Here is a 72089-nt window from a genome sequence, read left to right as displayed (position 1 = left end):
AAGAAGTTTTGAGGACCAGCGCGTTCAAACTGACAGACACACGCTAAGGTTTTAGATAAAACCTTAAATCACGATTTTCTTTCCCTTGATCCACTTTTGATGAAATAAAACGTATACGTTACCCCAAGAAGCATTACCTGTGAAACCCTCACGAAAATTCTGGTAGTTTTGGAGATTAACGTGTTCAGACGGTGCAAGATCCCCTCACTTGTAAACTGATACTGTTATTACTCAGCTTAGCCGCGAATCCGTAGAGGGTGGTATATGTGACGTACAGTATAACTGGCCGGCATTTCCACCCGGAATATGCGAGTGTAAGTCGGACCTTCCTTGATCCGCCTTGGTGGGTCGTGTCGTCGGATTTCCTCCTACATGTGCGCAGTGCAACTCTCGTAAATGTCGCCCCTTGCAGATTCTTCATTGCCGCATTGGATGTCTCTGTCGGTGGAAGCTAATTATCTAAAATTGCTGTCGATCAACTTAGGGATATCTATTTACTCGAAATTAACATTCAGAAAGCCGTAATATCACTTTTATATATATTAGATCAATAATCAAACACTCATGTCACAAACTACTCGTAACCGAGAGCATGGCTAACATAGAACAAGACAGGAAGAGCTCTTAACGCCGACTGCCGACTTTGGTGCGCAGTCCGTACCTCTTACTAGTTTCGTCGCAGTTCGTGGATTTCTGATCAAGTTCGTACTTACTAAGATATGCATTTGTTAATGAACGGGTGTGAATTTTAACGAGGCAAAATTATGATAAACAGTTTTAAATATCCAGAGGCTCCTCCTAGTATTCGTGTTGTCATAAATGACTTTAATTATTAAATATAAATAAACAAAATCGGTGATTTTGGCGCCAGGATGGCGGTACTTCCCGTCATGTATATTTCCCAGGCTGACGCTTGTTGCTACGGTCCAGCGCCGAGCCCCATCCCACTACGCGTGACATCTGGTCGCTTCGTCACCTAGCCAGCCAGCGTGGGAAATGCTCTCCAACTCATGGCCGCCTACGGACTACAGCACTTCCTAGCTATCGTGAATACATCAATAAGACACAATAATTTATTAAAACTAGTAAAAATGTCTTTCTCACGTAAGAGGCACCTTACATAATCGCCCCGTTGTTTGTTTCCAAAATTATGCCTTTTTCGTGAGACAAAATCGCAAATTTGGAAATAACAAAATCGCGGTATTGCAAAATTCTAGCAGTAGCCTTTACATTTTGGTCATTTGCTTTCTATTGAGATCTTTAACTTTTCCTTTAACTCAGTATTTCTTTTTTCTTTTAATTGTACGTAAACAAAATCTTTTTTAAAATTTTCATTACAAAATTACTAATCGTTCTGTATCATTGCTCTTCTATGTCACCATATTATTAGAATATTAATTCCCATGCTCTCGTTATGAACACCTATACTTTCAGATAAAGCACAATATATGAATAGATAATTGAAATAGTGAAAGAGTATAAATATTTCCCAAATAACACCAATACAAAATGAATAACAAAGATACAAGACAATTTGTTATACCATTCAGTTTACAAAACATTAGATATACATTTTATGAAGAGACTTTTTCAATAATTCGTGACGCCTGTGGAAGAATACGTCACCTCAAGGCTAAACAAGACGCTCCACATTCGTATTGGCTCTGTCGCCGTTTCTCAAAAAGTTGCCAAGAGCGTTTTTTCTTTCATTCAAACAGACCACTATATACATTGATGTTAAACTATATCTTCAGCACACTTAGAGAGACAGCAAATTTATATGCCCTATTTTACAGCACCAGGCCGTCCACTACACCACTGAACACTGATGGCTCAAGACCATTTTATTTATTTCTTTTTTCGTACTCCACTGACAACACTTTCTTTCGAACCAGTAATCACTGTATACCCGAAGTTAGGGTTCTTCGGTTCGCTGGTTCCACTGGGATCCGGAAGCAACAGCCATTATCAGTTCTTCCCTTTTAATTGATATTGCTTTGGATAGGTTTCCCAGATTCCTTGGTCAACTTACAAGGGCGTCCACATTACGTCTCATCGTCCATCAGTTAAATTACAACGGTACATGAAACAGAAAAGGACTACTTTAGACAGAAGAATAAAATAATATTTTACAACGGTTCCTGGGGAATCAAATAACAAAGCTATAAAGCAATAATAATACTAAGATTTTTGTACGAAATTTCATTACAGTTTATCCTGCTAAGCACCACTGTGTCAGTATGCAAGCCTTCGTTTGTAAACAAAGTCGTAGACACACCCTCATGACGTCACTCTCAGACGCTAGGGCACCGACCCGTCAGCTGGGCCGGTCAGAGAAAGCTCATTAAGACCAACCGGTGCCGCGCGTGACGTAACACCCCGCCTCTCATCCATCGACACTGGGCCATTCACCTACTGACATACTCTTAAAGTAAATATTATGATTTCCTCATTCAACTTATAGTTATTACAAATTCTTTCCGTATTATCATGTCTTTCTATATTTAATACACAAATAAGTTAGTTGCTACGTCGGATTAGAGTGTTTTTCATTTTTTTTTTTTCCGCTAGAGATATCTGTCTGGCAGCTACTATTCATGCTCGTCAACTTAAGAGGCTTCCCATAACTACCACTATATCGTTTTACATCCACTACCTTGTAAATTCCTCTGACTACTTTCGACTCAGGGTAAGCCACTGCCACGACATTAGGGTGTGGTTCCCTACTTACCACATAAGTACCTTCAAAAATCTATTAAAATTTCTTTATTTCAGTGTCAATTTTGGACAATTTCCTGTGAGCTCTAATCAGTACTACGTCTCCCACTACATATTTCTTGGGTATAATATTCCTATCATGCCTTGCCTTCCGATAAGCGCCTTTTGCTTTCATCCTGCTTAAAACCAATTCACATTTTTCTTCTACAGTCATGTCTGATCTCTTTGGCAATTTCACTAAATTCTCAATGATATTCCTAGGCTTTTTGCCCGTTAGCAATTCATATGGAGATACCTCAGTTGACGAATGTGGCAGTTCGTTTAGTATCTCCTTAAACTCTTTAATATACATTCCCCAAGCAGTGTGAACCCTACAAAGCCCTATAAAGCCCTACAAAGCCGTCCCAGCTCTTTCATCACCCTCACTACCGGGTTCGAAGCTGGGTGAAACCTTGTTATATATATGGCTTTGATGTCTAGCTTCTCCAACATCTTCTTCCATACACTGGATACGAACTGAGACCCATTATCACTGAGAATTTTATTTGGTTTACCCACGGTGCGAGCGTAACCCTTTTCTAACTTATTTGCCATTACTTTCCCTGCACATCTCCTTAAGGGATACAGCCTCCAAAATACTCTGCTGGCCATTAAAATTGCTACACCAAGAAGAAATGCAGATGATGGACGGGTATTCATTGGAAAAATGTATATGATACTAGAACTGACATGTGATTACATTTTCAAAGAATTTGGGTGCATAGATCCTGAGAAATCAGTACCCAGAACAACCACCTCTGGTCATAATAACGGCCTTGATACGCCTGGCATTCAGTCAAACAGAGCTTGGATGGCGTGTACAGGTACAGCTGCCCATGCAGCTTCAACACGATACCACAGTCCATCAAGAGTAGAGACTGGAGTATTGTGACGAGCCAGTTGCTCGGCCACCATTGACTAAACGTCTTCATTTTCTGTATCCAGAAAGGCCCGTATAGGACCTGCAACATGCGGTCGTGCATTATCCTGCTGAAATGTAGGGTTTCGCAGGGATCGAATGAAGGGTAGAGCCACGGGTAGTAACACATCTGAAATGTAACGTCCACTGTTCAAAGTGCCGTCAATGCGAACAAGAGGTGACCAAGATGTGTAACCAATGTCACCCATACCATTCCGCCGGGAGATACGCCAGTATGGCGATGACGAACATACGCTTCCAATGTGCGTTCAGCGTGATGTCACCAAACACGGATGCGACCATCATGATGCTGTAAACAGAACCTGGATTCATCCGCAAAAATGACGTTTTGTCATTCGTGCACCAGGTTCGTCGTTGAGTACACTATCGCAGGCGCTCCTGTCTGTGATGCAGCGTCAAGGGTAACCGCAGCCATGGTCCCCGAGCTGATAGTCCATGCTGCTGCAAACGTCGTCTAACTGTTCGTGCAGATGGCTGTTGTCTTGCAAACGTCGCCATCTGTTGACTCAGGGATCGAGACGTGGCTGCACGATCCGTTACAGCCATGCGGATAAGATGCCTGTCATCTCGACTGTTAGTGATACGAGGCCATTGGGATCCATCACGGCGTTCCGTGTTACCCTCCTGAACCCACCGATTCCATATTCTGCTAACAGTCATTGGATCTCGACCAACGCGAGCAGCAATGTCGCGCTGCGACAGACCGCATCCGCGATAGCCTGAAATCGGACCTTTATCAAAGTCGGAAACGTGATGGTACGCATTTCTGCTCCTTACACGAGGCATCACAACAACGTTTCACCAGGCAACGCTGGTGAACTGCTGTTTGTGTATGAGAAATCGGTTGGAAACTTTCCTCATGTTAGCACGTTGTAGGTGTCGCCACCGGCGCCAACATTGTGTGAATGCTCTGAAAAGCTAATCATTTGCATATCACAGCATCTTCTTCCTGTCGGTTAAATTTCGCGTCTGTAGTACGTCATATTCGCAGTGTAGCAATTTTAATGCCCGGTAGTGTAAGTTATTAACGGACGTACACCCCATTCTAAACATATCAGAGACTTTGGATCACTTGAGACAGTGCCAGTGCGTTTCTGCGATGGATTTGACATGTGGTTATCGTCAGTAAGAGGTGGCTCCAGAGGATCGTCCTAAAATTGCTTTCTCTTCTCCTGGAGGCCATTACCAGTACATTAGAATGCCATTCGATTTGAAAAACGCTCCGGCAACGTTTCAGAGGTTGTTAGACTGTGTCTTGAGGGATTTGAAACCACGGTAGTGTCTGGTCTATTTGGACGACGTATAGTGTTTTCAAGTAGTATGGAGCAACATAGACAGCGATTAAGGAAAGTTTTTATGAGGTTAAGAGCAGCTCGTTTGACGTTGAGTCTGGATAAGTGTTATTTTGCATTAGAAGAAGCAAAATATTGAGGTCATATTATCAGCAAGGACGGAGTGCGAACAGATCCGAGGTTGGTACAAGCTGTAAGGGATTTTCGGGAACCGAAAACAGTTACGGAAGTGCAGTCATTCATCGGAATTTGCAATTTCTATCGAAAGTTCGTGAAGGGTTTTGCAGATTTATCACAATTGTTGACGCGATTGTTACGGAAGGTTGTGAAATTTGAGTGGACAGAAGAGTGTCAGAAAGCGTTTGACTAACTGAAAGTAGTGATAACATCTCGTGTTTCCAGATTTTGAAAAGGAGTTTATACAAGCATACAATGCACCGAATCAAACATGAGGGTGTGTTACTAGTCAGGAAATTGATGGGAAGGAATATTCTGTAGCCTATGCGTCTAGGCAGTTGAATGCAGCAGAGAAGAATTACTCAACAACGCAGAGGGAGATGCTTAGCGTAATCTATGGAATCACATATTTTAAATGTTATTTATATGGGAGAAGATTTCGATTTGTCGCATATCACTTTGCGTTGAAGTGCTTGTTGGGTTTGAATGATCCGTCCACTAGACTCCCTAGATGGGCTGTGAGGCTTAGTGAATTTGATTACGATTTGGTGCACAAGCCTGGGAAAAAGCACAGTAATGCGGATGCACTAAGTAGGAAGTTGGCAAAAGTAGAAGTCATAGGTTATGACCTAGCGGTATGGAACAAATTATAGGACGGAGACAACGATTGTAAATTGTATCGGACACAGCTACAGTTTAATGTGTACGACGGTCTTCTGTGCAGGGAAACGAAATTAGGGCCAAGGGTAGTAGTGTCAGTGAAGTTGAGGGATGAGGTTTCAAGGAAGCGCATGATCATGTGTTATCTGCTCATGGAGGGTGTAGAGGAACGAATAGGAGAGTGGCGGAGAGGTATTGGTGGAAAGGTAGGAAAGGAGATATGGATCAGTACGTCAAAAATTGTATACCATTTGAGCAGAGAGCAGATTTGAGTCGGAAACAGATACAGCTACAACGAATACCAGAAGCAACTTGTCCATTCTCTTTCCTGGGGATTGATGTCTTAGGACCTTTTAGGCGAACACTATCGGGGAGCAGATTGGTTCTGACAATAACAGACCATTTTTCGACGTATGTGGAGGTGCTGGCTATACCTAATCAACAGGCAGAAATGGTCGCGCAAACGTTAGTAAACCACTGGATTTTGATGTTTGGGGTACCGGAGACAATAATTAATGACCAAGGGACCAACTTGTAGTGTTACAACGATGAAAATTAATATTACGACGATGTCAAACCTTATTTTCATGATTTAAAGAAGTATTCATGATATTAAAAACGTAATTATAATTTTATTATTTTCATTTTTGTGCTCAGTGTATCAAAGACTTTCTGGTGCACGGAATAAAGTAGCATTGTTTGTACTACGAAACTACACTCCTAGAAATTGAAATAAGAACACCGTGAATTCATTGTCCCAGGAAGGGGAAACTTTATTGACACTTTCCTGGGGTCAGATACATCACATGATCACACTGACAGAACCACAGGCACATAGACACAGGCAACAGAGCATGCACAATGTCGGCACTAGTACAGTGTATATCCACCTTTCGCAGCAATGCAGGCTGCTATTCTCCCATGGAGACGATCGTAGAGATGCTAGATGTAGTCCTGTGGAACGGCTTGCCATGCCATTTCCACCTGGCGCCTCAGTTGGACCAGCGTTCGTGCTGGACGTGCAGACCGCGTGAGACGACGCTTCATCCAGTCCCAAACATGCTCAATGGGGGACAGATCCAGAGATCTTGCTGGCCAGGGTAGTTGACTTACACCTTCTAGAGCACGTTGGGTGGCACGGGATACATGCGGACGTTCATTGTCCGGTTGGAACAGCAAGTTCCCTTGCCGGTCTAGGAATGGTAGAACGATGTGTTCTATGACGGTTTGGATGTACCGTGCACTATTCAGTGTCCCCTCGACGATCACCAGTGGTGTACGGCCAGTGTAGGAGATCGCTCCCCACACCATGATGCCGGGTGTTGGCCCTGTGTGCCTCGGTCGTATGCAGTCCTGATTGTGGCGCTCACCTGCACGGCGCCAAACACGCATACGACCATCATTGGCACCAAGGCAGAAGCGACTCTCATCGCTGAAGACGACACGTCTCCATTCGTCCCTCCATTCACGCCTGTCGCGACACCACTGGAGGCGGGCTGCACGATGTTGGGGCGTGAGCGGAAGACGCCCTAACGGTGTGTGGGACCGTAGCCCAGCTTCATGGAGCCGGTTGCGAATGGTCCTCGCCGATACCCCAGGAGCAACAGTGTCCCTAATTTGCTGGGAGGTGGCGGTGCGGTCCCCTACGGCACTGCGTAGGATCCTACGGTCTTGGCGTGCATCCGTGCGTCGCTGCGGTCCGGTCCCAGGTCGACGGGCACGTGCACCTTCCGCCGACCACTGGCGACAACATCGATGTACTGTGGAGACCTCACGCCCCACGTGTTGAGCAATTCGGCGGTACGTCCACCCGGCCTCCATCATGCCCACTATACGCCCTCGTTCAAAGTCCGTCAACTGCACATACGGTTCACGTCCACGCTGTCGCGGCATGCTACCAGTGTTAAAGACTGCGATGGAGCTCCGTATGCCACGGCAAACTAGCTGACACTGACGGCGGCGGTGCACAAATGCTGCGCAGCTAGCGCCATTCGACGGCCAACACCGCGGTTCCTGGTGTGTCCGCTGTGCCGTGCGTGTCATCATTGCTTGTACAGCCCTCTCGCAGTGTCCGGAGCAAGTATGGTGGGTCTGACACACCGGTGTCAATGTGTTCTTTTTTCCATTTCCAGGAGTGTATATGATTGTCAAGGGTTAAGCATGTAATAATTCGGTGTAAGACATGTGGTTGAGTCTGAATTTTGTTCTCGTACTGGTCGGTAGAGATGCAAAAGTTCCTTAATCGATGTGAAGGTATAATGGCTGTAAACTGGAGAGAGAGAGAAGGTAAATATAAGTTATTCAAAACAAATATCTCTAGGGTAGTGTAACGTCTTGTGATTTCCTATAGCTAAAAATTGCAAGGTCCAATCTGAGCCTGTCCTGAATAACAGCGAAGAACATTTATGTTATCATATATTTTCTTCGTTTGATCACGGTTGTGATTCGCATGTTTCTTTTTGTTACGCAATGTGTTATGAATATTTTCATTATACGCTCAAAAGTGCACACAGCTTTAATCGAACCTGCGTCTTTCGGAAACGATAACTTTTAATCAGTACAATTACGCGAATACTGTCTAAATCGCAACCGTGATCGCAAAAGTGTTTCCTGGACCAAATAATTCTTATAAATTGTGTATTCTCCAAAGCGAGCAGCATTGCACTATCGCTGACTCGCAACAATCGAAAGAGTAAAAACAGTGCTTAAATAAAATTGCCACCTTTTAATAATTATTATTATCCCATTAAATAAATAAATAGCAATTCAGTCGCTATCCAATCAAAAAACAGAGAGGGCAATTCAGTGGCAACCTATTGACAGGACTAGCTTATATGTGTGTGCTAATGTGTGTTTTTTCTATTTGTTTCATGCTATAATGAGCGGAAATCTACGACGACCCTAAGCACGATAATTTCTCTGTACCATTCCATCCCAGCGGCAGCACAACAAAGCACTGCATAACGTAGTGCTGTATCTAACAAAAAAAAAAAAAAAAAAAAAAAAAAAAAAAAAAAAATACATTTTGTGAGAGGTTTTTTTTTTTTTTTTTTGTTTGTTAGATACAGCACTACGTTATGCAGTGCTTTGTTGTGCTGCCGCTGGGATGGAATGGTACAGAGAAATTATCGTGCTTAGTGTCGTCGTAGATTTCCGCTCATTATAGCATGAAAAGAAAATAGATTTTGTGAGAGTTTTTTTTTTTCTTTTCTTTTTTAATGGACTTGTAGTCCGGGGTGATATGTTACAATACAGCATCACCGATGTTACAATACAGCATCACCGGTCTATTGCGGTCTAACTGTGTTTGTGAGGCAGTAAACTTCCACAGGGTAGTGACTGCGTCACTGCAATTCACTTTGGAGGTGTGGCGGTGGGACTTGTAGTACCGTACCACCCTCTGACGGTGATGGTGCTACATGAGTCAGGCAGAAGTGTTTTGCATAACATGGGCAGGTGAAGGTGTGGCGGTGGGATTTGTAGTCCCGTACCGGCGTTTTTGACGTGCAGGGGTGAATCCTCGTAGGAAGCTATAAGAGTCAATTATATTTAAATAACTGCGAGAAGGATAAGTAAAATACAGAATCATGTGTTTTCAGTAGAGGTTAACTGAACGAGATTGGAACTGAATTTTAATCAAACGAAAGTGAACATTTATAGTACTGATTCCAATCTGGTGCAGCGTAGTAATTATTTTATGTTTTGTGTGACGGAATAATTGATGTGTTGCGTGTGACGTTTTCCCGATTAGACTTGCACCCAAACATTTGCAAACATGGTGAAAAACAGTGCGACATGTAAGAAAAGCTACACAGCAAGAAGAAACTGTAGAACATTCAGAGGAGAAAGGAATAACTAGTGATGTAGAAATTGATAACATTTTTTCAGATCAGACAGAGGATATAGAACAGGACACTAATATTAATGTCAGTGATCCATCTGCTGTAGAGCACTCAGGCAGAATACAGACGGTAGTTCAAGTGCATACTCAAGCAGAACCACAAGAAACACCAGTTACAGTCGATTTACCACCGGTAGAGCCAACACAAACAGTAATGGATCTATTTTCTGTCTTAATGATGTAAATGGAACAAATGTTTAAAATACAGGAACAATCACATATACAGCGTGAACAAGAAACTGCTAAAGAGCTTGCAACTGAGATTGATAATACTTTAGATAAACGTATTAGCAGAGTAGATGAACGGATTAGGACTTTGGATGAACGCATCAGTCAATTAGACGAGCGTACGAAGTTAAGCTTTTCACAGTTCTCAAAAGAGATAGATCAAAAGCTTGAAAACCGGTTAAAAGAAAACGATCACCGGCTGCGACAGCTAATAGATGCCCAGTTGTCTGCTATACAGAACAACATTTCAAGTATGCAACAAACATACCATGACTTACCACAGAATGTAAAGCAAGTAACCCAGGATGTGGACAAATTACAACAAACACACACTTCTTTGGAAGCATAAATACGCAACATAAGTACACGTATAGAAAACCTTGCGGTTGATAATCAAAACGTAATAGAACAAAAATGCAAAGAAAAAGAAGAACGCGTTGTGACCACATTCAACACATGGCTAAATGACAAACAAATTAGTACTGTTATACAGAAGGAACTACATGTGATGTTACAACGAGCAGGAACACAACTGATACATGAAAACAACACAAAGATTCATGAACTCCAGACTGAATTACAAAACGTGCAGAAAGTGCTTAATGAAACACGTATGCAAACATCTCATAACAGTTCACCGGAGTGTGTTAGTATCACAGAAACACACCCTGATCATTATGAAACGCCTTTAACTGAAAGTAGGGGGCAGACGGGCAATAATTTCAGTCCAACACGTGGAGTAACATCCGTTTATCAAGACCATACACAATCATTGGTGACTCAGGATGCTTTAGTGAAGAATTCACAGTTTCAGAAGTTTACCAATGCTAAGAACGGACCCCATCCAATTGTGCTTACCAAAGGGATCCGCGGAATAATGCCAAAAAGTTGGAACGGAAGGGAGAAAATTGTCTTTAGCATTATCCATATTCAAGGTGAGCCGGCGTTGTTCGCGACACAGAAAGCTGAACAATCCAGCTCCTTCGATGAATTTGAACAAGCTTTTTTAAAAAAGTGTTGGTCGCCTGGGGTACAAGAACGATTAAGAAAAGAAGTTTATAGTCCTGAGCCATTTAATAGAAAAGGCGGTACTTTGCGGAAATATTTAGAAAAGTATCTGGACAAAGTGAAATATTTATCCACACCAATTCCTTATTTATCCACACCAATTCCTGAGTGTGATGTTTTAAAGATATTAAAGGAGAAGTTACCGCGTGATCTAAAGGAGAAATTGTTTCACATTCCTGAAGACAACGTGGAACATTTTATATCTGTACTGGACTCTTTAGATTTGGTTATCGAAGAGGACAGTCACCATTATGGGAATAATTCGTCGAATAATGGTAGTGGTAAAAGTAACGGGCGAAACCACAAGAACAGTAGTAATAGAAACACCTACTATGGGAGTCAAAATCATTGGAATAGTCCGAATTATTCAGCATGGCAGAACCTCAATATGAACACAAATGGACAGTACGGTAATCCACCGAATCACAATTATCATCCACAGAACAATAGTGGACAAAGCAATAATGGAAACTTTTCAAAGAAACGGAAACGAGGCTTTAGAGGTAACGCCAATTACAATAACGGTAATTTTTCAAATAATCAGCAAAACATGCAACCACCACATAACTGGTCAACACAGAATTATGCACTACAGCAATGGCAGCAGCCTAGGCCACCGCAATATCACAACAACAATCATGTAAAACCCCCGTAAAATACAAATATGCCAAATAACATGCAGCAGCATATGAATGCGCAGCCGTGGCAACCACCGAATCAAAATATCAAGATCATTGAGGTAAGTGAACCGTAACCATCAACCAGTACCAGTCAGTCAAACTAGATGCGACTACATTCTGCTCCCGTGTGGCAGTCGCAGGGTGTCTAGGGGGCACTTGCACGAATGATGTTAGTAATAACGAGCAACCAAGCGTGCAGACAACCAGCTGTAGTAACACTGAGAATGTGTGTCGCATAGAATCAGCAGCGATCGGGTCGAACGACGCAAAAGACGCAGTGTGTAGGAATAATTCTGTTGATGTTGCTCAGCAACGTAGTTCAACTATGTAGATGTTAAGATATAATGACGGAGTCGATATACGAGAGGAATTATGTCAAGATTTTCGGAAGAAGTGTAATTTGTTTGAACGGGAAGTTGTACAAGCAGATATAGTTTGTGATATTTATGGTATTCAAACTATGGTGATTTTAGGTACTGGAGCATCTGTTTCTGTGCTGAATGAATCGTTCTTTCTTCACTTAAAGAAGATTAGAAGGATTCCGGTTTTTCCAGTCATTAATTGTCGAGTTACAGGAGCCATTAGTCAGAAAGCCCAACTAGTTCGGGAGCAGACACGGATTTGTATTAATTTTGGAATGGGAGCCAAAGAGTGCACCTTCCTTATTGCAAATAATTTAGCCGTGAACTGTCTCCTCGGATTGGATATTTTGCGAGAGACGGAAACTATAATCGATTTTGCAAAGGGTGAATGCAGCATGTGTTTCGGTGACACGAGAGTCAGGTTAGACTTGGTAAAGACCAAAGAACTGCATGGCAAATACTGTCAAATTTTAAAGATAGGACCGATTCGCGCACATTTATGGCGGCTTCAAGATAGTTTCAATTGCAGTACATTCCCGGTAATGGAAGATGTGAAGGGCGAGGAGAATGTCCACCTCACTGAAATAGTAGAAAAAGTACAACAATCCTCTGGTCTTGTCAGTCTGCAACAAAAGCAATTATTAGACACACTTACTAATTATCGTAAAGTATTTTTGAAAAAACCTGGACTAATTAAAGGTTACGTGTACGACATGCAAGTGTTTCCCCATGAAATTTACTGTCATCAAACGTACTCAATACCCAGCGCGAAAAGGGAAGCAGTAACAAAAGAAATTAGACGAATGCTGGAATGGGGAATTATTGAGACTTCGTTATCACCATATAATAACCCACTTTTACCGGTAATCACCACATAAAATTAGTTATTTCTTGGTCTATCCCAACTCAAACATGCAGAAAGGACTATACAATCACAAAGACTTGAAAAGATATCTATCTTAAGTACAGTAGATGACCTTTTACGTATGCCGTAGTGAGGTGAAGTTAAACATCAAAGACTCAGGTACTGTGCGAGTAGGCTAAGTGACAATTATTAATTAATGTACTAGTGTATAAGTGTTTCATGGACACACTGCGATGTGGCGTGTGGGAGAATAGGAACATACAACATTGGAAGCATCAGTACTGCTTGGAGGAAGAGACACTCAGAATACCAATTAGTTGTAAGAAAATTTCAGCTCCAGTTCGACGGAGAAGAGGACGCCGAGCTGCAGCAAGGAGAAGAAGAATTGCTTCAAGATGATTCCACCCTAAGACACTTAATCAAACATAATACAAACTTGTTGAGATTTAGTAAACTTTCAGGAACTTATGTGTGTGAAACTACGAACAGTGAACAGAACTGCATATTTCACACAACAATAGGATATAGTGACTAGAAAATAAACGTTTCATCTTGTTGATTGTTAACTATTTTGAACTCACTAGGGTGAGCAGGTTATGTTCTTTTTTTTTCATTCAGACTGTGTACAGGATACACTAACAAGATGTAAAGTTTACGCGAGCTACATATAGGTTTAACAAATTTTCCACCGTAAGTTAGTGCTCGGGCTTGCATGATCTATAAACCTGGTCGAACAAGATGTTGTCCATGACTGAACAGATCATTACACAGACAAACACATACAGACTTGTGTTTATCACTGCACAAATCTTTGTAAGTCCAGGAGCACCTTTTCGAGAAAATATATGACTTAGGATTTGCTTTTATATTGTAAATGACTACAATTATGTACTTCATTTGATATGTACAATCATTCAGTTATTTATCATTATTTAACTAGACTGTGTAAAGACATTCTTATAGGTAGCACAAGGACTTTACCTTGTCAGACTTGATAACTGTGATCAAGTGACTACGTGGTGGAGTGAACATGTCACAGATGACCTATGAACAAAGACTTCCTTTGAACATTATCCTCTGCACGTACGAACTTTGTTTCACTGGCGAAAGAGTGGAATTTAACACAAAAGTGGACGCTCAATGAGTGCGTTGTGTTACCAGGATTTCGTTTTCAAATTTTGTGCTACGAGTGTTTAGTAATCCCAAGTATTCAGAGTGTTATTGGGACCACATGTGTGGACGTAACATTCCAGGCAAACTAAAACTCAAGAGCAATTGTTTTTATCGATCAGTCAGTTACAGTGGTGAGTCGTAACAGTGTTGGGAACTGCCACTGACTATATCATTAAACCCGTTGCAGAACTGTATCAATGTTGGAACGCAATTACATGAACCTTTAATTGCAGATAGTCAGGTACGTCGGAAGGACGAATGGACTTGCAACATGATGAAGAAACTCACAAACAGTCGAACACCTCACAAAAAAAACAAAAAAAAACACATTCTTCTTCTTGAGTGAAAGAGTGCGTGAAATATGATGTAATATAGACGTTAATTTAAGGAACTGATAATGCTGTTTGAATTTCATGTGACTGTATGCTGGGATGCTGAGCACACGTGTCGGTGAGGGCAACATACTGCAGCGACATCATCCGTCATCCCTTGCCGCACCCTGCCACGTCATCGCAGTCCATCGCAGACTTACCTGATGAGGCGAGACATCGGTGTTACAGTACATCAAGTCGCCAGCCGTCGTCACCAGCAGCACTATCATGAAATTGTACCATTATTAAATTTCATACGAAGTGAATATTCAAATGTTGAAAATTAAAAAACAGGATATGGAAGATGTGCTCGCTCCACCGTGGTTTTTTTCAGGGGTTTTTCCCATTGGCCTTTGCCCGAATGGGGGAGCGTAACTCAAAATCCCCGAGACTTAAAAGTGAACAAAGCACATCCTTCCAAGTGAAAGAACACAGTGAACAGACAAGGAAAATAAGCCTGCTTGGATGTCCAGTCAAACTAGTGTGACTATACATCCAAAGGGGGCAATGTTGTGCTACACCGATGAAAATTAATATTACGGCGATGTCAAACCTTATTTTCATGATTTAAAGAAGTATTAGTGATATTAAAAATGTAATTATAATTTTATTATTTTCATTTTTGTGCTCAGTGTATCAAAGACTTTCTAGTGCACGGAATAAATTAGCATTGTTTGCACTACGAAACTATATGTGATTGTTAAGGGTTGTTGTTGTGGTCTTCAGTCCTGAGACTGGTTTGATGCAGCTCTCCATGCTACTCTATCCTGTGCAAGCTTCTTCATCTCCCAGTACCTACTGCAACCTACATCCTTCTGAATCTGCTTAGAGTATTCATCTCTTGGTCTCCCTCTACGATTTTTACCCTCTACGCTGCCCTCCAATACTAAATGGTGATCCCTTGATGCCTTAGAACATGTCCTACCAACCGATCTCTTCATCTGGTCAAGTTGTGCCACAAACTTCTCTTCTCCCCAATCCTATTGTAATGGATCTGGGAGATATTATTTTTTTTTATCGTATTTGTCGATACTGAATTGAAAATGTTTTCTTATATTTTTGTCAGAATTTATTATAATTTGTCTTATTATATGTTAATTTACTTCTGTTTTTGAGAGTAAAAGCATATTGATTACTATTAGAAAATGTATCGAAGAATAGCAAAGAAACTGATTGTGTATAATATCTTTGACATTGGAGTAGTCTTTGACTATAGTCAGTCCGAGTCGGAAGCTAACTCTTGGTGTGTGTCGATGGAAGAACAATGTGAAGGTCGCAGTCATAAATAATTTTGAATTATGTTACTGTTATTTTTGTATTAACTAAAAAGAAGGAACTGCATTTGAAGAAACTGTATTTGAAACACTAAAATGAGAGAAACACGCTGAACCACGTCATTTTCTGCAGCCGACAATGATGCATTGTGGAATCATACTTAGACAACTGAAGCCAAGACTTATATTTGCTTGCAAACGTCTAATGGAAAAGGTACTGTCACGAAATATGGCAAATTTAAGTTTATAAAAAAATAGTGACCATATTTTCAACTTGTGTAATAGCCGGGATGCCATATTTCAACTGGGGACTGTAGCCGGGATATTGTGTTCACGAGATCTTCAACAGTGCTACAAGGAAGAAAATTTTTGTGTGTTAATACCACTTTCTTCAGAATGTGTGTTACAGTGTTTGTGTTCATCGGGAAGTAAAAGTTTTGGAGAAGAAATGTTTCGGCAAAAAAATATAATTTTCGACAGAAGAAAATACTTCAAGAATTGTGGTCAACAATCACATGGATGGAAAACGTGGTTTTGCAACAGTAGAAGAGTGTTCCAGATAAGTCACGAAACCCTCGTATTTTGTTAAAACAATATTTTTATCTTGTTTCGTATTGTTGTGTATAAATTTTTGTTCTTCACAATGACTTATGAGATTTTCGAGAGTATTGTGCCTAAAGTAGAAAGTAGTAATTTAATAGACTTCGAACATCAGGACAGGTCAAATGAAAGAGAAAGAACCGATCAATATGATTTAAAATTTTTCTTGTAAAGTTCACAAAAGAAATTAAACAATCAGTTGATGACAATAAGATATACTGGGATTAAAAAATTGATAACATTTTGTTGCAAGTCCAAGCTGTCAATACCCAAGTGGGTGAGCTTTCGAACAGAGTTGGCAGTGTTGAGGAAAAAATTGAATCTGTGGAAGCAAAAGTAAATGAAATTGATGCTAAAATGAGCAGTGAAATTAATACTGTAAAAAATGAGTTACTGGTAGATAGGGAAAGAAATTTAATTGATTTTAATGAGATAAAAGGGGAAATTAAAAATTTGGATGAGAATACAAAAGTTTTAGTTAAAAATGTACAACAAAAAACTGACAATCGTTTGGTTACTCTAGAAGAAAAAGTAGAATGCAATGATTTGGAAAACAAAAAATCTGTCAAAGAACTTAGCAAAAAAATTGAAAGTTTTCACATTGAATTTCAAAGCAAAAATTACAATGTCAACACGTGTAATCTTATATCTAATATTCCAGTGAAGCACTTTTCGGTAGATGGACCCTTACATCCCGTTGATTTTATGCAGTATTGTAAGGATTGTTTTTTACCTCACTCACCAGATGAAATAACAATTAAATTTGTGAAAAAATTCTTGGAAGGGGAAGCTTTGACTTGGGCAAAGCAGATTGTAACTTTGGGAATGACCTTTTCAGAATTTGAATCAAAATTTCTGGAAAAATTTTGGGATGATCTTAAACAAACTAGAATCAAAAGTGAATTTTTGAATGGGCGAAACTATAGGGAATCAGATGGGAACATGAAACAATTTTGCAAGAGTGAACTTCAAAAACTTATTCATTTGACATAACCTTTGGATGACTTGATCAAAATTGATACCTTAAAGACAAGATTGCCATCAGCAATGCAGTTGAATTTAGTTCATTGTCCTGATAGTAATGTAGAGCAGTTTCTCAATTATATTGAAAAGTTGGATAGGGTAACAACAAGAACACACAGTGGGTTTACTCAGAAAGGTAATGGTCAAAATTGGGGAAATGATCACTTTAAAAAAGGGGAACAAAACAATTATCATGGTGTCAGTCAAAATTCAGGGGATATAACAATTTTGTAAACAAGAACAACATTTTCGCGTTAATAATCAACAAAATAGAGAACACTTTAGGGATCAAAATCACAGAAATTTTGATAGAGGTCAGTACAATAGAAACTACGAACAATCAGGTAATGGATGGCATAGGAATGGGATCAGAAATGTTGATCAGAGACATTGGCAGAACCACAATCAGCAGTTCAAACAGGAACCGGAAATAATAAACGAGTAGACGCCCCCTTGAAGGTCCGCAAGGTTGAGGCAGAAGGTGAGCATGATGAAAGGACCAATGGATGTGACTATCATAAACCCAAACAGGTCAGTTCCAAACCTAAGCTATCACATGAGGTCATTAGTTGTTACTTATTGAAGAAATTTCAAGAGGAAAATAATAATGATAAAGATAACATTTTCAATACACAAGAACATACAGTAGATAAAAGTAATTGTGATTCATTTAATTTAACAGAGTCTTACACTTGGGCAGAAAAGAAAAACACTTTGTCGGATGATGTAATTTGCAGTAGTTCAGAGATGTGTATGAACGAAAGAGAGAATGCATGCTGTGAGAATGAAAATGTTGGTGAAAGGGATCTGGTAACTTTAGAAAGGGGAAATAATATTTTGGGGGGTAATTTGAATGTGTATGACCTGAATATGTGTAATGATAATGATGTTGTTGATAAAGTTGATAATGATGGTAATGGTATTGATGATGATGTTGAGGAAAGGTATTTCATTAGTTTAAATAGGGAGTTGGGTATACACATGGTTGAAAATGGATTAAATAGTGAGAATATTATAGAAATTCCCAGGGATGATACCAGGATGAATAATACTTTTAGATGTTGCTGGTAAAGAATCTGACTACACAAATAACGATGACACATGTATAACTTCTTACCTAAGTGAAACTTTTATAGATACTAATGATACACACACATTTCTTATGAATATATGGCTGAACAGTGCTACTATTTCTTTTGACAAGAACTTTAGAAAGATGCTTATTAATGTGTGTGAAACTGTATGTCTTGAGTGGTGGAAAAAGATGAGGTATTTTATTTTTGAAAAGCTGAAGGATAAGTACTTCAATAGTATACAATGTGATTTGGATGAAAATTCTTGGCTATTTGAGATAATAGAGAGTACTAATGACAATTTTGTATCTTGTGCAAATTTTATAACTGTGACAAATAATACATATAATGGTATACCATATGATTCTGATAAGTATAGGTTTGGGGAAATTGAAAGTGATTTATTACATGAGGATACAGGTTCTGAGAAAAGTGATCAATTTTGCAGTCCTTATATAAAAGTTCAAATTGGGTCATGGATTGGTAAATGTTTAATCGATACAGGAAGTGAGATCTCGGGAATATCTGAAAGGTTAAGCAAGAAATTGAAAGTGGGGAAAGATTATGTTGAACTGCCAGTTGTTGGGGTAAAGATAAAAGGTGCTACAGGGAAGAGGAGTAAATTGGTAAAAAGCCAGGCTTTAGTGACATTTTTAATTGAAGGCAAGTTGACCACACATGGATGTTTTGTAATTCAGGAATTTAATGAGGATTTTCTTTTGGGTATGAATTGGATAGTAAAAGTAAATACAGCATTTGATTGGGTTGGAAGAAAACTTTTGATAGAAACTAGTGAAAGGGAATACATTCAGACAAATTTTGTGAACACACTTGGTGATCAGAGTAATGGAAATTTTGACAGTATTAATTTACTAAAAGAAATTAGATTGGAGAATATTGAAATTCACAGATTTGATACTGATGAAGTTGAATTTGGGAATTTAGTAAATCTGAAAATTTCAGAAACACAAAATTTATCTGAGGAGCAAAAACAACAGTTAGAAAATCTGCTGTGGGAATACAGTGATGTTTTTAGTGAGATACCTGGTAGGGTAAAGGGTTACCAGTGTGAGCTTCAGGTAAAACCTCATGAACCATTTTTCATAAAACCATACACCATTGCAATATCAAAAAAAACCTGCTGTTGAGAAAGAGCTGAAAAAGATGGAAGAATGTAATATAATAGAAAGGAGTATCAGTGCATATAATAATCCTCTAGTAGTAGTTTCGAAAAAAGATGGTGGAGTAAGATTGGTTTTGGACTCTAGACACTTAAACAAAATTTTGTTCAGACAGACAGACCATCCTGAAAATATTGATGAGTTACTCTATAAATTTACAGATATAAAATATATGTCAAGTTTGGATCTAACTTTGGGTTTTCATCAAGTACCACTTTCGGTTAATTCTAGAAAATATACTGCTTTCTTGTACAATGGTAAGAGTTACCAATATTGTGTTGTGCCATTTGGGTTAAATTCTTCTGTTTCCGAATTTATAAGAGCTTTGGATCATGTACTGGGGCAAGAACTTGCGTCTAAACTGATAATCTATCTAGATGACATTTTGGTTACAGGGAAAAATTGGGAGGAACATTTTTTGATTTTGAAGTCAGTTTGTGGAAAACTTAGAAAAGGGGGGATGACATTGAAATTAGAGAAATGTAAATTTGCAGTTTCTGAATTAAAATTTTTGGGTCATGTTGTCACAGACAAGGGAATTTTGGCAGATCCAGAAAAAATTAAAGCAATTTCAGAAATTCTTATTCCTAAGACTAAAAAACAATTAAAGTCGTTCTTTGGGTTATGCGGTTATTACCGAAAGCATATAAGTGATCAGAGTCTGAATGCACCATGTTTAAGTCAGTTACTTAAGAAAAACACTGTTTGGGATAAAAGTTGTCAGGAAGAGTTTGATAAAATTAAGCAAGAGTTGAGGAAGCAACACTTATTACACAGACCTGATTTTAATTTACCATTTTGTTTGAACACTGATAGCAGTAATTATGGACTTGGAGCAGAGTTATTTCAAGAAAGAGTAGAGAATGGAGTTAAGATACATTGTACCATAGCATTTGCAAGCAGAATGTTGCTCAAGCATGAGAAAAGTCATAGAAAATCCACACCCTAATGCTTATCGTTTGGTGTATCCTAAGTCAAAGAAATTATTTGGTCTCAGGAATGTAGTCTCTTTAAAACTGTATAAACAGAAATCATAATTTCATAATTTAAATAATCTATTATCATCTAAAACAAAAGTCCTCCACTGGAATATGCTTGTTAGAACAAAACTACCTGTACAACCAAGTATGTATATTTGCATGCATAAATTAATAATTTGAAGTCACATGTTAATTGAAACTGGTGAAAAAACACTGATGTAACAAAGAATGAGGGAAAGATTTATTTTTACTTTTTTTACAAAAAAAGTCTCCCTAGTGAGCATTTCTGAATTTTTCTAATTTTGGAAGCTAAGTCTTCCCTGTGGGTGAAGGCATGGATGTGAGGACATGCATGCAAAGATATAAGTTTCAAAACCAATTTTAGATAAAGCCTCATGATATACGAGCAGTTTATTGTTGTTTATACTGATGTTGTGGGGAGCAAAAGTACTCTTCACAAGAATGTGACTTGTAGTAATATTGTAGTAGAGAGGAAAGTGTACATAAATAAATGCAAAATATTTAGATAATACTGATGTATCTTTAGCTGTACTAAAAGAAGAAAATCATAAGAAAAAAAAATACAAAATAAAAAAAATGAGTAAAAAATTTAAAAAGAAAATCATAAGAAAAAAAATATACAAAAAACAAAAAAAAACCATAACTAATAAAAAATATAAAAATTAAGAAAAAATCAGAAGTTAAAATATATATATATATATAAAAGGCAAATATAGAGAAAAACACGTTACACTATATATGTCCAGTATCATTTTTACTGTACAATATGTAAGCATAATGAAATTAACATTAATATTTAAAAAAAAAATTAAATCTTATTCTAGGAAATGAGTTTAACCTTTCTATTATTTTCAATCTGTATGCTGTATGTTAGAATATTTCTCATGTATGTTTTATACCATGTATATTTGTCATGTCAAATAATTTCTTTACTTGAATTTTTTTTGTGTATGAGATTGATGGGGAAGTATCATTGCAACAACACCCAGTAACAAGTCCACAGATTCAAAGAGTCCAAATTTGGAAGAGGTTATCAGACTGCATCATTAGTGTACTAATTGCGTAATACAGATCCATCACTGAGTGTGGTCGGAATTTTGTTGTATATGTCCATAACAACAAAAACCCTGGGGAGCAGTTGTAATGGATCAGGGAGATGTTATTTTCTTTTACCGTATTTGTCAATACTGAATTGAAAATGTTTTCTTATATTTTTGTCAGAATTTATTATAATTTGTCTTATTATATGTTAATTTACTTCTGTTTTTGAGAGTAAAAGCATATTGATTACTATTAGAAAATGTATCGAAGAATAGCAAAGAAACTGATTGTGTAAAATATCTTTGACATTGGAGTAGTCTTTGACTATAGTCAGTCCGAGTCGGAAGCTAACTCTTGGTGTGTGTTGATGGAAGAACAATGTGAAGGTCGCAGTCATAAATAATTTTGAATTATGTTACTGTTATTTTTGTGTTAACTAAAAAGAAGGAACTGCATTTGAAGAAACTGTATTTGAAACACTAAAATGAGAGAAACACGCTGAACCACGTCATTTTCTGCAGCCGACAATGATGCATTGTAGAATCATACTTAGACAACTGAAGCCAAGACTCATATTTGCTTGCAAACGTCTAATGGAAAAGGTACTGTCACGAAATATGGCAAATTTAAGTTTATAAAAAAATAGTGACCATATTTTCAACTTGTGTAATAGCCGGGATGCCATATTTCACTATTCAGTACTTCCTCATTAGTTATGTGATCTACCCACCTAATCTTCAGCATTCTTCTGTAGCACCACATTTCAAAAGCTTCTATTCTCTTCTTGTCCAAACTAGTTATCGTCCATGTTTCACTTCCATACATGGCTACACTCCATACAAATACTTTCAGAAACGACTTCCTGACACTTAAATCTATACTCTATGTCAACAAATTTCTCTTCTTCAGAAACGCTTTCCTTGCCATTGCCAGTCTACATTTTATATCCTCTCTACTTCGACCATCATCAGTTATTTTGCTCCCCAAATAGCAAAACTCCTTTACTACTTTAAGTGTCTCATTTCCTAATCTAATTCCCTCAGCATCACCCGACTTAATTTGACTACATTCCATTATCCTCGTTTTGCTTTTGTTGATGTTCATCTTATACCCTCCTTTCATGACACCGTCCATTCCGTTCAACTGCTCTTCCAAGTCCTTTTCTGTCTCTGACAGAATTCCAATGTCATCAGCGAACCTCAAAGTTTATATTTCTTCTACATGGATTTTAATACCTACTCCGAATTTTTCTTTTGTTTCCTTTACTGCTTGCTCAATATACAGATTGAATAACATCGGGGAGAGGCTACAACCCTGTCTTGCTCCCTTCCCAACCACTGCTTCCCTTTCATGCCCCTCGACTCTTATAACTGCCATCTGGTTTTTGTACAAATTGTAAATAGCCTTTCGCTCCCTGTATTTTACCCCTGCCACCTTTAGAATTTGAAAGAGTGTATTCCAGTCATCATTGTCAAAAGCTTTCTCTATGTCTACAAATGCTAGAAACGTAGGTTTGCCTTTCCTTAATCTTTCTTCTAAGGTAAGTCGTAAGGTCAGTATAGCCTCACGTGTTCCAGTATTTCTACGGAATCCAAACTGATCTTCCCCGAGGTCGGCTTCTACCAGTTTTTCCATTCGTCTGTAAAGAATTCGTGTTAGTATTTTGCAGCTGTGGCTTATTAAACTGATTGTTCGGTAATTTTCACCTGCTTTCTTTGGGATAGGAATTATTATATTCTTCTTGAAGTCTGAGGGTATTTCGCCTGTTTTATACATCTTGCTCACCAGATGGTAGAGTTTTGTCAGGACTGGCCCTCCCAAGGCCGTCAGTAGTTCCAATGGAATGTTGTCCACTCCGGGGGCCTTGTTTCGACTCAGGTCTTTCAGTGCTCTGTCAAACTCTTCACGCAGTAACGTATCTCCCATTTCATCTTCATCCACATCCTCTTTCATTTCCATAATATTGTCCTCAAGTACATCGCCCTTGTATAGACCCTCTATATACTCCTTCCACCTTTCCGCTTTCCCTTCTTTGCTTAGAACTGGGTTTCCATCTGAGCTCTTTATGTTCATACAAGTGGGTCTCTGATCTCCAAAGGTCTCTTTAATTTTCCTGTAGGCAGTATCTATCTTACCCCTAGTGAGATAAGCCTCTACATCCTTACATTTGTCCTCTAGCCATGCCTGCTTAGCCATTTTGCACTTCCTGTCGATCTCATTTTTGAGACGTTTGTATTCCTTTTTGCCTGCTTCATTTACTGCATTTTTATATTTTCTCCTTTCATCAATTGAATTCAATATTTCTTCTGTTACCCAAGGATTTCTACTAGCCCTCGCCTTTTAACCTACTTGATCCTCTGCTGCCTTCACTACTTCATCCCTCAAAGATACCCATTCTTCTTCTACTGTATTTCTTTCCTCCATTCCTGTCAATTGTTCCCTTATGCTCTCCCTGAAACTCTGTACAACCTCTGGTTCTTTCAGTTTAGCCAGGTCCCATCTCCTTAAATTCCCACCATTTTGCAGTTTTTTCAGTTTTAATCTACAGGTCATTACCAATAGATTGTGGTCAGAGTCCACATCTGCCCCTGGAAATGTCTTACAATTTAAAACCTGGTTCCTAAATTTCTGTCTTACCATTATATAATCTATCTGATACCTTTTAGTATCTCCAGGGTTCTTCCATGTATACAACCTTCTTTCATGTTTCTTAAACCAAGTGTTAGCTATGATTAAGTTGTGCTCTGTGCAAAATTCTACCAAGCGGCTTCCTCTTTCATTTATTAGCCCCAATCCATATTCACCTACTACCTTTCCTTCTCTCCCTTTTCCTACTGCCGAATTCCAGTCACCCATGACTATTAAATTTTCATCACCCTTCACTATCTGAATAATTTCTTTTATTTCATCATACATTTCTTCAATTTCTTCGTCATCTGCAGAGCTAGTTGGCATATAAACTTGTACTACTGTAGTAGGTGTGGGCTTCGTATCTATCTTGGCCACAATAATGCGTTCACTATGCTGTTTGTAGTAGCTTACCCGCAATCCTATTTTCCTATTCATTATTAAACCTACTACTGCATGACCCCTATTTGATTTTGTGTTTATAACCCTGTAGTCACCAGACCAGAAGTCTTGTTCTTCCTGCCACCGAACGTCACTAATTCCCGCTATATCTAACTTCAACCTATCCATTTCCCTTTTTAAATTTTCTAACCTACCTGCCCGATTAAGGGATCTGACATTCCACGCTCCGATCCGTAGAACGCCAGTTTTCTTTCTCCTGATAACGACATCCTCTTGAGTAGTCCCCGCCCGGTGATCCGAATGGGGGGCTAATTTACCTCTGGAATATTTTACCCAAGAGGACGCCATCATCATTTAATCATACAGTAAAGGTGCATGCCCTCGGGAAAAATTACGGCTGTAGTTTCCCCTTGCTTTCAGCCGTTCGCAGTACCAGCACAGCAAGGATGTTTTGGTTATTGTTACAAGGCCAGATCAGTCAATCATCCAGACTGTTGCCCCTGCAACTACTGAAAAGGCTGCTGCCCCTCTTCAGGAACCACACGTCTGTCTGGCCTCTCAACAGATACCCCTCCGTTGTGGTTGCACCTACGGTACGGCTGTTTGTATCGCTGAGGCACGCAAGCCTCCCCACCAACGGCAAGGTCCATGGTTCATGGGGGGGGGGGGGGGGTGTTAAGGGTTAAGCATGTAATAATTCGATGTGAGACATTTGGTTGAGTCTGAATTTTGTTCTCATACTGGTCAGTAGAGAAGGAAAAGTTCCTTAATCGATGTGAAGGTATAAAGGCTGTTAAAAGGAGAGAGAGAGAAGGTAAATGCAAGTTATTCAAAACTAATATCTCTAAAGTGTAACGTCTTGTGATTTCCTATAGCTAAAAATTGCAAGTCCAATCTGAGCCTGTCCTGAATAACAGCGAAGAACATTTATGTTATCATATATTTTCTTCGTTTTATCACGGTTGTGTTTCATGTGTTTCTTTTTATTACGCGACGTGTTATGAATATTTTCATTCTACGCGCAAGAGTGCACACAGCTTTAATCGAACCTGTGTCTTTCGGAAACGATAACTTTTAATCAGTACAATTACGTGAATACCGTCTAAATCGCAACTGTGATCGCAAAAGTGTTTTCTGGGCCAAATAATTCTTATAAAATGTGAATTCTCCAAAGCGAGCAGCCTTGCACTATCGCTGACTAGCAACAATCGAAAGAGTAAAAACAGTGCTTAGATAAAATTGCCACCTTTTAATAATTATTATTATCCCATTAAATAAATAAATAGCAATTCAGTGGCTATCCAATCAATAAACAGAGAGGGCAATTCTAACTTCATGTCGGATTTAATGAAAGAACTGCGTAAATTATTGAACGTAAAGAAATTAGGACGAGCGCGTAGCATCTACAGGACAGAACGGGCACACAGAACAATCGGGAAGATGCTGAGTTTTTATGTGGATTCTCATTAACATCAGTGGGACGAGTATTTGAAGCATATTGCGTGCGCATACAATGCAAAAGTCCATACAAATACCGGTTTGTGTCCACATTAGGTAGTGTACGGGCGAAAAATGCCGTCACCGTTTGATTTAGTGAAGCTACAGAAAGGAAGGACTGGTAAATCTGTACGTCAATTCGCGAGAACAATTTGGGATGTTTGGAAACAGGTACAAAAGGCGAATACAAAGGCTTTGGAAAGGCAGGAAGACGCAGTAAAGTGGAAAGGAAGTTTATGCAGTATAGAATGAGACAATGGGTAATGCTGTCCAGCCCCTATACGCGAAAAGGGAAAACGAAGAAGTTCCTCACGAATCATCAAGTGCCATACCAAGTTGTTGAAACCACATCACCTGTTAATGTTAAGCTTCAGTTGCCAACTAGAACAACGATAGTAAACATTGGGCGGTTGCGGCAATTTAAGGGTTGCCCGGGTGTGATTCCAGGTGTATTACAGGAAGGAAAGAGGAAGAAAGAGAGAGTGATGAGAGTTGGTAAGTGCAGAGAAGACAGAGTACAGAACGAAGTACCATATGCTTTGCGATCCAGAAAGCAATAGAGTACTTGTAGTTTTGTTTTGTTTTCGTGTCATGTATCATTGGGTTTGCATAGAGTAATTAGGCATTGTATTTTCGTATATGTGTTTTAGACACATGCCGGAGACTTCTGAGGCGAGGCCCGCAGAGATGGATGCCGGATCTCAGCCATCCTGGCGAGCAGAAGGACGCAGCTGGCCGCCTGCAGCTCACACTGAGTGGCGCCGAGTCGGCAGGGACGCAGACCACCGAGTCAACTGCGGCATCCTGACGATGTTGCACTCCGCTGGCGTACAAGTCTGAAACGTCACAGTGTTGTATTGCACAGGCCGCTGTGGTGCTATCTCAGCATTGCAGGGCCCTGAGACGCAGACAGAGGTGAACGCAGCACTGTAGTGGAAGCAAATAAATCATTTGGAAAGTTCTTGCCGAGTGTCTATACAGCAACTCCTGGCATCCACCCACTATATGTGGTGTCAATACGCCGCATTTGGCTTCTGATACCACAACAATACATATCAGCTCGTCGGTTCCCCACAGTTGTCTCCCTGTACCAAAGTTTTTCTGCATACAATGGTGCATTGATCCTCGTCTTAATGACTCGTAATTTGTCTGTGCGCTACAAAAGTCAGAGGCACATGATTTGTATTATAGTGTTCGAATCTTTTCATTCTCCTAACATTTTCGGTATGGACGCATTCGAAGTGTTTGGTTTTTCTCTTATGGACGGTGTGCTTCAAGTAGCTTTCCATGAATTCACATAGCAATTTCAGGAATAACTTGCAAAACCTTGTGACAAATATTCCCACACTTTTCAAGAGGGTCTTGGTAAAGCTAAGGGGTTCGATGTCCATACCATTCTTAAACATGGTGCACAGCCTTAGTTTCACAGAGCCGCTGATGCAGCTGCATTGCTTAGACTACAGAACATTAAAGTCATTTGGATTATTTCAGCACCTCAATGGGCGTCACCATTGGTGGTGATAAAAAAACCACCTGGAATGCTATGGTTTTTTGGTGATTTCAAGGTAATTTGATCGCAGACAGTTATTGATTCATTCCCAATACCTCGACCTGAATATCTGATGGACTGCCTTAATGGAGGAAAGTGTTTTCCCAATGTAGATCTCACCAAAGTGAACCTTCAGCTGACTCTGGATGATACTTCTAAACTGTTCATGGTATCAGTACACAAGTGGGGCTCCCTCAGTTTCAACGTTTTCCGTATGGATCAGCATCTGCTCCGACACTGTTTGAATGGTTTCTCCAGCAGCAGGTCACAAAGGCCCGTCCTCCGCTATTTGGATGACATCGTTGTGTCTGGTAGAACTCCTGAGAACGGTTATTTCAGGCCATGACTGACTCTGGTTTGCGTTGCAATAGAAGCAAGTGTATGTTCCTTGCTACTGAAGTTGAGTGTCTCAGACATGTAATAAATAGACAGGTATCACAGCCGTCGTCATTTGGAAGCCGTACAGAGTCTTCCCGCACCTACGAATGTTACTGAGTTCCAGGCAGTTATGGGCAACCTGTCTTACCACATCAAGTTTCTCACAGATGCCGCCCAAATCGCCACTCGGCATCACGGGCTTCGCCATAAAGGAGTACCATTCCAGTGGACTACCAAGAGCAACCAGGCATTTCAGCGCCTTAAACTAACTCCGATAGGTGTCTTGTGTATTATGATCCGAAAAAGGCGCTTTTTTTTGACAACCGACGCCAGTTCTTATGGCATAGGTGTGGGCTTATCTCACCGATTTGTTGGTGTAGAATGCCCTATCGCGTTCGCGTCTGTTCCTCACACCTACCCAATGAAACTATTCTCATATAGAGAAAGAGGCCTTATCGATTATATATGGAGTGACTAAATTCCATCAATACCTGTACAGTAGAAAGTTCTACTTAGGCACCGATCACAAGCCATTAACATCCTTGTTCAATGCAACAAAAAGGGTACTTGTTCGGATCTCATCAAAGTTACGGCGATGGGCTCTCATTTTGTTTAACTATCAGTATGACATTATGTTTCAGGCTACCACGAAATACAACAATGCAGACACCCTCCCCAGGATGCAACCTTCAATTCCTCGTTTGCCATGTATTTCAAGATGAAGATGCCGAACAGTAAACCCTTCAAGCATTTCCACTGGACGCTAAACTTACTACTCAAGAGTAAACCAAAGATTCCGACCTTCCAGTGACTATCAACTATGTTCGGGATGGATGGTAGTCTTCGAAATCTTCTATTCGTCAGGCGGGCGTTCGCCGCTTCTTCGGCAACCGTCACTTCCTGTCAAGTCCTTTGGAGGTCCTTCTCCTGCACACAGAGTATGGTCAGATGCGTGTCATCATCCCTTAGACTTTTCGCCGAAGAGTTTTGCAGTTATTACATCAAGGATATTAGGATGTAGTGAGAACTAAGCAACTCGCCCATCAGCATTGTTCTTGGAGCAGCCTGGATCGAGACATTGAACACATGACTAGAGAGAACTGTGCCCATTCTCAGAACCAGGCAGCGTCCAAGCATCAATTCTTCACCTGGGCGAAACCTTCAGCACTATGGCAATGGGTTCACATCGATTTTCTGGGTTCCTTTTGGAACACCCGATAGCCTCTCCTCATCGACGCATTCAGTGGACTTCCCTTCCTCCTTCCGATGTCAACAACAAGCTCAGCAACCAGCGGGGCCCTACAGAGTATCTTCTGCATTGAAGGGCTTCTAGAAACTTTGGTCAGTGTTAAGGCCAGCAGTTCACATCAGATAACGTTCGTCAGTCTTATCAAGCCAACGGGGTTACATATAACGATTGATTCTTTCTCTCCACAGTCAGACGGCAAGGCCAAAAGACTTCTTCAAGCGTTTAGGTCTCAGATGACCACAGATGATCAGGCTCCATTACACGACGACCAAGCAGCAAGTGCTTCTCACATTCCTTGGCTCCTACCGTTCCCTTTCTGCCACCGGAAAATCTGCAGCCGAATTACTCCAGGTGGCCTCACCACATGCTACTTCATTTGCTGTCGCTGCATACCCTACAGTATGTTTCAGGGCACCGTTCGTGCACAGTACGTCGTTCGCGGAGCCGACGACGACTTCCACAATCATGCTAATCAGCTCCGACCCTGCTTCTGCCAGTATTTGGCTGTTGACTCCTTTTCCGCAGACTCACCGCGGTCCTGATCACTCAGAGTTGTGGTACCACCCTTCCGCCTCTGCAGTCTGTCCCAGCAGCTCGGTATTACATCCCAGACCTAGTCGCCCCCTCTGGTGGACTAGTCGCAGTCCCATTTGCAGATACCAGTGGAAATCCTTTGTAAGCTGTCTATGGAGCCAATGGATGTCTCCGAGGATCCCACCGCTAAGGTCGTCATTCTTGCTGATGAGCACCCTAAATTTAGTTTTCGTACGGCTCCTTCCTCCAGCCATATCAGTGGACGCCCACATTCCAAGGTGCCGAGTAGATTTTGTGAGGAGGGTTGTTGTGCCGTGGTTCACACAGGGCGGTCACTGCACGTAAGACACAGCTACTACTTTCTCGAGCACCGTGTGCCAACGATCCGGTAGCAACAGCCCAGCATACTTCAAAGTGCTCACATTGGGTGCGCCACAAGAGATGTAGCAGTCATATCGCTGGAATCGACGGAGCCAATCCGAGTGCAGCCCCACGTGATTGGGTCGCTTCGTCACGGCATGGAAGGTAGGTAGTCTGGGGGACCTCCTGGAGTATAGCGCAGGTTTCCTCTCACTCGCTACGCAGTTGCTGTGATAGTGTTTACGGGAGATGAACTTTGCCTACGTATCTGGACACGAGTGATAACGCTGAGAGTTTTGTTTCTCCATTTCAGTAGAAATCTTTTACGGGTAATTAATGCCGACTTCCCATTGTGTACTTTGTACCTGGGACACAACAGTCATCAGCATATCATTTATATACTACAAGATTACGTACAGTCCTGGTACTATAATCTGCTGTAAGTCTTCGCCTCACGTGTATTTTCAAATAATGCCTGTCTAGTGCTTGTACAGAGCTTGCTTTCATGCACTTCAGTAGCGTCTTCTCATAATTAAATTCACAGATTAAGTCTTCGCAGTTTCTCAGTACTACTGTACACTTCAGGCCACTCAATGTTATTTTCTATATGACCTTATAGTTGATTCGTAACTTTTTAAATTTTGTTTCCAAGCTCGTTCAAGTATGTCTTCCACCGACTCAGTTCTACCTAAAGACAAAATCTCGATAGTCTGTCCACGCTGAGGTATCTTTCCACAATTCAAACACAATTCTCCAAACATACCCCTAACATGCCACAGTTTTTAGGAAGTTTTCTGCACATTCCTTCGAAAGTTTGACGACTTAGAAATCGCTTCAACATCATCTGCCTCGTGTAATATGTCGACTTCAGCACAATCATCACATGAAATAATTACGTTGTCACTAAGCACATGCCTTGTTCAGCACATCCTCCATTCTTTACAGCACTTTGTTCGTATCGTCCTTTCATCTCGTTTGGTAATCGGATTGTCCACTTCTTGAATTTCAGTTGTGAGTGAATTATTATTTGTTTTGTTTTGTTCAGTGCTTGTAGGAATTCATCATTCTTAGATTGAGTGTATTACTAAGCTCTATTCTCATATGATGAATTTCATCACACAGTTAGGTGCAATCATTCTTCTTCTATTAACTGATTATGATTTTTAATCCATTGCTTTAAATTTCCCCACTTTTGATTAGTGTTTCTCTTTTCTGGTTAAAGTTTTCCATTCTCTGGTTAAGTTCTGGAAATTTTTGCAAAATCTGCTTCAGTAAATATACTAATAACAACTATTCTCATTTTGTAACTATCTGCCACTGTTAAACTATGCACTGTCGAGTCTCAGTTGCAAATGCTGCAATATTCTGGTACATAGCTCATGGTATTGTCAATTTCAAAACACTTTTCTACATTAACTGAATCTTCGAATTGTTCTTCCTCAGTTATCAATATCTTATTGCTCTGTCAGTCACTGTAATAATGTTCAGAAGTCACAACTGATGCCGATGTGTAGTTTAAAAGCTCTATTGCGAACTTAACAGTTATTAACACACTTCATGGTTTCTTCCAATTACAATTGGAATTAATGTTGAAACTAGTATGATACGAAGTGCTGCTGTTGTACACAGCTAATGCTCTTGTAGTGTCGCTATGTTGTCTCCTCCAACGTATCAGAAGACTGCAATGAAATCATCGTCTGACACATGCTTCGCCATGTACAACTTTTGTCCATGATGCACTAATAATCTTCATGTATGATGTGAATAGGGTTATATCTATGATAATTTAATATAATACTAGCCAATTGAGATACCTAGCTTTGTTGAAAAGTTATCTTAATTATGATGAATGCACTTATCTATCTATTCAAACCATTAAGTCCATAAAACTTAAACATGATTTACTCATATACATTCACTTGAAATAAACATAACAGCAAACATCACACCTCGGTTTGCAATACTGTTGACATGAATGAGAACCATATTGCGATGCACAGATAGCTCCTGCTCGCTCTTAGTCTCATCATAACTAACTTGCATCTGTTTGTTAGTGACGCACTGTTCCACATTGCTGGTGTCAGTGATGTTATAAACCTAGATGTCGGAAGCATTTACGTGATAAGGAAGCTAGGAAATCTGAAAAGTGAAATGCAAAGGCCAAATCTAGACATATTTGACATCAGTGATGTGAAATGGAAAGAAGACAAGGATTTACGCTCAAATGAGTATAGTGTAATATCAACAGCAGCAGAAAATAGTATAATAGGAGTGCGATTCGTTATATATAGGAAGATTGGGCAGAGAGTATGTTACTGTGAACAGTTCAGTGATAGAATTATTCTTACTAGAATCGACAGCAATCCAACATGGACAACGATAGTTCAGGTGTACAAGCAGACCTCATAAGCTGAAGATAAAGTGACAGAGAAAGTACATGAGATTATTTAACGGGTAGTATGGTAAGTGAAAGGAGATGAAAACCTAATAGTCGTGGAGGACTGGAGTGAGCTGCAGGGGATGGAGCAAAAGAACAGGCTACAGGAATATGGGCTTCGAACAAGGAATCAGAAAAGAGAAAGACTAATTTGTAATAAATTTCAGATGGTAATAGTGAATTCTCTATTCAAGAATCACAAGTGGAGGAGGAATACTTGGAAAACGCTGGGTGATGTGTGAAGATTTCATTTGGATTACACCACAGTCAGGCAGGGATATAGAAATGAGATAGTGAGTTGTAAGGCATACCCCAGAACAGATGCAGATGCAGATCACAATGTAGTAGTGATGAAGAGTAGGCTGAAGCTTAAGACATTAGTGAGGAGGAACCAAAACACAGAGAAGTGGGACATTGAAGTACTATAGACCGATGAGACATGTTTGAAGTTCTCTAACTCTATAGACACAGAAATGAGGAATAACTCAGTAGGCATTACAGTTGGAGAAGAGTGGACATCTCAGCAAAGTACAATCACAGAAATTAGAACGGAAAACATGGGAACAAACAAGGTAACTGTGAAGAATCCATGAGTAACACAAGAAATACTTCAGTTGATCAATGAAAGAAGAAAGAACAAAAACGTTCAGGGAAGTTCTCTATTGCAGAAATACAAGTCACTGAGGAATGAAATAAATAGGAAGTGCAGGGAAGCTAAGACGAAATCGCAGCTTGAAAAATGTGAAGATATCATAAGTGACATGATTGTCAGAAGGACTGACTCAGCATATAGGAACCTCAAGACCACCTTCGGTTTAATGAAAAGCAAGTGTGGTGGCATTAAGAGTACCACAGGGATTCCACTGTTAAATGCAAAGAAGAGAGTGGATAGATGAAAAGAGTACATTCCATCAAAATTTCTAAAATCACAGGTGGAAGGGCCAAAAAGACTATTCACATTGATGTATAGAATGTATGAGTTTGGTGACATACCATCTGACTTTCGGAAAAATATCGTCCATACAGTTCTGAAGACTATAAGATCTGACAGGTGCGAGAATTACCACACAATGAGCTTAACAGCTCGAGCATCCAAGTTATTTACAAGAATAATATACAGAAGAATGGAAATGAAAATTGGGAGTTTGTTAGATGACGATCAGTTTGGCTGTAGGAAAGGATAAGGCACCAGAGAGGCAGATCAGGGGTTGCAGTTGATAACAGAAGCAAGACTAAAGAAAAATCAAAATACGTTCCTAGGATTTGACAACCCGAAAAAGCATTAGACTATGTAAATTAGTAAAAGATATTCTAAATTCTGAGAAAAATAGGGATAATCTGTAGAGAGAGATGTGTAATATACAGAATGTATAACAGCCAAGAGGGAATAATGGAAGTGGGCAGCTAAGAACGGAGTGCCTGGATTAAAAAGGGTATAAGACAGTAATATACTGTTTCACCCCTACTGTTCAAGTTGTGCATCGAAGAAAGAATGAAGGAAATAAAAGACAGGTTCAGGAGTGGAATTAATATTCAAGCTGAATGGATATCAATGTTACCATTCGCTGGTGATATTGCCATGCTGAGTGAAAATGAAAAATTATGTGATCTGCTGAAAGAATAAGTACAGGAAATGGACTGAGTATAAATCAAAGAAAGATGAAAATAATGAGAAGTAACAGAAATGACAACAGTGAGAAACGTAGATCAAGATTGAAGAGTTATGAGGTAGATGAAGTTAAGAAATTCTGCTACCTAGGCAGCATAATAACTAATGATGGATGGAAGCAAGGAGGACATCAAAAGCAGACTAACACTGGCAAAAAAGAGCATTCCTGACCAACAGAAGTCAAGTAGTATAAAACATAGGCCTTACATTGAGGAAGAAATTTCTGAAAATGTGCATCTGGACCACAGCATTGTATGGATGTGAATCATGGGGTTTTGGAAAACTAGAACATAAGAAAATCCAAGCAAATGAGATGTGGTGCTACAGATGAATGTTGAAAATTAGGTGGACTGATATGACAAGGAATGAGTTAGTTCTGTGCAAAATTGGAGAAGAAAGAAATATTTGGAAAACACTAACAAGTAGAAGGGACACAACGATAGGATATCTGCTTAGGCATCAGGGAGTACCTTCCATGTTACGAGAGAGAGGTGTAGAAGGAAAAAATTGTAGAGGAAGACTGGTATTTGAATACAACCAGCAAGTAATTTGAGGATGTAGGCTGCAAGTACTACTCTGATATGAAGAGGTTGGCACAGGAGAGAAATTCATGTCTGATCACCTTAAACTATCTGGGAGACTGATAATTCAAAAGAAAAAAACAGGTATACAATTCCATTACAGGATGTCAGGATCTGACAGATGATGTAAAGCAGCAGCGATTGCTTGGGGAATGTTAATTAAGCGACTGAGCGATAAGGGAGTGACCCTGACTTCCTTCTTTCGCCATTAAGGTAACCTTCTATGTGAGTAGAAAAAAAATGTAAATACAACCACAAACTTCCAAAATAAGCCACTTCTATAGAATTATATGCCAAATTTTAGTTATTTTTAATCGAAATAAACACATTCTTTGAAACAGATCCGTAACTTGATTAAAAATAGCTATCAAATTTGAGTAATTTCATTTTGATAGAGGATCAGCATGTATTTAAATTATTAAAGATGTATTAAATGCAATTAATAATATTAATAAATGAAATATGTTTTTATCATTATAAATGTATCAAACGGTATAAATAGGTAATATGGAATACAACTGAAGTAGTTAGTATGTAACTCATAATTCAAATATGTAATGTTTATCTTACCACCTGATGATATATTTGGTTTTTCTTTAATGTTACCATTTTAATCTTAGTTATTACTTAATTATTATTTTGAATTCAAAATCGCTATTAAATGTTTTACTACACCTCATTTTATATTTAGTGAATAAACGATGCTGACATCACAATAATAATCGTTTTCAATCTGTTTTAACAATTCATTAACATAATTAGTTATACTTCTATATTTATTGTTGTAAAATATATCATATTGCCATATTACATGAATATGAGATATTTTTTCAACAGTATATAAGTACATAATATCATTATTAGCAATTTTTTTATATTTCCTAGATAGATATAATAAATTAAATATATACAATCAATGATAATGATCAATAAAATATCTATAACTATTGATAATGTTAAATGAAATATATACAACTTACGAAAATGTTATCTACAGTAAATTACAATGTTGTTTTGGTAATATATTTTTCTCATTTTCTATATGGCATCATTTATCACTATGTGCACCCAGGGCCATTTTATTTAATTTTATTGTATATAATTCATGTTTATAGCTTCTCATTAGGTTAATGGATTATACAATTCTCTGTTATTCAAGAAGAATGATTTGTAGTCTTCAAATAAGATCATTTTATTCACTGTCCCTGTTTTAACATCTTTTAATTTTTTGGAATCATGATTTTCAAAATGATATATATACTTTTTAAATCTCAATTCACTGATTTCCATCATTATTTTTCCATGTTATTCATCTCTCATCTTCATTAACACTTCTTTATTAACTTATGTTATATTACATATATGGATAATCACTTGTGTCAGTTTCATCAAGCCGAATTTGCATATCCACATATATAACATCGCCATCAATAGTGTACCCACGACTATCTGTAACTTGGTAACACACTTCCATATTCTTGTCATATTTAGTCATTTTCAGTAAATCTACATCTATGTCTAGATCTATCTGATTACTGTGCTATTCACATTCAATGAACCACCTTAAAGCTGTTTCTTTACCATACCACTCACAAACAGCATGAGTGAAAACAGAGCATTTAAATATTTCTGTGCAAGCCCTGATTTCTATTATTTTATCATGACGATCGTTTTTCCCTATGTAGGGTGCCAACAGAATGTTTTTGCAACCAGAGGAGGAAACTGGTGATTGAAATTCCATGAGAAGATCCTGTCACAACGAAAAACGCCTTTGTTTTAGTGATTGCCACTCTAATTCATGTATCATGTTGTCACACCATCTCCCCTATTTCACTATAATACAAAATGAGCTCTCCTTCTTTGAACTTTTTCGATGTCAGCCATCAGTCCCACCTGATGCAGATCCCACACCACACAGCAGTATTCCAGAAGAGAGCAGACAAGAGTGATCTAAGCATTCTCTTTAGTAGACCTGTTGAACCTTCTAATTGTTCTGCCAACAAATAACAGTCTTTGGTTTGGTCTACCCACAACATTATCTATGTCTTTGTCCCAATTTAGGTTATTCGTTATTGTAATCCTTCAATATTTAGTTGAATTTACAGTTTTTAAATTTGTTTGACTAATCGCAAAATCGAAATTTAGCGGCTTTCTTGGTAATGATGAAAAGATTCTTTTAGTACTCATGTGAATACCTTCACACTCTTATTTATTTTCAGTCAATTGACACTTTTTGTACCATACAGATATTGTATCTAAACCATTATACATATCGTTTTGGTCACATAATGACTTTACAAGATGGTAAATGACAGTATCATCTGTAAACGATGTAAGAGGTCTGTTCAGATAGTCTCCCATGTCGTTAATACAGATCAGGAACAACAGAAGGCGTATAACACTTCCTTGGGGAACGCCAGTTATTACTTCTGTTTTACTTGGGTGACTTTCCACTGTTACTACAAGCTTAGTGAGATCACATTAAATGAGACCAGTTTTTAACAAACAGTGGTGAGCTATCTTTCATACAGAGTAGATCTATGTGCATTTTGTTTTTTAATGCACTTCGTAATCTTTAATTGATAAAATTCATCCTTTTCATGTGCAAATAATTATCGATATATGTAATTAATATTAAATCTTAGAAATGTCATTAATTATAACTCTATTCTCTATTTCATCAGCTTGTATGATAATTGTTCCATGTATTTTTGTTATAATTACAAGTTTCACTGGGGTTTTTGTGTGTAGATGCAAATGGACATAATGCTGATGCTACTGACAAAACATAATATTTTTCATTATTGTTTCTAATATTTCGAAATGCGTTCATATTTGTTATTTTAACTGGTAACTTTTTCATGATAACCTATAAATTGGTGAATATTTAATGAGATTTTATTGTAATTGTGATATTGTAGCCAACATTCATACTCTCCTGATACCTGTAATAAATTCACAGTTTCACAATAAGATACCTTTTTTATATTCATAATATTTGATAACTCCAACTAACAAGTAAATGAGTAGTTTTCGTTTCACTAGTGGATAGAATCAGATATACCTTTTTATAGATATAATTACCATTAATTATTTTGATAACTTAATACTGATGTATCTTTTTGTAGGTATAATAGTTATTAAGAATTTGTAGTATCCATGAAACTGTAATGAATTAATATTTTCACATAAATTTGATTATGCACCTGTAATAATATGGCTGAAAATAAAGCATATAAATATATTCTTTAAGATGAGAAAAGTATTTCAAAATTTATAGTTCTCTCTTCTGGAGTTATTAAAGGAAATGAAAAGTTACGTATATTAATCAACAAATATTGATTACATTCTGTTTTCTTAATATAAGAAAAATGAAACTCAAATTTAGAAATATGTAACTAGTGGTGTGTTATCATCAGTTACAAAATAATGTTAACATGAACTTCAAAAATCTGTGGAAGAGTTAGAAAATAAACTAAAAGATAAAGATATACAATATTTACAACCTAAACAGTATAAATCTGCTGCTGTACCTATGAAAAAAAGATCACATTATATACATTGCTACATCTGAAATATTTAATACAAATATTACATTAAAGTAGACAGTAAAATTTCATACTTGCACCTTAAAGTAGATTTCCGAATTATTATGTTATGTATGTTGATAAAATGAATCCATATGGAAGTACACTATATGCAAATATTCTAACTGTGTTACTCATTGAATTTAATCCAAATGATATTGACCCAGAAAATATACTACACTTAAGAAACAGGAAATACCATACATAAATTAAAACCAGGTGTGTTACATTGAACCAGGTGTAATTATTTTTGAAATATATGGTGCATATCATAATAAAGATAAAGTAAAATATTATTTGAACTACTAACTGAATCAAAAGGGTGTAAATAGAAGAAAAGAAAGAGGGTATAGAATGAATCAATGAGACTTGTATGAGAAGTAAATCCAAATACGAGTTTCAAATACTAGTATAATCTTAGATAATGGAATATAATGATGATAAAATATTTTTAGTTATTAGCCAGTTTTTCAGGTATTTGTAAACAAGATGTGTTTCATCACTATTCATATCAAAAAGATAATTAACTTATCAGTTATTTGATTTCTGAATATAGATACAATATCATTATCACCAGGATAACAAATGGATGAAAGAAGTTGAAACACAAACTTTATCATTTGCATGCTATTAAATGAAATTATCCTTTTTTACCCAGTTTGTATGTAAAACATTTGTTCCAATTGCTTAACACGTAAATTGACTCCTTTTTCCTCAAAACTTTATCACATACGCATAAAAATTTCCTTTCATACCTTCAGTTTGTGTGTGATTGGATTTGAATATATAAAATCTTCTGTTTCAAATAATTCTGTAGCACAATTAGCAGTGTATCCTTTTTCTGATATACCTTTCACCATTCTTACTATAAGTTGATCATCAACAGAATAGTGAGCTTTAGCTGGATATGAATGTATTGAATTAGGTTCATAATTGTGCTCATTAGCACCTATTAGTTTGATTTTACAGTTTAGTATATAGTGTAATTAAAAATACCAACTAATTTTGAAGCAATGGCTATCCACTTATAATGACTATGGAAAGAAATTTTTTTACCTTTTTCCTAGTAATTTTCTATTTTGGTTTACAATAACAGATGATTTTGTTTCAGTATACATTCAACAATGATTAATATAATACTTTTCATCAACCATTATTTTACATTATGAGTTTGCAAACCTTTGCTGATCTAATTTGAAAATATTTTCAAATGTTTCAGATATATTGTTATCTGATTTATCTTTAATTGGAGTAGAAAATGCAAATTTCAAGAACACATTAATAACAGTTAACAAATCTATACATCCTTTATATAATTTTGTTATTCCTTCGTATTTTCTAGAATCTGTTTCAATGAAATCAGTTTCCAAAGATCATCTATTTGAGATCTTGAAAATGGCTACTTAATTTTTGTTGAACGGTAATGTATAGTGATATTTACTGGTATTTTATCCATGTCTTAACGTGAAGGTGAACTCACATATAAATTATAAATAATCCTTCCATTTCTGCTTTCTCTGCCTCGTGATGACTGGGTGTTGTGTGATGTCCTTAGGTTAGTTAGGTTTAAGTAGTTCTAAGTTCTAGGGAACTGATGACCATAGATGTTAAGTCCCATAGTGCTCAGAGCCAGAGCCAGATCTTGTCGCATGCAAACTTGCCAAGTATTATTGTCTGGTTTCTGTCATTTAAACAAGATATTATTTATCATAAGGGGATGGTGTCGGTTGGTGGTATTAGTTTTGTCACCCAATTGTTGCTTAATATTCCTCCATATCTCGCCTTTGTCTTGTTCTCTGCCGGTTTCGCATAAGGCTAAAGAAACATAGTTTTCGAAATCTACCTGTGCATGTACAGTTACGTGAAGTTTCACTGACAGAAATCTGCAGATGACTCATTTTGAGAGCCTCCCGATGACTGTGAGAAAGCGTTGGCTACAGCGTTGTCTGTACCAAGAACACGTACAACTGTGAAACTGTATTCTTGCGAAAACAAAGCCTATCTGCCCAACCGATCATTTGATAATTTGGGCGACATCGTAAACTGTAATGCACGATGGTCGGTGCAAGCCTTGGTATGTATTTCCAGTGAAAAGTACCGAAATTTGTCGAAAGCCCAAATGACTACTAATGCTTCCAGTTCTGTGATGGAACAGTTACATTCTGGTGGTGGAGCAATGTGGCCGGCAAATGCAATGTTTTTAATAACTTTAGTATCGTTTTCTTCAACGTCCAGGAAAAGATGCACACCAACAGCTCACTTTGTACTGTCTCTGGCGATTAAAAAATCACAGGAAAGGTCAGGGTGGGAAAGCAAAGAAGCTTCTAACGATTGTTGTTTAATTGTTTAGAATTCTTTATGTGCGTGCTCATTCCACCTCCAGTTTGTATTTTTACCAGTCAGTGCACATAATTTGAGAGTGTACAATTCTTTGTAGTGAATAAAACGGAGAAAGAAATTAATTAGTTAAGGAAATCTAATAACTTGTCATTTCCAGAACGAGATTTTCACTCTGCACCGGAGTGTGTGCTGTTATGAAACTTCCTGGCAGATTAAAAGTGCCAGAAAATTTCAACTTGACCTTTATTTGTTGGTGCTGTAATTTCGCGAATGGCTTGGAGTTTGTCTGAATCCGGCAGGATGCCAGAAATAGAGATAATGTGGCCAAAGCATCTGATAGCTGTTTTACTGGACTCATATTTCTATAGATTGATGGTAATGCAAGCGTTCGCAAAAGTCTGTAAGAGACCACCCAAAATGCAGTTAAGTTGCTGCTGCCAAATGTTCTCTGTAGTAAGAATGTCGTCATCATATGATATAATTCTACTGTTTAGGTCGTCCGATAGACTCTAACCTCTATGAAGGCTCATGGAGAAATACTTAATCCAAATGATCATTTGCAAAATTGGTAGCAGGTTCCGAAACAGAGGAAGGTGGTGTTCTGTGGCGATTGAGATGCAACTCAACCAGCCAAAAACCATATTTCAGATCTAGTGTAGAAGAGACACTAACGCCATGAAATTTCTGTAGTAATTCGTCCAGCTTATGAGGTTGATCTGTTTCTGAAACAATGATGTCGTTAATGTGTCGCGAGTCACGTACAAGCAGAAGAGATCCGTCTTTTTTGTGAACAACATGACGTGGTCTGGTATAAGGACTGTTGGATGGTTCAATAATGCTTTGTTGCAACATAGACTCAACAGATGAATTTGAATATGAACACATGAATATGAATATCAAGACGGATATTTTGTTTTCAGTGTTGTGGGTGAGAAACTGTTGCCAAAATTAGTTTGGTGAGGACACTTTCATCTTCTGCCGTGCTCTCAAAGTTGCGCGTAGATGTTGCAGTTTGAACACAGGGAACCTGTTTGATCTCCACTAGGCCGCCAGTCATCTAATGTTAGCTCCACAGGAAATGTTTGGAACTATTTGGAACAACATGTGAAATGCAATAGTCAGCGTGTAAGCAGTTTGGGATTTAATCGTCATTGAGTGGTTTCTGCTCCATATGTTACAGCTGAAGAAACTTATGGACTCTCTTCCTCACAGAAATTAGATCATTTTCGACGGTAAAAGCATGCTACACACTATTGGCATGATGTTGCCTGAGGGTGATTATTTATTTATTTACCTGAGTACGAAGAACACTACAAACAATAAAAACTACAATCTAATGCTAATTACAGAGAATTTCACGCATTATGTGCCCATTGTTCAAAACTAGAATGACATGGGTATTCGCTGCAGACAAGTCTTCCATGTCACAGGGTTCACTCAATTTACTGCACGCCAACAATTGGCGAGAGTCCTGCCTTGCCCCACGTTCACAACATTCTCATCGATAATATCCCCAAGTCTTCAAAGTACACTTGGACGTTGTTACGCCCGCTCTCAACCTGTTGAGGGTTTTCCAGGTCCCAGATCGGAGATGGCAGCCTGATGGTAGCTTGTCTCCCAGTAATCCTCGAGGAGACGTTGTCTTCCACTTAACTTTGGATAAGTGCAGGTGTAAATAGGTAGCCATGTGACGCTGTGACTGAAAGCTATTAGCAATATTAGAAGCCCCCATTTCCTATTTACATGGTTATCTTTCCACTAACCATAGAAAAGAATGCCTAACGCTAGTAATTTATAAGTATTTTTCTTGATGCATGACATTTTCACTTCAGATAGTTTTTGTCATCAGCCATCTGAGTGAAATGGTTGGCCCGCCATGACTTGTTATGCAATGCCAACCTCTTCATCTCGAGTAGCACTATGTCTTCAGTTATTTTTTTGATATATTCGAATCACTATCCATCACAGATTATATTCTATAAAGCTCCCTACTAGTAGCATGGGAGTTGTTCGAAGATGTCTTTAAAGACATACTACCATTCGGACTCGCCTCTTTGTCTGTTTTTTCCCCTATTTTCCATTCCTCACTGCCGGCCGCGGTGGCCGAGCGGTTCTAGGCTCTTCAGTCCGGAACCGCGCGACTGCTACGGTCGCAGGTTCGAATCCTGCCTCGGACGTGGATGTGTGGGATGTCCTTAGGCTCATAGCCATTTGAACCATTTGAACTTTCCTCACCAATTCTGTGGAGAGGTTCTGCGTTCCTTATCTTATCAGTCCATCTTAACCTTGTGCGGCATCACATCTAAAACGCTGCGATTCTCTTATTTTTCTGGTTTCCCTACAGTCCTTGGTTCCCTACCTTAAAATGCTATGCTGCAAATGTAGTATCAGCAATTTTTTCCACAAATGAAGTACTCTGTTTCAACAAGTAGGTCACAATGCAGTGATAGAAATGTATTGTTTCTGGGTAGAGTTGGGTAACAAGACATAACCAAAGGCGCTAAGGAATATTTAATTTGATAAATGAGGGATGTGTTTCGGGACGCGTAAAAATTTTATAGACCCAGGTTTAAACAGTGTAAGCAGATTCAAATGGATATAACTTGCAATCTTTATGAAAAGATGAAGTGAATTACATAGGCTAGAGAGAGAAAAAGATTCCTGAGGCTGAGGACTACAAGAACAAAATTTATTATCGTAAGAACGAAGTATGGAGAGCAGTGTTTACTTCACCACGTTAGCTTTGTAACAATGTTTGATACCAGTAGCCGTCTCTGGTCCAGAAATTTCCTCCTTACCCGCTCTTTTGTCTTTTCCTTCATTCATCATATATTGTTTTGTTTTCAAGGAAGCAAAACTCCTTAACTTCGTAAAATTTATCACTACTCTAATCCCTGCTGCTTTTCCTTCGATTTACTCTCAATCTATGTTCGGAACTCCACTGAAATCGTCCTGTAATTCTTCTTCACTGTTACTGAGTGTAGTAGTGCCATCAATAAATCTTATCATTGGTAACCTTAGACCTTGAATTTTAATTCCAGCTTGAACCGTTCTCTGCAGATATAAAGCAGCCTCAAAGAGAATCCTGAATGGGTGATAGCTGCAAGATATCGACATCTGGCGTGATGCCGTTTAGCATGCTGGGAGGCTGATTCAACGCTGTAGGATGAGATGTAGACGGATTACGCCATAACGAGGTCCCGACCCTTTCTGAGCGGAAAACAATTATCTCGATCTTTTCAGGTGTTTGGCAATGATCTCTCTGCTGATCCTTTTGTGCTGCAGCTCATTACCGATAACGTTGGGAGGGGTACTAACGTTGTCCCAATTCCTGAGATTTCAATCGTTTATTCACCATAACTGGAGGTGCGTCAGCCCTCGTAAACTAAGCTACGTTTCAAAGTATATGGGAGCGTGTATTGCACATTAGTGTGCAAAGTAGTAGACTTCTGTAATTTTTTTATTTTTACAACTTCATTACAGATGCCGTATAGAAATCAGAAAAGAAGCAACATTCAATGTGCATTCAATGTATGAAGACGTTAGTGAGCATGTCGTTTAGTGCATAAAATTAATAAAAGTTACGAATTGTGCTCATATATGGTAGTACAATTGGATCATCTTGAAGACAGAAAGCGCTTAGAAGAGACGGTAATGTAGCTTTGGAGAAGCTGAGTACATAGAACCAACGAGCAGAGCAATCTCTTAGTAACTATCCAAAAAAGAAAAGTTAAACCGTCTGTACATTCATTTATAATGGACATATCGAAAGGAAGAATAATGATTGAACTGACAATCAAGTTGAAGCCAAGAAATGAATTTGTAGAAGATATTTTGAAAGCAAAATAGTGAAAAACGCAGATTGCACTTACTTCACTCTAAGGGAACAGTGAAAGAAAATTAGGTTCGTTCGGCATTTTGAAACATAGGCTAAGGCTCTTGCCATAAAGTATTAATGGAAAGAAACTATGGATACGAGTGACTGAAAATTTCTTCTTCCCTTCGGTACATTTTCGTTATGAATTTGTAAACGATTTTAACGTCTGTGGTAGTGAAATCTGTGTGTGACTGTTTTGTCAAAGGACGCGTTCCGAAGCAGAAGTGTTTTTATACGCTATAATTGCCTTAATTGCCTTAACATAAAACAGGCAAATAACAGCAACGGAAAGGTTGGTACTGGGAAAACAAATGGGACTGCGAGAATGGCTGTTTATTCAATAAAATCTAGCCCCTATGTTTATATGACATCACAGTTCAAGATATAAGTTAACTTTATGCTACATTACTCGAACTAACGATCGGTTTTATAATCACACCACAGCGAACTATACCGTTTAACCTGACCAATACCCAAAGTGTTAAGTGTCTGTATAATGCAGTCGAGTGACAGTACTGGCGTAAAACATTCATAAATATTATGAGATGCAGAAAAATGTTCATCTACCTTTCTCATTAATTTTAAAAATCTTCTGTATGAATGATGTTGATTACAACGACCACTGTTTGGCGATTGTATAGTTGATGAAAATGAGAGATACATAAAAAGTAATTCGAAGCAGATAACGTACTATTCATTAATAGCATCGCAGAAACATCTAGCTCAACATTCCTCTCCAGTGGAAGGAGCAGCATCAAACGTGTAACATCATCTGATGCACTAAGGCACTGCCACGAGGTTTGGAAATTAGTAGATTGACTCATCGTCGGGAGATGAGGCACTTTATACTGTCACCACTCTTTATGGCGCCTGAATACTGGTGACGCAAAAGTTATCACCAGTGTTATATTGCTAGAGAAGGCCGAAATGCACGCGTTAAACTCACGCAGGCTGGCGTGAGGTCTGAAACAGGATACGTAATGAATGCTATAAAGAAAAGTACGTAGCTGCTGGAATACTGAACTTTAATCCATCATTTGTATACATAATTCTTGATGAGACATGCTTCATACGATAACTATCAATTGCTATGGCGCCTTGCTAGGTCGTAGCCATTGACTTAGCTGAAGGCTATTCCAACTATCTTCTCTGCAAATAAACGAGGCTTCGTCAGTGTTGCATCGCTAGGTAAGTCGTCCGTACAACTGGGACGAGTGCTAGTAAGTCTCTCGAGACCTGCCGTGTGGTGGCGCTCGGTCTGCGATCACTGACAGTGGCGACACGCGGGTCCGACATGTACTAATGGACCGCGGCCGATTTAAAGCTACCACCTAGCAAGTGTGGTGTCTGGCGATGACACCACAACCAGTACGACACAAAACGGCTTCTTTCAGATCGAGACCCACCACAGCTACACCTGGTAAAAAATACCTCGATTGTAGAAGAATGCCTCCGGTGTGACGTAAAGGAGAGAATAAATCTGAGGATAGTTTTTGCTTGTTAGTTGTTAATCCTAACTAGCACTGATATAGTGATTTTTAATAATATTCTTAGTACACTCCTGGAAATGGAAAAAAGAACACATTGACACCGGTGTGTCAGACCCACCATACTTGCTCCGGACACTGCGAGAGGGCTGTACAAGCAATGATCACACGCACGGCACAGCGGACACACCAGGAACCGCGGTGTTGGCCGTCGAATGGCGCTAGCTGCGCAGCATTTGTGCACCGCCGCCATCAGTGTCAGCCAGTTTGCCGTGGCATACGGAGCTCCATCGCAGTCTTTAACACTGGTAGCATGCCGCGACAGCGTGGACGTGAACCGTATGTGCAGTTGACGGACTTTGAGCGAGGGCGTATAGTGGGCATGCGGGAGGCCGGGTGGACGTACCGCCGAATTGCTCAACACGTGGGGCGTGAGGTCTCCACAGTACATCGATGTTGTCGCCAGTGGTCGGCGGAAGGTGCACGTGCCCGTCGACCTGGGACCGGACCGCAGCGACGCACGGATGCACGCCAAGACCGTAGGATCCTACGCAGTGCCGTAGGGGACCGCACCGCCACTTCCCAGCAAATTAGGGACACTGTTGCTCCTGGGGTATCGGCGAGGACCATTCGCAACCGTGTCCATGAAGCTGGGCTACGGTCCCGCACACCGTTAGGCCGTCTTCCGCTCACGCCCCAACATCGTGCAGCCCGCCTCCAGTGGTGTCGAGACAGGCGTGAATGGAGGGACGAATGGAGACGTGTCGTCTTCAGCGATGAGAGTCGCTTCTGCCTTGGTGCCAATGATGGTCGTATGCGTGTTTGGCGCCGTGCAGGTGAGCGCCACAATCAGGACTGCATACGACCGAGGCACACAGGGCCAACACCCGGCATCATGGTGTGGGGAGCGATCTCCTACACTGGCCGTACACCACTGGTGATCGTCGAGGGGACAGTGAATAGTGCACGGTACATCCAAACCGTCATCGAACCCATCGTTCTACCATTCCTAGACCGGCAAGGGAACTTGCTGTTCCAACAGGACAATGCACGTCCGCATGTATCCCGTGCCACCCAACGTGCTCTAGAAGGTGTAAGTCAACTACCCTGGCCAGCAAGATCTCCGGATCTGTCCCCCATTGAGTATGTTTGGGACTGGATGAAGCGTCGTCTCACGCGGTCTGCACGTCCAGCACGAACGCTGGTCCAACTGAGGCGCCAGGTGGAAATGGCATGGCAAGCCGTTCCACAGGACTACATCCAGCATCTCTACGATCGTCTCCATGGGAGAATAGCAGCCTGCATTGCTGCGAAAGGTGGATATACACTGTACTAGTGCCGACATTGTGCATGCTCTGTTGCCTGTGTCTATGTGCCTGTGGTTCTGTCAGTGTGATCATGTGATGTATCTGACCCCAGGAATGAGTCAATAAAGTTTCCCCTTCCTGGGACAATGAATTCACGGTGTTCTTATTTCAATTTCCAGGAGTGTATATGCAAGTGCAGACAATGGCTGAATTCACAAAGCATAGGATGTGAAAAATGATGTTGATGTAGTTAAGGATTTGCAAAAGAAAATATTAGTCAAGTACGTACTGTCACACGACATCGTCTACTTACTTAAACTGACAAACTTCTGGAAACAGAGATGAACATTGGGACATGCTTGAATGATAGTATGCTTACAGCTGGAGAGAGACCTATAGGACGCGTAAAAAGCAAATGGAAAATACAAACCGAGGTCACACAAGAAGTTATCATTAAAATGTAGGAGAGTAGAAGACTAACAAGTTAACTGTGAGGCAAAGCTGAGCACACCAGAGATAAATGGCTCGAAAATAGAGCAGAATCTGGAAGACAAAGGAGGATGTGAAGTACTCTATCTAAAAGGTTTTAATTCGCCATGGAACAAAAATTTATTTGGTGGAAGAGCTGAGGAATTAAAAGAAATCTGTACAGATTAAAGAAAGATTAATAACAGATTATTAGACTATGTCAAGCAGAACTCAAAAGCGCAATGAAATATCCAGAGATTCGATAACTAAGGAAACCGATCATAATGTATGAAGTAAGAAGTGCAACAGAAGCAATGGAGAATAACGACAAGAGGAGAATGCATTTTGTTTGCTAGACGAAAACTTATGAATAAAATTAACCTTACTAGGCAATAAAATATATGATACATGTAAATTGCTGAAGACTTCCTAAAAATAATAGGTCGGAAACAAAAGAGATAAACTAAAATCTGGTGTATGTGCAACCATTCGCTTTATTTTCCATGCTAAGAATCTTAAAAAAAAGAATGGAAAAGGAAATATTAATTCAGGTGAGAAGATCTTACTTGTTTATAAACCCAGAGAAGTCTTGCAATAATGTAGCAAAGGACAGACTTTCATGCGTTATAAGGAAAATAATAATGGAAAGAAGAAAACTAACTGCATGTTTATACAAATAAACGCAATGGTCCATACACAGGGCCAATATTACAGCGTAAGGAACCAACAAGAATACAGTTTCACTAGGGGTCCACAATCGATGGCAATCATCTACATTCTGTAATCAGAAATCAACAAGACTAAGGATGGTTTCCCGAGTGCTGCCAACCAGTACATTTAGTCGTAGTGTATGGCGTCCAGCGTTGATTGTGAGGGAACGTTGGAAAGGAAAGGATCATGTGGAGAACCATAACAAGAAGGGTGAGGATTATAGGACAATATAGTTAAAGCACGAGAGAATCATTTCTAAAGCACTAGAGCGAGTTGCATAGTGGTAGTATCTGTAGGAGAAGATGGAATGTAGCCATCAAATAGTTGAGACATAGGGTGAAAGTTCTCGTCTGAGGTGAAAAGGATGGATCAGGAAAAGATGCGAATGCAGGTCGCATCAAATCAATCAGAAGGCTATTAACTAAAGAAACATCTTCCGTTTGAATAGTATTTTATTTCCAATCACAATATTTTGAAATCTTTTATAAGTCTCGGTGATCTAACTGACTGACGACGAAATCGATTCTCGTATTTCCATTTAACGATCCTCAGCATGGGGCATCTAAATCCCACTGAGTTGCTGACTGAATCGCAGTGGACACGGGGATATCGCTGCGCCCAGTACCCCTGAAACATATCACAAAAGCGCGGTGTATATGATTATATGCCGCCCTCTATGCTACGACTACCTTTTGCTAGTGGTTACAAGGGTTCACTGATGAAGACAAAAAATTTGTCCCTCAAAGGGGCCACAAATAGCCTATATACATTATTTGCCTACACCTGTTAATCACCACTTAGCGACATATCCCTCTCCGGTGTTCCTTGTGTCCTAGTTTACTTGTTAAATAATGGAATCTTCCATAAGCAACCATACACGGCTCGTAGTCGCTTATTAATCAGTAAGTCATCTTATGCTTTCAAGAGGTAGCCACTTTCCCTAGAAAGAACGAGTAGGCATAACGATGTACTTCTCATTTTTGGGACAATTCAGTGAAAGCATTATGTAAGACATCAGCGAATGAGTATTGTTCTTATAATATATTTCAAAATACTTTTCGGAGTTTACCTCAAAGAGATTTAACACAGGAAAAGAGAAAATTTCTGTATTTTTCGCAGAGATCGAACTAATGACGTATCGATTTCTTTTTTTCTTTTTCCCATTGGAATGTGTCTTGTACAATGATCTAAGTGAATCATCATCTTGTTGTGAGTGGCGGACCTGTTTCTACACCTTTTCGAAAAACTCCTACTGGTCGGATGGAGAAACTGGAACGTCGTACGTTATTCAACGCTTTTTTCCACTGTTCCTTGCCAACGGACGCTGGTCTAAAGTTATTATTTTAAGGATATAGATTAACAGCGCCGCATAAGTACAACAACAGGTGAAAACATCGCAAAGGAAGAAAACATCATGTTAAGCGATTAGGACTGACAGCATTATCGCAACTGCTGAATGACTGTGATACATTTGTATAAGGAGGAAATAAATGAAACCAAAATGGTTGGTGGAAGCTGGTGAATCTGAACTATAAAAGGGGAATCGGGTTCATATACCGGAGAGGCGATGGTCATTGCCCCTCTTACACAAAATGGATTGTTTTTATTGTTTGCCTTACAAACGGAAAACAGTACCCGGCTTATAACATGCAAGTCTTCCGGATCATAAATGAAAATTAATGTACATATGTGCAAAGATGACTAGATTTCTTTTAATAAGGAAATGGAAAATCTTTCATCTCGACAACGCACCTCCTTGCAGTGGATCTTTTACAATAGAAAAGTCGAGGATTCTAAAGTACGGAACTTTAATACCTCGACCCTACGCGCGAGGTTATCACCATCCACAAAAGAGAAAACGTAATTGCAAAAACACAACGAAGACATTACGACATTTATTTTTGAGTACTTCATAGTGCAGCTAGAATCGTAGTGCAACAATGAAACCCACTCACTGAAAACCGTCACCCAATGTTATTTGCGACTAATTACATCAACAAACAGGGTCTTACTTGCCAGGCAGAGAAAATGTCTCCCCGAACTTTTACTATAAAATCCACTATTTGTACCAAGAGAGCAACAAGTTCGTATGATACAAACTGCAACCGAAAATATATTTTTTTACCTCCGTTGGGAAATTAAGTAAGCAATATGTTGTTAACACAAAGCATTGGATCAGTGATTGCTTAGAATTTTAAATCGTCGTAAAAAAAAAGAAAATCCTTGCTGCACTCTATATGTTAAAGATCATTTACCTGGAAAACAATTAAAATGATCATGTAAAATTGAAAGAAGTTCTTAAATAAGAATTTGGGGTATGCGATGATATACAGTAAGAAAACACATCATTCAATCCGCAAAGAATAACTTTGCGAAGATTATGAAAGTTCACATAACCAAATAATTTTCCAGAACCCTATAAAACTGCTCTATGTACTTGTATTTCATAACCAGGTCGGACTACGTATGTACCTGAAAACTAATTCGCGAAAAATGTAAGATGGAAGAAATATTTCAACCAAATACTGCAAGTGTTGTCTAGTGTAGGCCTGCTTGTAAACAGCATATTCTTGAAAATATTGAGGTCAATATTTCCAAAAAAGCAGGATTACGTTTATGTCTACATACCAAGACAAACTGGCTGGATCTCCTTGAATCTTTGCACTAAGTTTGCGTAGGCGGTAGTAGACGAGTATATAATCTATAAACGATTTGAATAGTCGCCTTAACAGTCACACAATGTTAAAAGTACACTATGTGTATTGACGCCCTTCCTCCAATTGTCCTTTGACTGACAGGACCCACTTTCATTGAAAAAATCTCCTTTACTTACACTATTGTGCTGTGTAATTTAATCCAAATTTAGAAAAAGAAAGCGTCTCTGTCGTGTAGGCTTCGTATGTAGGTCACCTCCTGTATATATTTGTGCTCAGTGTGTTGGTTTGTCTGGCTGCTCTCTCAACGTAGTTCTGTCCACCGCCTCTCCCTTGCCACCCACATACCCATCTCCTCCCCTCTCCCCACCCCCCCCCACCCCTCTCTCTCACTCTCTCTCTCTCTCTCTCTCTCTCTCTCTCTCTCTCACACACACACACACACACACACACACACACACACACACAGCCTCGTGGCAGTGGCGCTTTTGCCTGTGTCCATGGAGACTGCGGTTACAGTTCATCACGCAGTCAGCCAGAGCAGTATAGTCCAGCTATCGACTTGTACATCATCCCACATATCGACTTGTACATCAGACCACGTATCGACTTCCATATCAGAGCGTTACTGCCTCGCTTACCATCGACAGGATTTGACGGCTGGAACGGCTGGTCTCTGGCGGCTTTCGATAGCCGTTTCGTCGCTTGGCGCTGTGAACAGCGGCTTAACCCCTGTTTCCCGCGTGTGCCGTGGAAATTCAAGCACATCGCGTAATGACGTCTGAACTACAGCAGTAGTTTCAAGCGTTAAATAAAACTACTTGAAATTTTTTTTAGGGAATAGCCGATACCAAAATTCCGCATCATTGACAAAGCCATCGCCCTGTAAATACAATCTTCACTCATTTGAATCTGCTTATTGCTTTCAAGCGTTTGTGTCCGGTTACAATTCTTATCTTCCACACTTACCTCGGTTACCACATCGACGATTCCTTGGTGTCTCAGGGTACTTTCTTTGTTATCGTCAAGCTGTGCCATAGTTTTATTTTTACCCTAATTCGATTCAGTATAAGGTATACTTAATTATTCCATCCAACAACGTAAACTTCTGCATTCTACTGTAGCACAACATTTCAAAAGCTTATATTGTCGCCTTATCTGAACTGCTTAACTTCTGCACATAGCAATATTCTGGACAAATAGCTCCCCCCCTCCCCCCCCCCCCCCAAAAAAATGCTTCCTACTTCCTAACACTTTCAGTAATTTCTTCTTTTCAGAAATGCTTTTCTTGCTATTGACAATGTGCATTTTATATCTCTTTATTTCGGCCATCATCTATACTTTGTCATCTGAAACAGGCAACTCATCTATTACTTTTAGTGTCTTATTTACTAATCTAATTCCCTCAGTATCGCCCTATTTAATACGAGTACATTCCACTACCCTTGTTAAGTTTTATTGAGTTTCAACTTACAACCTTCTTTCTAATCACTATCCATTCCATTCAGCTGTTCTTCCAAGTCCTTTGTTGTCTTGACGGAAACTCCAAAGTTTTTATTTCTTTTCCAAATTTCTCCTTTATATCCTTTATTGCTCGCTCGATGTACAGAGTGGGTGACATCCGGGATTCTGTCACTATCATATGCAACGCAAACCACGTGGAATAGATTCGTCATGGCTTAGTCACCCAAGGATTTCAATAATAATGAGGGCATTTTGTCCATTCCAACGGGATTTGTTTCGACTTAAGTCTTACTGAACTGTCAAATTCTTCTTGCAGTATTTCTCACCACATTTCTCTTCTCTTTCTGTAATACTGTCTTCAATTTAATTTCCCTCTTGTAGTTCTATACTACTACTTTCATCTTATGACTTGTCATCTGAGCTCTTGATTTCATATAGCTGCTTTTCTTTCCTCCTAAGAATTGTCTAATTTTCCTACAGGCGGCATCTATCGTTCCCTGGCCATGCATGCTGCTGTAGCCTTGATTTGTGCTCAACTCATACCAGGTTACACTTCTATATTTTGTCTGCCAATCTCAGTTTTTAGGCGCCTGCGCGCACTAGCATGCGAAGTTTAAACTGAGAAAGCGATATGAATTTTATTTATTGTTTGATTTTCAATTATTTAATTATTTTTCTATACCTGATAGTTTTCTCGCTATGTGAATATAAGTAGTCATATTTGATGATACTATTAATTCTGTAAGAATCAGCTGTCGCTTCAGAGATCTATGAAAGACATAACGCTATTTTTTGAACTATCTAAAATAAAATAGCGGAATATGGCATATCAGGTTGTCGGTGTAGGAGCTCGTTACCATTTAGATGCCGGCTGGTGTGGCCGAGCGGTTCTAGGCGCTTCAGTCTGGAACCACGTGACCGTTACCGTCGCAGGTTCGAATCCTGCCTCGGGCGTGGATGTGTGTGATGTCCTTAGGTTAGTTAAGCTTAAGTAGCTCTATGTTCTAGGGGACTGATGACCTCTTGGCCGGCCGGAGTGGCCGAGCGGTTAAAGGCGCTACAGTCTGGAACTGCACGACCGCTACGGTCGCAGGTTCGAATCCTGCCTCGGGCATGGATGTGTGTGATGTCCTTAGGTTAGTTAGGTTTAAGTAGTTCTAAGTTCTAGGGGACTTATGACCACAGCAGTTGAGTCCCATAGTGCTCAGAGCCATTTGAACCATTTGACTGATGACCTCAAATGTTAAGTCCCATAGTACTCAGAGCCATGTTTGAACCATTTAGATATCTTACTTCCGAATGCATTTTGAGTACAACGTAACATGATTCACTGTTTATGAGCCAGTTTGGAACTGTCTCTAGTGCGACAATCGATTATGATCATCTCTGCACGTTATCGCCGGCCAACATGCGTCGCAGCACTCGCCTAGATGGCTTGGCAGGGTCCCTGCTAAAATATCATGCTGCCTTGTCACCGATGGCGAGGCTCTCTCTAGCAATCTCAGTCTGTAGTCTGTCAGATGCCTAAGTGCCAGTGACGTTAGGCGGTTATTCCGAGTATCGCCTTGTGTTTAGTGATGCCACAGCCAGATCGTATGTCTACAAGTTGCATAGTGGCGATTTCGATAGAAGATTAGATTAGATTTACTTTCATTCCAATTGACCCGTAGTGAGGAGGTCCTCCAGGATGTGGGACATGTCAGAAAAACAACAATACATGACAAATATTTACAACTACAACAAATAAGCTAATGTACCATTCCACAGGTCCCAAGTGGAATGATCGTCATTTTTTAATGAACACTATATGAAAGAGCCATTTTACAAATACCAATGTACGAAATTTAAAATTAAAAAGGTTTTTTGTTTATTTATAAGGTAATAAACATGTAATATAACTACTATAATACTTATTTACAATGAGCACATTACTGCACTGAAATGGTGCAGAAGTTAGACTGAACTTACACACACACACACACATATTTACAATGAACACATTACTGCACTGAAATTGTGCAAAAGTTATATTGTCAGTTGGTTTTACTGAGAGATTCATCAATGGAGTAGAAGGAGTTGGCCACCAATAAATCATTTAGGCTTCTCTTAAACTGAACTTCATTGGTTGTTAAGCTTTTTGTGGCTGCTGGCAAGTTATTGAAAATGTGTGTTCCTAAATAATGCACACCTTTTTGTACAAGACTAAGTGACTTTAAATCCTTGTGACGATTATTCTTATTTCTAGTATTGATTCTATGAATTGAGCTGTTGGTTTGAAAAAGTGATATATTTTTAATGACAAATTTCATTAGGGAATAAATATATTGGGAAGCAGTAGTTAATATCCCTAATTTCCTAAACAGGCTTGCCTCAAGTCTGTCAGAATTGATGGTCAAGTTCTGCAGACAGCTACCTTCAGAGGGTTAATCGACAGTACAGACCCGAATATCTGGCGTCATTTGATGTTTTATGTGATATGACTGTGATCTAATGGAACGAAGAATGTTCCACTCGGCGCTGAGTGCACCCGACTTCGTGTGCAGCGATTTTACGCCATTTATAGCCTGCAGTATGTTGGCCGCTCATGACTGATACGGGTTTTGTAACTAATGCAAGCGTGCTGGAGAAGTCACTCGGCTACACTCACGAAGTTGAGCTTCGCAAGTGTTCGATGCAATGGGGTGTTAGTCGTAAGAGCATCGTTCAATAAGTGCCTGCATAACTGTACGAGGGACGTTCAGTAACTAATATATTTTCTTCTGAAAGCAGGTAGGCTTTATTCAGATTCCAATACACCCGATTATTCCCCGTACCCTGTTTTTCAACACTCTCCGTTCAGTTCTATGGCATTACGCCGCCTCACAGTGCGGGTCTGTATGCTTGCATGGCGCCAGCCTACAGTTCGACGTCGGAGCCAACGTGTCGCTGCATCAGTAACCTCTCCCTCATCCACGTACTGCTTCCCTCGGAATTGATCCTACACTAAATCAAACAGATGGAAGTCGAGAGCTGCGAGATCCAGGCTATAGAGTGGACGAGGTAGAACAGTCCAGTGAAGTTTTGAATAGGAATGAGTATTGATTCTCAATTGAAGTGGTGTGAACACACAAAGGTACTTTCAAATAGAATGTCATCACCATGTTATGCCCTTAGAATCCTATCATCAGTGTGTAACATGCAGTGTCTTTTAGTTACATATTATTCATATGTACACTCAATTCTTAGTTATGGCATTCTATTTTGGGGAACAAATCCGCAAAACATGAACACAATTTTCAAAGTCCAGAAAAGAGCCATACGAATAATAACGAAAAATACTAGTCGATCTCATTGTAAAGATCTGTTCAGAACACTGGGGATCTTAACTGCTTCATGTGAATATATTTACCAGTCACTTGTACACATCAAAAATAACATTGGTAATTACTGCACAAACAGCTCTGTCCATGACCATGCAACAATAGATAGACTCAACTTACATTTACCAAGAAAAAATAAACATAAAACAGCATTTTCTACCAAGGAATAAAACTGTACAATAAATTACCAAAATAGATTAAAGAATTTGCAAAAATACACTTATTTAAAAAGGCAGCTAAAAAGCACCTGTTATACAATACATTTTATAGAGTGGAGGATTACTTAGATAAAACAGAGTAGAGGTTTGATAAAAAGTGTTATACAAATAAAAAACAATAGTAAAGATTATAAAATATCCAACATTCCACATAATACCTTCACTTTATGTTCTTTTCCTTCTTTTTTTTCCTTTCTAGAAATACTTACCCCCAAGATAAGCATAGCACAACCTCTTCCTCTTTCTGAGTTCAACATCTCAGTCATTATGGAGGGATGATGACTCAGTTTTTTAGGATAGCAAATGGGAAGTTGCAGTACAGACAATGACCCAGAGATCACCAGTATGAGTGTGTGCTGTGTGTGTGTGTGTGTGTGTGTGTGTGTGTGTAGAGTGTGAAGTGTTACGAAACAATGTATGTATAGTGTGTGCAGTGACTGATAGTGAGATATGAGTAAACAATGTGGCATTACGTTATTTAATAAGTTATTTGTAAAAATTTGTTGTATACCAAGAGTAAATCTAATGATCGTCTCTGACCAAAAGTCTGTAAATATATGTGTATACGAATTACCTTATTTTAAATTGATCTAAATTTGTAAATACTTTCGCATGTCCTATATCCTTGTAAAAAGTGATCTACGGATGAATAAATCTACTACTACTACTACTACTACTACTTGTGAGTTCCTCTCGGGTGCGCAGACTTGCGTTGTTGTGGAGATGAAGAAATTCGTACGCATTTTTTGGCTACGGTCACCCTGACGTCGTTTCTTCAATTTCCCGGGCATAGCACAGCACACTTTAGAGTTGTTCGTTGTACAATTAGGACGGGCATCGAACACAATAACCCCTTCAGAGTCCCAGAAGGCCGTCGCCATGACCTTACCGGCTGTGGGTGCTGCTTTACATCTTTTTCTCGGAAGAGAGATGATGTTGCGTCACACCATGGATGCCATCTTGTTTCCGGTTTGAAGTGATGAACCCATGTTTCACCGCCTGTGACGATGTTCGACAAAAATTGTCATAAATATTTACCATCAAAAACAGTCTGGATCACAAACTATTCATTCCGGTGACCGTTTTCGACCACAACTGTGGTCATCTTCAGACCTACAAGTCATATACAAAGCTTTGATTGGAGGGCTACATACATTAAAGAAAATACATAAAGCTACAAAGCTATAAAACGATGAATTACCAATGAGTAAGAACCTCCTTCTGGTGGTAAATAACTACCGGAGAAACTAGTACACGTGTTACTATATTTACTGGAGCCAGACAGAATGATGTCATTGCTAACCAATGGATTGTAGGTCGAATAACAACGTAAAATTTCTTAGTTAAAAGAATATGGACGAGAAAGGAAGGAAGACACACATAAAACTTAGCTTGTTCAACAGCTACTGTCAGTTAAGAAGCTTTAAAAATATTTAAACAGGTAGGATAAATGAACATCGTTTTAACAGTATATGGGTTGCCCTCTGAATGCCCGTTAGTGAGCCATTTGGAACCACTGGTTGCCATGGTGAAGTTTGACGCCGTTCCAAAGATGTGGCAACAGGCTTCTTTCCACTGAAGTTGTTGCAGAGTCGACAGGTAAACTAGTGCTTGCCATGGTGAGGATGGACGCTATTCCAAAGACATGGCAACAGACTTCTTTCCACAGAAGCTGTAAAGTTGATAGGCAAATAAGTGGTTGCCATGGTGAGGATGGATGCCATTCCAAAGATGTGGCAGCAGGCTTCTTCCTAACGAAGTTGTTGTGAAAGTGGAGTGGCAAACACTGTCACGTCAGACGATGTACTATTGAGCAGCAACATGGTAATTCATCGTTTTATAGCTTTGTAGCTTCATGTATTTTCTTTAATGTATGTAGCCCTCTAATCAAAGCTTTGGATATGACTTGTAGGTCTGAAGGCGACCACAGTTGTTGTCGAAACCGATCACCGGATAAATAATTTGTGATCAAGACTGTTTTTGGTAGTAAATATTTGTAACAACATTCATCACTGTTCACTCCCACAATGTATTTAAAAGTAAAAAATTGTTACGATCAACCTCGAAAAGAGCAAGCAATTCCACACAGATGACTCTTCGTTGCTGTTAATGGTCTTCTGTTGGGGGTGAGGAACCCAATGGATACACACCTTTGAATACCCAGCTGGTGGACCAGTGTGTCATAATTACCAACAGATACGTCTAGTTGCACAGCGAGTTGTTTGTCATCCGTCGATCACCTCGAATGAGTGTGTCCGCAAGTTCCAACATTTCGAGAATCACAGCAGTGTGTGGTCGGCTGGCGCACGGGACGTCGGGCAGGTTACCCTGACCATGTTGAGAAGATGATAGAAGCCTCGCCCGATGACAAACTGTGGTTTTGTTCACTGCGAGGGTTCAGTAGGCATTCTGCAAACGTCTATGAATGTCTGCGATGCTCTGTTATACCGAAAAAGAAACTCAATGAAACCTCTCTACTTGGAACGCACTTCATTACCAACGCCATTTTGAATGTTATATATAGTCCTGCCACCAGTAAGAAATTCGTGAACCTATAGGGGATGAGGCGGGCATATTCCACGTTTTTCTACCGAAATTGGCGGAGAAAAAACTTGCGTTGCGCTACTTTTTTAACGTCCTCGTATAACTGATAGTTCATGTTTATCCGAGGCAAAATACACTAGAAACATTTAATTTAAGACTGTTTCGTAAAAAAGTGGTTACGTTGTTTTTGATTTCTCTTACAAACAGTTATAAGACAAATGGCTCTGAGCACCATGGGACTTAACTTCTGAGGTCATCAGTCCCCTAGAACTTAGAAGTACTTAAACCTAACTAACCTAAGGACATCACACACATCCTTGCCCGAGGCAGGATTCGAACCGGCGACCATAGCGGTCGGGCGGTTCCAAACTGAAGCGCCTAGAACCGCTCGACCACTGCGGCCGCCAGTTGTAAGACATTACCAGCTAATGTAAACGGTGTTTTTCCCTGCCATTAACTGTTCCGCTACTTGTTGCAGTCCCGGTTGTGCTAATAAAGAAACCAAGGATTTGTAAAAAAGTTTTGTATGCTGAGCTTGGAGTTAGTATTACAAATTTTATTGTAAATTCTTTTAATATTTCTACTACAAAAGTAGAATGGCTTTTAAAATATCCACAGCAGGCATTGAAGAAAAGAAGTACCAGCAATTAATCTCACGTTTATTGAAACACAATTAACACAATACTCTCTGGTTGTGGGCAGTTCGTAACTAATAATGAAACAAAACAAAATCATTTGAAGCTAATACTAAGCAGTTACTGTGGCAGAGGGGTGTTGATACCTCATGTAACTAAACAGAGTTCACAACAAAAGTATTAGTAAACCAAGTTCCAGAATTAGAGTCCATAAGGGACGAGCAAAGTGTCAGTCCACTACAAAACAGGAAGGAATTAAACCAAATACAATATGAGGTAGAAAGAGCCTCTAGAAAGGAAACACAGGTAGCAACAGTTACTAAGTACACAGAGCACTACCCTATACAATCCTTGCTAACAGTTTGAGTTTACTATGTCAGTATAGCAGTTACAACTACAATAATTAGCTAGTAGAATTACGAATTACTTCTTAATGAAGTGTCAGACTTTTAACCTCATCTCAATAACATGTGTGGATAAGAAAGGTAAAATCCAGAATTCGCATCACAAGTTAACTCAGAGTATTTACAAGGACTTAGTATGGAGTCCTGTACTCTCATGAAAAACTCTTTCTCAGCACTAGCCATAAAACGTGAAATTGGAAACTTAAACAAATTTGAAATTTAAATAACTTTTTCCATGTAGAGGTACTAATTGGCGGACTTCCCTAATTGAAATGGTGCAGTGAGACAACAAGAGGTTGGTTCTCAGTTTCTTTATGTTGGCAATATACACTTGGAAAACCGAATTAAGCATAAAGTCATGGAACTAAATACGTATATCAGCCGAATCATTCAGTACATTGCCTCTATCATTCAGTACATTGCCTTTATCGAACTGGCTGGTGAATCGGTCTATATTAGGACTGACCAAGGCTCATACGTTTTGGGATTGTTACCTCCATGTCAAGAAAATTAGTAGGGACGATGTGTGAATACTGATCTCCAGTATTTATACCTCCACAGTGTACTGTTGTGGTGCAGATATGTTTAAACAATAACAGAGCACAGAAATGAGTAAAAAATGGAATTGTAATGCGAAACCCTAAAGGCATTTCGAAAAAGCTTTAGAATTAATAGACACTAAAAACTAATTCAGAAACTTCAGTAAAGAGTGAGTAAGTAAATTTGCATCACTGTTTTAAACGTGATTAGATGGCGTGCGAGGTACGACCAATAGATGGGGGCAAAGCATAGGCTTGGAGGAATTTTTCCTAGGTTTACGAGTCAGTCAGTACCTGTTTGCATTAAAAAGTTACCATATCGCCAAGTTAGCGATATGCATTAAAATATATTTTTGTACGAAGTTGCACACTTTGTCGTAAAGGAACAGGCCTGAACAGTGGGTCTGAAATTCTGAAATCAAAACGTGATTTTCTTATAAGTGCAGTCAGCCCTGTGTCGTATGTAACAACAAACGCCATGTTGTAACTGTGTCCCTGAGTGCTGAAGCCACAGCATTGTGGGGAAAACTAACGTTTTCGACGAACGAACCATTTAAGCAACTTGTTGCCCATCCATCCCGACAACTCAGTTGACAAATGCTACGATAGCAACGGGAAATTACCATAGAAACCAAGCCTCGAAGTTATTCAAGATGCTGCTCATGTATAGTAACATCATTTGACTGAATTTCTCTTGCTCAACTTAATTGGCTAAAATGGCTCTGAGCACTATGGAACTCAACTGCTGCGGTCATAAGTCCCCTAGAACTTAGAACTACTTAAACCTAACTAACCTAAGGACATCACACACATCCATGCCCGAGGCAGGATTCGAACCTGCGACCGTAGCGGTCATGCGGTTCCAGACTGTATCAACTTAATTATTCGACATATTTCAGAAATTATTGTGCAAGATCGTCTTCTGTTGATCGAGCAGACACTGTTTATCTAATAAGAGTAGAGTTTGAATAGCTTAAGCAAGTTTTGCCACTACCTTCAATATTTCACGTTAATGCATTAAGTGAACTTCATCTATCAGCAACTCAGACTTCATTTAATACACTCAATACAACAGGCACACCAGCTCCGGGAAAATTATGATGAATTCCTCGAATTTCTGGAACATGGCACAACAATCTGCGCACAGCGGCACATGGGCACTTTGTACAAATTGGAGCACGCCATAAAGTCCAGTCGACCAAGAACGTTGAGGGACGGCATCGTTGTGTTGCAGAATAATGCCCGCCCAAATGCAGCTGAGTTTGTCTCTACTACGCTGCAGAAGTTCCGCCAGGAAACAAATCCTCCTTACTGTCCCAGTATCTCCCCAGGCCATTTATAAGTTATTGTAACGCTGAAGAAAGACATTCGTGGCCGTCGATTTGCTTCGGACGAAGAGATGCATGCCTGGGTACAATCATGGTTCCACCTTAACCGCAAACATTTTTCGATGAAGGCATTCACCATCTTATGTCACAATGGGATAAATGTACTAACAGTTATGGCGATTACGTTTGAAATAATAAACTGTTTACTTGCTCTTTTCCATCTGCCTCATTTTCATTTGACTGCTTCTTACAATAGGTCAGTTAACTGATGTGGCTTAAAAGCACCGAGAAGCAGAGATTTATTTTATCCGTGAAAAAGTTCGAGCGCAAGGCAGACTTCGAGTTACGTATGCACGAAATAGAGATCTGAATTGATAATTGGGTAACCGACGAAGTAACAACAGCTGCAATCCATATTTTTGGTTTCTTGAAGGATCATTCTATTCTGAGTCAAACCAGATGCGAAAAGGAATAGTTATCTCTCTGATAGTAAATTTAATATCGGCTACTGTGAACTTTACTGTTGAAATAGACAGTGGTTCTAATTTATCTGTTCTCGTAACGCATACATTATGAATAACAGCCTACATCTACATCTACGTCTAAATCTACATGATTACTCTGCTATTCACAATAAAGTAGCTGCAGAGGGTTCAATGAACCACATTCAAGCGGTCTCCCTACCGTTCCACTCTCGAACGGCACGCGGGAAAAACGAGTACTTAAATTTTTCAGTGCGAGCCCTGATTTCTCTTATTTTATCGCGATGATCATTTCTGCCTATGTAGGTGGGTGCCAACAGAATGTTTTCGCAATCGGAGAAGAAAACTGGTGGTTGAAATTTCATGAGAAGATCCCGTTGCAACGAAAAACGCCTTTGTTTTAATGACTGCCACTCCCAGTCACGTATCATGTCTGTGACACTACCTCCCCTATTTCGCGATAATACAAAACGAGCTGCCCTTCTTTGTACTGTTTCGGTGTCATCCGTCAGTCCCACCTGATGCGGATCCCACACCGCACAGAAATAGGGCGGACAAGCGTGGTGTAAGCAGTCTCTTTAATAGACCTGTGGCACTTTCTATGTGTTCTCCCAATGAATCGCAGTGTTTGATTTGCTCTACCCACAATATTATCTATGTGATCGTTCCAATTTAGATTATTTGCAGTTGTAACCCCTAAGTATTTAGTTGCATTTTCAGCCTTCAGATTTGTGTGACTTATCGCGTAATCGAAATTTAGGTGATTTCTTTTAGTACTCATGTGAATAACTTCACACTTTTCCTTACTCAGGGTCAATTGCCACATTTCGCACCATAAAGATATCTTATGTAACACATTTTGCAAGTCGTTTTGATCATCTAATGACTTTACAAGACGGTAAATGACAGAATCATCTGCAAAAAATCTAAGACGGCTACTCAAATTGTCTCCTATGTTGTTAATATAGCTCAGGAACAATAGAACGTAAGTACGATAATGGAAATCTGAGAGAAATAACATTTAGGAAAAATCTGATTAATAGACTATACATGGTCCAATCACTTTAATTAGAACCACTGCCAATGTTCATCATCCACGTACAATAACCACTCGCCGACAGCAGGTGGCAGCACTGAAAGCGGAGGGTAGGCCTATATAAAGCGTGTCGTCCAGTGGTGAAAGCATTTCCGAAACGGCTAAGTTAAGTTGTTCTCGTGACGCCTTGGTTAAAGTATATCGTGCTTGGCAAAATGGCGCTATCCAAAACCTGTGAGGGCAATTGTGGTGCACCGCGGGACAGAGATGACAGGGGTGAAATACGGTTGCGGAGGTGTGTACGGGAGGACAGACGTGGAACTGATAACCAAGTCACCGCCCAGATGAACCCAGGGCCTCTCAACAGTGTCTCCTCAACGACCGTTCAGCGAACGTTACTGCGTATTGGCCTCCGCAACTGCTGACTGGTGTTCATGGGCAACGGAGGCTGGTATTTGCACGTCAGCACCGTAACTGGGGTCCACTGAGTGGCAACAGGTGGCCTTTTCAGATCAATTATGTTTTATGCGCCATCGGACAGTAGCTGGCCGCTGGCGTATACGGCGAGCGAAACGTCTGAAAGCAAACACCCTGTAACAATCGTCACTAGGGTCCACGCCGGAGGAGGAAGCGTCATGGTCTGGGGAATGTCTTCGTGGCATTCCCTGGCTGACGTCGTCATTCTAAAAGGCAAAATGGACGCAGATGTGCACCTATGCTGCAAGCAGTATGTTATTCCTCAGCACGATGTATCTACCAGCAGGAAAGTGCAAAGTGTCACACAGCTCGCAGTGGTCGTGCGTAGTTCGAAGAGCACCATAATGAGTTTACCAAACTCCCCTGGCCACCAAACTACCGGGATTTATCACCACGATCAAGCTGTTCGTATCAATCGTGAAAGCTAGTGCAGCTGACCGTAACACTGGAGTAGACATGGCTCCACATCTCTCACTGACTTTCTTCGTGCACGACACGCAGCGGTTCGCACTGCAGAACACGGCTATTCAGGCATCTGACACGTGGTCACATCAATGTGACTCGACAGTAATTGTAGTAGTAATTAGGTTTGCTGTGCGGTTTGTGTTGAGAGAATGACCAGTAACAGATATACAAAAAATAGTGTGTAATTACGAGGTCATAGGGAAACTTCGCAGAGGTAGGAAATAATCGAAAGACCTAACTGGAGGTCCTTGTAGACGAAGACTAATGCAATAAGTGGATAATGATAATGTCGTTTCAAAGCGAACAATGGCATGTGTGGAAGCAATGTAATAGTCAGAACGTTTAAAATGTTGCCGAGTGGAAGCAGCTTGAGAGAATGTACCCGGCGCTGGCTGCTCGGTTTGATCGTTAAGCGCGGGGGATGGATGTCTGAGAGAGCGGGTGGAACGCGGGGTTCCACCTACAGTTCTCTCGGTTTCTGTGCGAGTGCGCCGCCTCCGCCTATCGAGTGTGCAGTTCTTTTCACAGGCATGGCGACGGCTGCAACCGATATTGCAGGTGGCGAGTGCCGACCCAGCTTTAATATCCGGCCGCGCGGTAAAAGTGGTGGACGAGGGGAAGAGGAAAGAGGGAAGGGGCGAGTGCAGGCGCCTTTCGCTGGTCTCGCCGCGACAGGCCGTCTGTCCTATAGTCCAGGTGCCGCTGCATGCGAAGCTTCTTCTTCAAACGGGCTACCGCAGCCGCACAACACTTTGAAAAATGGGGCGAAATGGCGGTCTTAGCTCACACTTTGCTTCACATTCTGCAGTAAATAAATATTATTCGTACGAGAGTACAGCAAAGAAAAGTGTAGCGGAAGGAAATGAGACTACAGGTGACGAAATACTGCCGTGTTCGTATCCTAATTGGTGTATGGCGTTATATCGCGATAAACAGTATAAACACAGATTGTAGGGCGAGGTTCTCACTGAGGTGATGCGATACGTGTTACGACACATTACAAGGAATATCGCGCGATGCGATAGTTATCCTTGCGACACTACTGTTCCCACAAGAGCAAAGCAATAAAAGCAAAAATATACAGCAGGCTGCAATAGCCCGTGTATGGTGCGTTACTGTCAGCCTCATCGCGGACAACTTATGACTCTTATCACATATTAACTCGAAACTGGAAAAATCTCCTTCCAGAGTTAAAAACAATTAGATACGTTAACTAAATTTGATACACAGTGTTGTGTGATCTAAAATGTACTAAAAACAAAGTCAAAATACATAATACTTAATTTACCGAGTGTGAAGGCGTGCCGGTCCCTGGCACGAATCCGCCCAGGTCCGATGTGCCAGCCAACCTGTGGATGGAATGAGATTTTCACTCTGCAGCGGAGTGTGCGCTGATATGAAGCTTCCTGGCAGATTAAAACTGTGTGCCGGACCGAGACTCGAACTCGGGACCTTTGCCTTTCGTGGGCAAGTGCTCTACAAACTGAGCTACCCAAGCACAACTCGCGCCCCGTCCGCAGAGCTGTACTTCTGCCAGTATCTCGTCTCCTACCTTCCAATCTTAACAGGAGCTCTCCTGTCTTTTCCCAGTGTCGGCGGGTAAATTACGAGGGAAAGTTCCTTCTGATATGCATGCATGTCCTAAGGAACATTCACTGCGGCTATCATCAAATACATGACATGCGAAGCATCGAATATGGACAAACATCACGTGTATAACGGAATGAAAGTGAAAGTTTGTGCCGAACTGGGACTCGGACTTAAATTTTCCACTTGCAGTGAGGGGTCGCCTTACCATTTGGCTACTCGAAAACCAGATATAAACTTTCATATGTCGTCAACCATGGGTCTACAACCTGTTCTCGTACATCCATGGCGGCCGAAGTGGCCGTGCGGTTAAAGGCGCTGCAGTCTGGAACCGCAAAACCGCTACGGTCGCAGGTTCGAATCCTGCCTCGGGCATGGATGTTTGTGATGTCCTTAGGTTAGTTAGGTTTAACTAGTTCTAAGTTCTAGCGGACTAATGACCTCAGCAGTTAAGTCCCATAGTGCTCAGAGCCATTTGAACCATTTTTTTTCGTACATCCATTGCGTATATTCCCGTATAAAGAAGACATTTTGCTTGGAACTCGCTTGACCGACGTCGACGAATGAATATGATATTGCAGTGCCTGTATGATTCCGAGTTACGATGCAGTGTTCCTTCGCGCATGCATGCATGCATGTCCGAAGGAATACTGGTCGTAATTCAGAATAACAAAGGCACTGCAGTATTGTATTTACCTTGTCCAGCCTGTTCCTTGGGTTTGACGTCTGTATACTTCTTTCTGTGGGGAAAGTTGAAAGGTGATGTTTACAAGGACGTATCAAGTAAACCCGACGGTAGGCAAAGACATACTACTGCAGCCTGCTCAGACATCTCCGCTGAAATTCCATGACTCGTGCATCGGTCTTTCCATACCAGACTGGAAACTTGTACTGCCGCTGCCAGTGGTTATTTTGAACACAACCTGTGACGGTCAGTTATCTCGTTTCTAGTCAGCCTCCACATAACTAGTGTATGCACTTGTGTTGTTCTTTAGTGTGTCTACCACAGTTATTGTACAAGTGTCAGTGTGGGAATACCTTCTAAACGTCTCCCGATAGATTCCTGCAACAAACACCACTGACACTGTAATTTACATTACTTTTAGTTTGTCAGTGTCAATAGGCATTGTTTTTAAAAAGTGTATGGGAAGAGGGTCCAGTGGAAGCCCGTCAAAAATTAAATACAGATCAAGCATGAAAACAAGAAGAAGGTGTACTGGACTCGGAAAAAAAAGTAAAATAGAAACAATGAACGGCCCAAACACAAGAAGTGGAACATAGAGTACTCGGTGTGGTGGTTAGGGGGTTATGGTATTGGACTGCAAATCGGGCGAGCTGGGCCTGGAACACCTACGCACCAATTTCTTTTGCCTGCTGTTCACTGTATTCAGATTTATGTCTGTGTCGTGGCGTAATGTCCGTTTGAAACAGCGAGATGTAAGGAAGGGACCTATAATGAAATTTGATTTTGCACAACTACTGTATTAGTTATTGTGGGTAGTTTTGGTCTGACGTTGCAAGTACAAAAATGGGTGATTTTTTCCACCAGACGGGTTTCGCTTTATTGAGGTAAAGCATCATCAGTGGTCTGTAATTAAGTTATTTACATTTTGATTCGCTTCTTAGATCGAAAAACAGTTCGTTAAGAATAGGTTGATTTGTACTTGCGGTGATTTTTCGGTTGATTTCTCGCTTACATCGGGAAATGCGGTCTGCTAGCACATCGATGTTTTTCTGTTTTTGACACTGATAACTTTTGTCTAATTTTTAGATGTTTTGCAGCACTGTGCATTTCTCACACCACACTTGTACGCACACCACTGTACTCTGTTTCATTTTGTACTTCAAGTATGTATTGTTGTTTGTGTTTCGTAGTGTTGCCAACATAACCTTTCCGCTGCTTTGTCTTTTATCAACAAATTTTTTTAAAAAATTAGACTGTTGTATGTGTGTAATTACATTTATTTATGTTTCTGTGTATTTATGTACTGCATAAGAGTAGATAAGCAATAGAGATGTAGAAATTTTTTAATATATTTTTATTTTTTATTTTTATTTTTATATATTGTGTCAAAAACAGAAAAACATCGATGTGCTAGCAGACCGTATTTCCCGATGTAAGCGAGAAATCAGCCGAAAAATCACCGTAAGTACAAATCAACCTGTTCTTAACGAACTGTTTTTCGATCTAAAAAGCAAACCAAAATGTAAATAATTACAGACCACTGATGATGCTTTACCTCAAAAAGCGAAACGCGTCTGGTGAACAAAAAAACACGCATTTTTGTAGTTGCAACGACAGACCAAAACTACCGTTAAGAATTATAAGCCCGCCGGTGTGGCCGTGCGGTTCTAGGCGCTTCAGTCTGGAACCGCGTGACCGCTACGGTCGCAAGTTCGAATCCTGCCTCGGGCATGGCTGTGTGTGATGTCCTTAAGTTAGTTAGGTTTAAGTAGTTCTAAGTTCTAGAGTACTGATGACCACAGATGTTAAGCCCCATAGTGCTCAGAGCTATTTGAACCATTTGAATTATAAAGCAACTAGGGACACTATGGCCACCGAAATGATTTACTCTATTAGTGGCCGAAAGGAAGTGGCTTTCGAATGGGAACCGCATACGTTTGATGACAAGACGACAAGTCAACCGAATCCTCCATCGCAAAACAAATCTTGTGTGTCATACACTGTATTAGTGACAGTACGTGTGTCATACGATAGGAATCTCTTATCAATGCACTTAATTTGTACTCCTAGGGAGTGAATGAGATATGCCTACTTGTCCTACTTAGGTGTTCGTATGAATGTAAATGTGATCAGGCCCAAGGAAATGATGAAAACGTAATAGTTTCTCATATAAACTGCAACAAATGAACGCAACAGTTTCACAGTCACGCAGTTTCTCTGTGCTTTGTCAAAAATATGCTTTTTAACTTTTTAGAAGTTGCGTTCCGTTTTGGAATTTCTTTGTTGTAACACATTTCATACGCGTTTATTTGTTGTTCTTATTTCTGTGAGACGTCTATGTGGTATTTCGCCTGCTCTCAGTATTCATCACATGTACTTGCGACGGTAATGTATTCTTACCTCATGAGCCATACTCTATAACCGATGTATAGCATGACAACTGCCAAGACTATATAAAGAGAGTGGACATATCAGTATCTGGACGGACAGTTCATAATGTTGTGGAAAAAATAGAAATAAAAACAGATGGCACGTGGGAGTTTTCACCACGGCTCGTCTGCTTTGAAGTCTAACACCGTGACCGCTTAACGACGACGTCGTGGCTGTACAACTGCCCTCGATGTTGTACTTGTCAAACTTGTACCATTCACTGTTTTTAATTTGCTTTTTCTTCACAGTTCAGTACACCCTCTTCCTGTTTGCATTCTTGACCTGTGTTCAATTTTTGATGGGCTGTCCGCTAGGCCACTTTACAATAAATCTGAGGGAGGGGGGTTGGGATGGGGAGTTTCCTTCTATTATTACAGTCTGTTGATTGGCTAACAATACGGTCCCCTGACTACCAATTATTCTCTGAAAACTAAACATCAGTAGCATTTTCAATTTACGCAATATTTACGGCGCAAATTTCAGGTGATTCACCCTGTGCAACTGTCAGTATAACACTATCTGCTGTACACACGAAAACTTATGTAGATGCCATATACACAATACAAATAAAACAGCTAAAATGGTGATGTAACACCTGTGTCTTCAAATAGCATAAAATCTATCATAAGCCTCTGAAAACAGAAGTACTCTACATAAATTGATGTGATTCATAGTATGTATACATATAACGAAATACTTAAAGACAATCCGTTTGTACAGTATATCTTGATGTGAAATAGTAAAATGTAGTACATTATCAGCAATAAAATGTTCCAAACACCGTTTGCTATCGTTCTATATTGCTACCAACATTTCGCGAGGAGCATACTGCCTACTGATGACACAAAATTGTTTTAAGTTTTGCAAGTCAAACCACAGAATATACATATGAACAACAATATTTACACTGTGGTTCCACTAGATTCTTGAGGACGTTACTATTGATATCCATAGGATTTATATCGCCATTTATATCGTTATTTGCTGATTTTTAATACATACCCTATCATTCTTTTCGTTCTTCTTGTCAGTGTTTTGTATATGTTCTTTCTTCACAGATTCTGCGGTGATACACCCCGTTTTTATGTTATCAGTCCACCTAATTTTAAGCACTCTCCCGTTGCACCGCATCTCAGACGCTTCGATTCTCTTCTGTCCCAGTTACCCACTGTCCATCATTCACTAAAAAATGGTTCAAATGGCTCTGAGCACTATGGGACTCAACTGCTGAGGTCATTAGTCCCCTAGAACTTAGAACTAGTTAAACCTAACTAACCTAAGGAGATCACAAACATCCATGCCCGAGGCAGGATTCGAACCTGCGACCGTAGCGGTCTTGCGGTTCCAGACTGCAGCGCCTTTAACCGCACGGCCACTTCGGCCGGCATTCACTACATTACAATGCTGTGCACTATGGAAATTTCTCCCTCACATCAAAGGTTAAGGTTGATACCAGTAGACTTGTTTTGGCCAAGAATGCCCTCTTCACCTGTCCCAGTCTGCTTTTTATGTACTTCTTGCTTCGTCCGTCATAGGCTATGTTGCCTTAAATTCGTCAATTCGTGATTATCATTATTGATGTTAAGTTTCTCGCTGTTCTCAATTCTCCTACTTCTCACTACGTTTTTTTCGGTTTACTATCAATCCACATTTTCTACTTCTTAGACTGTTCACTCGGTTCAACAGATCATGTACTTATTTTTAACTTTCACTGAGGATAACAATATAATCAGGGAATCTGATCAGTGATATGTTTCCATCTGAATTTTGATCCCGCACTTGAACCTTTCCTTTATCTTTCTTCTTCTTCTTCGATGTACAGATTGACCAGGAGAGGTGGAAGACTACATATCTCTCTTACAACAATTTTAATCTGAGCACTTCGTTCTTGGTCCCCCGATATTATTGTCCTCTCTTGGTTTTTTGTACGTGTTGTACATTACCTGTCTTTTCCTACGGCTCGCTCCCATTTTTCTCACAATTTCAAACATCTTGCACCATACTACATTGTTGAACGCTTTTTCCAGTCTACAAATACTATGGATGCGTATTGATTCTTTTTCAGCCTTGCTTCCACTGCCAACCACAACCTCAGAACTGCCTCTCTGGCGCCTTTGCCTTTCCTAAAACCAAACTGATCGTGATGTAACAGATCTTCAGTTTTTTTCCATTGTTTTATATGTTTTTGTTGTCAGTAATTTCGACGCACGAGCAGTTAAGCAGGTTGTACTACAGCTCTCGAACTTAATCAGCTCTTGCCATCTTCAGAACTGTGTGGACCATATTTTTCCGAAAGTCTGATGGCATGCCGGCCGGGGTGGCCGAGCGGTTCTAGGCGCTACAGTCTGGAACCGTGTGACCGCTACGGTCGCAGGTTCGAATCCTGCCTCGGGCATGGCTGTGTATGATGTCCTTAAGTTAGTTAGGTTTAAGTAGTTCTAAGTTCTAGGGGACTGATGACCTTAGCAGTTAAGTCCCATAGTGCTCAGAGCCATTTGAACCATTTTTTTCTGATGGCATGTCGCGAGTTTCATATTGACAAACTGTATCGACAGTTTTATATTAAATGCATGTCATGAACATTCTCTCTTGATATACTGGACACCAGAGAATGGTTTGAGGACTGAAACTGGCTGTAGTGAAGAAGAGGATTTGGGCTATTACAGACTTTGTTTCCCAACGACAAGTAAGAATGGATAGAAGGTTGTTAATGAAACAGAATATGCTTTCGGTCCTTACTAGTGACTTGGTATCTGGAATACCTCAGCGTTTGACTAACAGGACTAGAAATGTTCAAAGCACAGCGTTAAAAGATTCACCGTGAAATTTTACTCCCCGACAGCACATCTCCAGTGTAGATCTGCTTTAAGTAGTGGGGTATAGGGCCGTCGTGCAGCCCTGGGGACTGTAGCCGCCCGGCTGGCCAGGCCGAGTCGAGCGTCCGGCGTTGGCGGGCCGGCTAAGCCGTGGGCATTAGCAGCCGTGTCTTCCGCGGCCGGTATTAGACCTGGCCCGCCTCAGCCGCGGGAGTGTATGGAGCGATCCCACGTGAGC

This window comes from Schistocerca americana, chromosome 1 (genome assembly GCF_021461395.2).
Source record: "Schistocerca americana isolate TAMUIC-IGC-003095 chromosome 1, iqSchAmer2.1, whole genome shotgun sequence".
NCBI lineage: Eukaryota > Metazoa > Arthropoda > Insecta > Orthoptera > Acrididae > Schistocerca > Schistocerca americana.
The sequence above is the reverse complement of the archived record's forward strand: the minus strand, read 5'-3'. Positions refer to the sequence as shown.